The following is a 72089-nucleotide window of genomic DNA, read 5'->3' as shown; positions in this document are numbered from 1 at the left end:
GTTTTAAGTTATTCTAATATTTTTTCACAGGACACTGGGAATTCAACTTTTATATTTGAATATATGCTAAGCTTGTAAATTTTATCTTGGTGTAAACCATGTGATATAGAACAACGATCGATTGATACCATCTGTTTATGAGATAAAAGTATTTTTCTATATAAATTCATATCTTAAGTCGACATTTATTTATAAAAAAAAAATTATACTTCAGTTACTCATTAAGTGAATGTTATGTAACAGTTTTGTTGCTGTTAGTATATTTGTTAGTATAGTATTCCAGAGCAATATGTATGTGATAAAGTTATCTTCATTTATTTTATGTTTTTTATTATCAAGATTCCAAAGCAAACACAGTTCCTAATTGCACATACTAGGCTTGTGACACTCATTAAACACATTTTTGACTGTTATTAGGTTAAAGCGTAATATTCTATAATAGTTTTTTATAAGGTTCGCATTTACTTTTTAATTGAGAATCAATTCACAAAATATATTTATGAAACAAAAACTCATTTGAGATCCTATGTATATGTAAAGATTGTAAACATAAAAGAAATATAGATTTAATGAATAATTTCAACAGTTGTACATTAATTACTAGTGCTATAAAACTTACCTTTTAGGGTTCTTTATTTCTTCTGTAACAGAATTAAGCCCTCCCCTATGAACAGAACATATCCGAATATATTCTCCAAGAAAAAATATATACATCTTACTGATATAAAATTTATGTTTAGATAGATAATGAAGGTAGTAAGTGAGATTTTTACCACGATTTCACATATCTAGTTTGTGTCAGTATAAGTAACGGAGATTGTTGGGTGGTCAGCTAAAATTATCCTTCATTCAAATTTTAATCAATAAGAACTCTGGCTAAAATATACACACATACTTGAATGTTTGAAAAATAAACTATACTCAATGTACCAAATACGTAGTAGTTTACCCCTCATTTTTAGTATGAACATACACATTTAACGTTGTTACTCTAAACTAACGAAAATCATTGAATTACGGTTTAGTATAATTTCCACTTTTAAGAATAGACACATGTACGGAGCGTTCTCAAAATCATTATCCAATGTCTGAAAACTTGGCTGAATTGTGGTTTACTTCACCTACCACTTTTTATTTGCAAATTTAAAAGAAGTTTCGGTAGAGTGTTACTTCAAATTAAAAACTTGTACAAGATATAAATGTGCTGGCCACCCATGTGTTTTCCGTACAGTCCTTTGTTACTAATGCTGTAGCCTGGAGTGGCATAACCTACCTCTGACATTCACCACCTTCAGTAATTAATCCCCTGTGTAAATATATTACTTACCATCCATCATAAGCCCATAGGCCACTATACACAGCCAGTGCAAAGTCCTGAACGTTATTTGTTGTACCGTCAAATCCAGTTACCAGGCTCCCAAATCTTCCTATAATTTATAATAAATGTGAGACATACATGTAGTTTCAAACGATTTTCCTTTCTGTCGCACGACCTTCAGTGATGTAGTCTACAAACATGTACACTTGTTACCAGATTAGAGTATGGTTTATGTTCATGTTTGGAGAAAAGCCAAATGTCATTATTTCTGCATGTGGTAGGTACCACTAGCTTTGGAGAGTAAAATAAATATCATTTACGAAAGCCACGAAATTCCGCTTATTAATATGGAAAACTAACAATTTAAGAAATACATAAATATATTACTCACTTCAAATTACAACATGATGCCCAATGGGCCTGCAGCGCTCACCTGGTATACATCAGTCAAATATCATGCGACTCGACCTTTTAGTTCTTGAGAATTGACCACTGTGACCTCGAACATAGGTCAAGGTAATTTATTTTCGCAAACTTTGTTGGGCTTTATCTTAGGAAGATACCAGCCAAATATCAAAACACTTGGTCTATTCGTTATTAACAAGAAGTTGTTTAAAGGCATAAGCTCACTTGGCCCTTTGGGCCAGGTGATCTGAATAAGAATAAATAGGTTTCCCATCTTCAAAGAAAGATAAAACTCCAAATAAAAATCACATTATTACAAAAACAGTTCATGAACTACCTATTGAGCATTCCAGTTTAAGTAAGTCAATTAAACTATGCTAAAGTATTACACTACATGTGGTTTAAAATGTATGTAACTTTAAACAACAGTTGAAAGAATAAATTGATACCTATGGAGTTGAACAGATCCCATCTATATTGGTAGAAATACATTTTCTTCGTAAATTACATGTAAGGCAGAAGTCAACGAAAACTTAGTCGATAAAACATTGGACAATTGCGTTTTTTGCAGATAATTCTGTGATAAGCATCAGATCGAGGTATGCGTTTCTTGAACCAAGTTGCGTCGGACAGCATGCAATGTGCATCCTGCATAGGGAGTGACCAGCTATTACAATATAACAATCACTGTGGCTATTCATGCCGAGATAAACTCATCCATTGAACACTGACCTGTGGACATCCACCATATTCCTCCAACTATGATAACGACTAATCCCATCAGTTTAACAAACGTAAAGAAAATCTGGACCCGAGCAGTAAGGCGAACGCTGATACAGTTGGTAATTGCTACAGACACTGTTAAAAGCAACGGTAAGTCTTTGATATCTATAAGATGAAATTTCATTCCTTAAATTAGCTTTAAAAATGTACTGCCACAATAATTAAAACCCTGTCCATCTTGTTCTTTTCACATTGTTATTGTAAATTTGAAAGAAAGTCTAACAATAATATTGTCTTTTTATTAATGAAAGGCAATTAAGTTTTTACCCTTCATGTACACTACTTGTTTATCATACATTTAAAATATTTGAAACTGCATCTATCATGAGAACTAAAAAAATTGGAGTACAAATTGTAGACACAGATAATGAATCTAAATTTGCAAATCAAATGTACCTTTACCATAACATAATATATATCTGTACACTTCACTCCTTTATTAGTCACACTTACATATTGCAGTTGTAGCTATGATCTTTTTCATATACATTGATTGTCCACATTCGTCAAAGATAACCTCTGATAGATACTCGGATAGAGTGAGAGCTTTCACGGTCATTGAACCTGGCATAGTGACAAAGGCTTGACACCATACATACAGGAAAGAAACAAATGAACCGTAAGTCTTCAGGAAGTACGCATGCTCGGCACCAGATTTCGGAATCAGAGTCCCTAGCTCTGCATATACCAATGCAGCTGTAGATAAAGAGTGAAAACGTGAGTATTATCTTCATAATTTTACAAAAACATAATCATTCACATATCAGTGAATGGGACGTTGTTTTAGATATGCTAGTTAATTCAGGCGAGGTTGTCAAATCATTATATATATATCCATTTAAGATAAATCATTCTTTGAAAATGAAATCAATAATGTTGTAGATATGACTATTTATGCTACCACAATTAACAGTAATAAGCAAATATATAAAAACTCCATTAAATCTGCGTAAACAAGTGAAATATGATAAAAGAAGATGAAAACAATAATGCTGTAAGTTTAAAAAGTGTAAGGGTTCCTTCTATCATCGGCAATATAGGCTATTGATATATAGGATATTTTAGAAGTGATGGTCCTCAAAGAGTGAACCGGGGCAGTCGAAATAAGATTGTAACCATGTATACATTTAAGTGAAACTACATTGTAATTATGATTTCGTAAGGGGCTGGATAAAAGAGTGGTGGTCTGAATAATTATCAAAGCTTCTCAGAATATTCCTGATATCACGATGTCTCTGACCCGATACCGTGCAAATATCATCACCAGATGAACTAGTTTATTGTCTGATTAAGAGGGTTATATCCATTTTAAGGTAACGGTGGGGATATTAAAGTTGGTAAGTTAGAGGGTCTGTGTTGCGTTTGAAGAGATATCAACCATGACATGTAGTCTAAATTTTAATTTCGAGGATGTTTTTAAGAGATGTCTCATTGTAGTTATATAAGTCAGGTAATAGGTCCGTGCATTGAATTAGAGACGACGCCATTGTAACCATGGTTAAGTAAACATTAAGAACAATTTTAATCTAATTATGAAAGGGAGGATCTGTTCTGGAGACAGTGTGAGAGGAAGGAATACAAAATATACTAAAAATAGTATTGACAGTGCGAAATAACATAACTATAATGTACATAACTTAATAATTGACCTTGTATTGAAAATACATTCATAATTTAACAGTAATAGTCATACTTACCACACATGGAAATGACACCGCACAATGCCCATGTGACCAAACAAAGACCAACAGACCGAGTTTTAGCCAAGACATTCCTTGGTGATATAAAGATCCCCGAACCTATTAAATGTATGAGAAAATTCGTTTTTATCTTGTGAAAATTAAAAAGAGAACGTTGCAATAAAACTGAAGTTTGTTATTGTCATCCTCTTAAAACAGTATTAGACCTCTTAGAAAGAACGTGAATTGTATTGGCGTGGATTGAAAATAACCTTCAAAGAATCTTACAATGCTGTAAATGTCTTGCATCAAAATATTTGTCTTCATTGCATTAATATCTCAGTGGCAAACCGACGTTTTCTTTTCTTTTTGTTAGGAGATGGATTTGCGTATTCATCAAATGGGAACACTCTAACATTCATTTATTGTGATATGGTTTTAAAACACTTTGTGTCAACTAAAGTCAGAGTGAAATGCAAACCGGTATGAGAATAACATCGCGATATTTCAAGTCATGATGGTCCTTCTTGTTGCATTGGTTTCAAAAACGAAATGTATTCAGACTTCCTTGAATACCTTACAAAACTTCATGCTTTTATGTTAGAAAAGAAACACACGTTTATCTTTAAAAGCAAATTTAGGGTTAGCTATAGAACAGTAAAATTATGAATATGACTCCTTTATACAACTGTTTCGTCCTTCTAGGAGTTGTCAGCGATACTTAGAGCGTAAAGTTTGAAACCGAGAAGGCGACTGCGAAAAATCCATAAGAAATGTCAATATCTAGATGTGGAGGTGCACTAAACCTATCATATAATACATTTCAAAATTATCACTTGTATGTATTAAAACGTGGCTTGCAGGTTACAGCAAACCTCGGGGACTCTAGCAGAGTCTAACACCTGCAATCATTTCGAAGATTGTATAATAGACCAATTTAGAATTATATGCAGTAGATATCAATAATGAAGTAAACTGAACACGTAACGTACATAACATCGACGGCGAAATCTAACTCAATTGTACACCGTCCTTATATGTTCATTATAGGTTAATATAGAGATAAGCGACTGATGGAGATGAACCAATATTGCCCTTGGTTGCAAATTTAGCATGACAAACTGTTAGTGTCAAAAACATCGCGTTGTCGCCATATCTAATGGCTAGGATCTATCATTAATAGTGGCACGGTTCAGAATATATTATTGTTTTAGTTTTACTTTTTTCCCAGTTTTATATTATCATATAATCATAGTGATATATCAGTTCAACTAAAGTACTCATTTTCAGATTTGTTTAAATAGTCATATATCTTATTATGAGCTAAATCTGTATTTTCAAATTTGAGTGAATTTTCTTATAATTCTTGTCATATATAAGCTAAACTTGTACCTGTTCAGATTTGTGTAAATTTTGTAATTATTGGCTTAGATTAAGGAACCTTATTTTTCATGTCATGTTATCATATTAATGTACTTTTCGCTGTTCTAAAATTATATGATATATGAGCATTAAGAAATTTATTGAACTATGGTGCTGCTACACCTTCCCATCTAGATTTTGACTTTTCTTTCGATCACTTTCAATTATTTCCGTCAGTCGCCTTCTAGGTTTCAAAATTTAGACTCTCTGCATCGCTGACGATTCCTAGAAGGACGATACAAATGTATGATGCATTTTACTTCATCGTGTGGCTCTACTTATCCAACTCTAGATTATTAGAAGGTGATATTCACTTATGTGACTTTTGTACACTCTTAATCATTAAGTTATTCGACACTATTATTACACTGTTAGTGAATTGTTTAACTTGATTTCCTATATGTATAGACTTATCTACCTGATAAACTATCAGGACTGAACCCCACTTATTAGTATGAAAATGAAGAATAAATACGACACATCTGCGTAAATCACATAACCTATCGATATGTAGACCACCAAATTACGCAGTCAATTAAACATATTGATGATATTGATAATAAAAAAAAACCGTCATTGTGTAAAGATATTTGTTCCACTCACTTGAGATATTCATCTTGACAAATTCCTGCAAAACCATGCGGTAAAGTATACAAATAATGTTTTTCAACATGTGGACTACAACTTTGAAACTCGCTTGAACGCCATGTAAAACGTTACAACTATATATTAATATATTTGTGTTTCATATGCTAATACTACAAGTACGTTTTGAAAATCACCTCCAAATAGTTAAAAAGACACTGCACTTGCATATATTTCCGACTATAAAATTATCAATGAACACTTAAATACTTCTCATATCAGTTTATTTTATTTTAGGGTAAACATTAGTGGTAAATATAACATTATTGTGATATTCGAATTTTGTCTCGTTTAAAGCTTTGTTGAGTGTTTGCATTGGAGGTCAAGCTTGTACTTACCGATAATGTTACCCACGATGAGAGAAACTGAACTTAACAGACCAAGTCGCCTTTTGACCCTGAATTTCTCTGTTGTAACTTTGTCTCTTGTTTCAGACATTGTCTCGTATGTCGTAGGCTTTAAGTGCTTCTGTCGTAGTGAACCTGTTCAAACCAAGGAACATACTTAATGATATTTATAACGTCTGATAAAATTATCACTTTCTATTTGCGAATTATCCACTTCTTAATGGATACAACACCTGACCTTTCTGCCACCCCCTCATGTTTGTTATCCGTAGTGGTGTTGTACGAATATCAATATCGTTGCTATTCTGATACACAATATAAAAATTAACCATAATACTTAAAATCATCACCCTCTTCAGAGTAAATAAAAGAAATATCATTAATTTTTAAGTTATTGTCCTTTCAATGTATATCGCAAAACCATTGTTGAAAATGAAAAGAGAATGCCAAAACGGTTTCCTCACATCTTTACCCTTGGCATACCTAATGTCTTAGGGCAGTGCTGGTGGTAGGTCCAGATACAGAGCTGTTGTTGAATACAGACGTCATTCTTTATTACGTGATCCTCTTTGTCACATTTAATCAATATCATATAATCTAGTTTATAATGCGAGTTCACTGTATTGAAACCGGAGTGGTGAATCACAGAGAAATCAAGAACTATTTCTGGTTGAGAATTCTAGCAGCATATACACACAGTTACTGCGTACTAAGTAACAGCAGAAAGGTTAATCAATGTAAAGTGAATGATGTAATGTTACGTCTTGCCTTTTGACAATATAAGGTTAATTAACTGTCCCCACCAGAAGGACGGAAATTATGGGAAAAGTTTTGTTTTCATAATGAGCACATGAAGGAATATTCTATTTCTTTGTGCTATATGATGTTGGTTTGATGCTCGTTGATTTGCATGTTGCTTCCATTGTTGTATACATTATTGTTCTCAAGATTTACATGGCGGAGACGCTTACCCTTCCTGAAAACTCTCACTTATTCTCAGGAGGTTCAATGTAAATTTTTCCTTTGTTCATGTTTTGCACTAGTTTGATCTTATTTGAGTTTGGATGCTGATTCTGTGAAAATTTGGTATTATCTTGTCGTTTTCACATGCTTAAACAGGCAATGTAAGAAACAAAAAATAACTATTTATACTAGATTGATGGTAAATATTTATTTCGACCAATCACTGACCCCAAAAACTGATGACCCATATACAGAATTCGAAATTCTATCCTAAATACATAATTCCAAGCTCTCTAAAATAAATTCATAATATATATATATATTACCGCACTATCAAATTGTGACAAACATGACATTATTGATATATATATATATATATCTCCCAATTTTCCCCAATATTCCAGGAGGCTGCTTGCCTTATGGAACAAATTTATTGTATGTCTGTTCTTTAAACCGTTTTGTTAACAAATCTTATATTGTTACATTGAGATGGAGGTCACTTGTCAATCGTGTTTTGAGCCAAAGTATACAAAACTGATCACCGCACTATCAAATTGTGACAAACATGACATTATTGGTATCACAAGTGCTCTTTTTGTTCCAATTCCATTCTATGTGCGTATATGTCATAGTTGACTTGCTACACTAATTCATGTGCACTGATTCATTATAAATGTATATAATAAGATGCAATCGTGGAATTCACAAGTGAAATTGACTAACCAGGATATTAATAGATATTAACCCAATGATATTTTTAAATGTTAATAATCCTGACTTGTTTTTTCAAAGATGGAATGATATTAATTATACATTACTATTTCAACAATTTGTCAGGCTATCATCAACATGTGATTCTTTGTTGGATCTAACAGATGATGGGAGATTATTATCATTATGGTTATTTTGAGCAACAAACTCCTGCATGACACAATCTATATGTGACCTGGTATCAAAATAATCTCATTAATATTTCAGAAGGGTGTCAGACCTGAAAAGTGAGAATTACATAAGTGAGCACGTTATTTATTGGAGAGATACCAGTCACCAATGTGATAAGGTTATAAATATTTATGTAAAACGTTGAATGTCCTTTAGGCAAGCAGCACGTCTATGTCATGTTTTCCTTCTTAGTACTCTAAAATATTACGTAATAAATGATTGATAAGCCTTTCACTAGTAAACAGTGTGTGCCCGGACTTCAAATTTCACCATGGGATTAAAATTGCTTCGAATTACCGAATTCGGTAGCAAACTACTCTATGACATTTCAAATAGCTAGGCTAATACATTTTAAATGCTTGTACTAAATGCATATAGAACATCCTCTTTCAATATAAATTTGAAATTTTATTAACAGACTGCAGATACAGCACAGTCAAACCATGAAGAAAACTACATTATACAAATGTATCGTCCTTTTGGGTCTCGTCAGTGATGCTAAGAGTTGACATTAAAAAGCCAAGAAGGAAGATAACTAATTCCATAATTAACACATTTCGCATTTCCAAAATTTGACTATTAAAAGAAGTCTGAGTTAGAAAAAAGTCACAATCAGGACCATCTTTCTTTCGAAAACACTCAATCACACTAGTATTTCAACACAAATTTAAATTCAAAATGTTGTTTTCATTGAAGGAAACATAATTATCATAAGCCAAACCTTATTATTTTCGGTACACATACTCCAAACGAAGTAAAGACACTGGATTCGAGTGGGAATAAAGATAATCTCGTCAAGTGCTCAATACCAAGAAGGGTTGATGACCTATTGTTAAGTGGGTGTTGGGTCAAAATCAAGGTGAAGAGATGGTGAAAAGTTCAACATATTTACAAAAATGTCCGTGTTGATTTTGTAAGGTTGAAGGTATGCATATTTAATGTCGGGCCTGAATTTTAATTATGCTTATTATATGCTTGTTTGCTTGCATAGATTTGAAAAGATGTTCATGAAAAGATTAATTGCTACACTATGAATAAAAACGTGTAATCATCAGGCAATTTTGCGAAAATAAGATATTCCATTTAAAATATTTTTAAATGTGTATTTACTATTGGCTGGAAAGAGAATAAAACGACACCATATAGTCGTTTTCATCTTTCTTTGTGATATTCAGTGGGATAAATACGTATTCCGTAATGTACTTGTACTTTATTCTTCATTTTAGTAGAGAAAAACCAATGTACACGTAATCAGATTGACAAAACACGATATGTTTTCTGTAAAATAGAAATAGTTAAATTCAGATGATTTATGTTTCCAAGATAAGTTTGTTTTGTGTAATCTTTTCTTCAGTATTTTTATCTTTTCATTTTAGCTACAACAGATCATGCCTGAATGTAACTTTTAAACGAGTATCCACCTGGAAAAATGACATGCTTCTCTCTGGAATTGACTAATGCAAAAGTGACTCTATTACCAACACTAGTTTAAGAGAAGGTTACAAATCCATATATCCCAGACTGAGAAGATGGTAACCCATGACATGAAGCTGGACGACGTGTTTGATGCTCGTTAGTTTGCCTGTTGTTGTGTACCTTGTCCTCTTTTGAGAACGTAACATAACTTACATGGATCGACAAAGATTAACATGGCGGATGCCGTCGTGAATTCTCCTGCACACCTGATCTTATTCCCCCTTTCTTTTTTAATGGGTCTCGATGTAAATTTTTCTTTGTTGATATTTTACCATACGTTTATTGGATGTGAATTTGGTAATGCTTTTGTTCATATGTTGATATTGTTTGTTTAAAAGTAAGATATCAACTTATATTATTGTTCGCAAGTCATATGGGTGTAATTACAAAACCTCGAAGATAAAAGTACTGATTTAGATGATGATTTGGTTTATCACTGTATATTGCATAAAGTTGTTCATTGGCGCATACTGCGATACATCGTTCTATCATCTCTCCAATCCTATATACATTAGAATATTTTTGAAGTTGATTATATCCTGTCAAATCTTCAAAAAGGCATAAATTTGAGAACCTTTTTAACTTTACCAGCTTCATTGCTCGATCTTACAAGAGGCCCAAGGGCCTTATCGGTCATCTGAGTAACAATGCTTCTTGCAACATATCATAGAAATGATTTTGTTAAAAAAAGTAATATATCTTTAAATACGTTGTACACATAATGAAAATGTAAATTGTACAGGAATTAACTGTGTTTCATGCTTAGGCTTCTAACTCATTTTGAATTTAAATATATAACACTCAATATTTGAATTGTTCTTCCATCCTGAAACAGTAGAACATCCTTGAAATTTCAGTAAAATTTACCCATTTTTGACCCCGCCCATCAGCACCTGGAGGTCAGTAAATGTCAATATGAGTATCTCATCTGCCATCTTATACTAAAAATATTGAACTTTGAACTATTTCGGAAAGAAGATAAACAAATTATGCTCAAAAATGTGTTTTTTTATATAAAATATATTCAAATATAACATTTTTATAAAGAACCGTAAGAAACTCACATCCAAAATTATAATTTGGTTCTAGATTGTCTAGGTATTGGGAAGATTTGATAAAATTTCAGTCTAATTTGGCTTATTTTGAACACCGCCAATCAGCTCCTGGGGGTCAGTCGAATTAAATATGTTCATCTCATTTAATTCTCATCTTAAACTAACAATTGAAATAGGTTTAAACTATTTCCAATAGGAAGTTAATAAGTAATGTTCAAAAATGTAAATTTCCCATATGAACTAAAGTAAAATGAACCCCTCCCAGGGGGAAATCTGAGGCCCTGGGGTCATAAAATTTACATTTTTGGTAGACCATCTAAAGAACTTTCCATCTATGAAGAGAACTTGATTCTATCATACCTGAGATTTTTAAAAAGATATTTAATTTCAATCTATCATGCCCTTTTTGGCCCCGCTCTGAGTCTTCTGGGGGTTGGGAACGCATAATGTACATTTTTTGTGCGTCTTTAGCCGCAAGAGGTTTTTGGAAATTTCACTGAATCCGGTCGTGAGTTTTTCAGAAGAAGTCGAAAATGTTTACGACGCACGAAGCCGGACAAAAGGGGGTTACAATAGGTCACCCTGAGTCTGGGGTTTTGTTTGTTAGTTTTTTTCTCTGAAAATTAGAATTAGGTAATACTCACTGAAATTACCGATCTGAATTCGCCAAAGCAAAAGATAATTTTTGTATAATTCATTGTTAGTCACATTCACATTTGTTGGTCGAATCAGACTGTTACGTGCCGTACCTCTTTTCACAATCACATTCTCGGGGAAAAATAGTTCAGTTTTAATTTTGAATACAGCGACATCTTTGGAAACTCAAACAGACTTAAAATGACATGAAAATTATGGTCAATGCATATTTGATCAGCAGTAGACGATCATTTACCAGATAATCATAAAAGTAATGAATGAACCACAGATATCGATCAATCATTTACTGGATGGCCTAAACAAAATAAAATTCTAACGTATATGTATCTCGCTCATAGTCACTTTACTATTTTCTTCCGAATGAAACGCAATATCAACATCTTCTCGTACAGAGATGTAATGTATGTTTAATGTGAAAACAAAACTGGGTTCCGGCAAACAAGCAATGCATGATTTCGCATGATTTACACTGACGCGCAAATATTGCTTTACTGCGGAGTGTTCATGTTTGAAGTAATTTTTTTCAATCAGGTCAGCATGAACTCGCAAGTACATTGATCAGCCTTCTGTAAACTTAAAATTATTTTCTCCATGAATAATCAGGTTTGCAAAACTAGGACAGAGTAAAGATGGTGAGTTCAATGTCTTACAACAAAAATAAGTTTTGATCGAAAGCAGGCGTGTTAATTTCAAGTCTAATTTCAAACAAAATATTTTCTTCAGTCGGCTCATATGTTTCATGATTTAAACATTTAGCGTCACTGGTGTGATTTACAAGGACAAAACAGCTATATAATGTCGTATCACTGACGAGTCCTAGAAGGACGAAACAACTGTATGACGTAGCTGCACTGAAGAATCCTAGAAGGCTGGAACAGTTGTATAAATTAGCATCAGTTAGGAATCCTAGAAGGACAAATTAGCAGTAGGATATAGTACCATTAAGGAGTCCTAGAATGTCGAAACAGTGTATAGTTCCATTTGGCTCTTCGTATCTCCTGTATCTAATTCTAAATCTGTATTTAAATGTGTCTTTGCAGAATCTGGCTGGAAAATGTATAAAAACACTCGTTAATTTGACCATTTGTTGATAATTGCTAGAAAAGAGGAAAGAAAAAGAAAGAAAGAAAAAAAGGAAACATGAAAATTTTCAATGCTTGTTATAATTCTAAGGTATGAAATTTTTCCAGTGACTTCATCTATAACGATTTCGTAATCAATAATACTCTTTTATGTCTGCAAGTTATGCTGCGCTTAGTGGAAAAGTCAGGTCTTACTTTATTGATGTTACGTAACAACTGCGTCACTAACGCCCACTGAGCGTAATTCAATGTGGTTAATTTACAAAAAGTCACAGTATGCATATCACATCGGTTACTGTCGTTACGGAGGATGATCATATAAACAAAACAAAACTATATCATCAATCTTACATCCACAGGAAAATCGTGGGGAATTAGTTTACAGAGGCCAATACGTTCAGTTTTCAGCATTTACTCAAACTTCATTATTGATATATGGTGACAATGCTAGGTTGGTCTGTGTAGTGAATAGACAGGTCGTAACAAGAAGTGGCACTGTTTTAATGTCAAACGTAACAGTATGAATATTAAAAGTACGATGTAAAGTAAACAAAGAACGCTAGGTGTACTGAAGAAACAAAAATGAAACATATATGAAAATATAATACCATTAAAAACAAATCACAGCAGCAAAAGTTTTAAAAATGTAAACGAAACATCAGGCGAAACCAATGAAATATCAAGTCATAGGATAATAGAGATGTCAATAAAGTCTACAAATTGTGCTCGTACTCAGGAATACTTGCACAGAATATGAATTTTGCCTGAAGAATACCGCGACGATAAATGGTTATTACATGACAAAGGCTCTGGAAACATGATTGATGATATGAAAGCCAATATTTCGCGGTAGGATTTTTTCTGTATTTAATTTTATTTATACATTTATTTATTTTTTATTTTCATCGTGTTCGAGGATTCCGTTGTTGAATACCTTGTTTTCATTTGGGAACATGACAACACTTTCTCGGATTGGCCAATATTTACCCGGCGGGTGTCGTCGATGAACCACTCTTCTGGAACACCTGGTCTTATTCTCCTTGTAGCCATGTAGATATTTCTTTTGTTCATATTTTGCCCTAGTTTTATGGAATTTGAGCTTGAATTATGATTTCGTTGGTATTTTCTTGATGTTTTTATTGACAATACTTCACAAAGAACATTATTTATATTGTGTCCTAAAGAAAACAAAAAGCACAAATCTTTCCAGACAAACAGGTGTGATGAATCGGTGACCGAGACCAGAAAAAATCAGGAGCAAACACTTGTCCAGTATTCTGTGGTTAACCTCAATCTATAGCATCAACAATTTACTTCATCCATTTTGTTCTACTGTACATTGTTTAGATTAATCAGACGTCATAGATGTTTTTAAAACATTAATAAATCACACTGGACCAACAGTAAGTCACATTCAGCATCCTAGAGTTTCATTCTTAAAATTGTCTTCATAAAGACCTGAGAAATGTTTGCTAGATTAGATATATTCTTCAATCATTTTGATCTGGACAATTATTCTCGATTTCAAAAAAATGGAAATCACAAAGACACCATACAGGTTAAATTTTCTCGATTTAAATTTGATACAGATTTATTTAAAACTTTGAAAGAAACAATGCAGTCTTGTGATCGTGAAATGTACTGTCATTATTCAAATAAAAAAAGTTCATTGACTTTAATTTTCTCCACCCATATTTAAAAAGTGCAGAGAAGAGATTCCTGAGTAAACTCTTAAACTGTGCTTACACTATAATGTCATATAAAAAAATTGTTGAACAATTTATAATGACCAACATTTAATGTTTTAAAAAAGGGTGTCCAATTCGGTTCCTTTATATCTTTTGTTTATGAGATTTTACAGACATAAAATGTATTGTATCAGTTGTTTTAGTAAATCTATACCTTGAATATGAAAAGACGGCAACTAATGACAATAAGTGAAAATCGCAAACGCTAAAAATGAATAAATTGACAAACTTTAAATCATGCATATGATTAATAAACATCACCATAAAGTATTTAGTTGACACTAAAAGCGATAAAAGTTTTTATATTAACATGAAAACATACATAAAAAATTACCTTTGAATAGCGAGTGCTTTACGTTGACGGAACTGTGAGAACAATTTACCTACCAGTAGTGTACGTTGGTTCAGGTCTGTTTAAAATTCTAACGTGTACACACAGATGAGGCGTCAACAACTTTATAGTACGAAACTTTCTGCTTTCACATAAATAAACATGTTAATTTGGTATTGTTGATTTACATTTGATCAGCAGAACACACATTTTTTTTCGAGTATGAAATTTGAAGCGACGGGTTTATGATGACACGGATGTGTGTGTGTGATAATTTTCTTCTTGGCGTTTTGATAGGTGTATGACCGGAGGGTAAACTTATGTAAATACAAGACATTAATTTACTCACGTGTGTGTGTGTGTGTGTGAATTATATTATTTCAATTCTGATTTCGGTATATAAGATTTTTGCCATAGAATAGATACTTGAAAAGAAAGCAAGAAAACATAGAACCATTAGGAAACTTATAAAAATGGTGTACTTTTTCAACATAAATATGACTATAGCTTGAAATGGTGATCAAAACATCGTGTTTATCTGGTATAAAAATATATACTTTAGAATAACCATGACGTTGTGAACATAACTTGCAGTTTTCAACAATATGCATAGTTTGAATCCATGTGTTCGGTTTTTTCTGTCAATATTCAATACATGTCACAGGAATCGTGATGTTCGAGCCATTCTAGCAAATACTGATTTGCAAGTCACACATGTTAATGTCATAGGTTTGAGAAGAAAGGATGATTTGCTCAATCTGCTAAGCAGTTATTCTTGTTAATGGTGTAGTAAATTAAAAATCGAAGTAAGGGTAGAGGTTTTATTGCACTTAATTGTGATACTTGTTTTATATGATATTTACATGTCACATTTGATTTTATATTCAAGGCTTGTTCTTCCCAATATCACGATATTCGTGTAAGCTGCTGTAAACTGACAGATAATAAACACAGATATTCAAGAGATGCAGGTTGATGAAGATTATATTTGAAAGTTTTACTGTCGTCATAATGATCGTATTGTGAAATATTCTGTTTTTCTGTGGCTGTTAAGTCGTTGTTTACCTTCTTCTCATTTGGGAATGTGACATATTATTTACTTTGATTAACATGCTGAATATTTTTGCTGAAGAAAACGATGCTTACCCTTCCGAAACACCTGGACATATTCTCCTTGTACTTATTCAGGAGTCTTCGCACAGCTTCTGGCCTCATATGTCAGTACCTGTGTATTGACGGACGAGGCCAGTACCTATGGCCTACGTTTAGATAGTTCGTTTGTTCATATTTATCCAAATATCATCAAATGAGTTTGAATTTCAGAACTGAGAATTCTGTAGACTTACCACTAATCTTTTTGTGTTTTGTTTGTTTGTTAGTTTCTTTTTTGTTTTTTGTTTTTTTGTTTTGTTTTGTTTTGTTTTGTTTTTTTTTTTGTTTGTTTGTTTTAATCCACATCTAATAATACACTTCACACATGCTACTTTTTACAAATCAAAATCAAAATGAGCAATTAATACCTTATCAGAGGAAATAACTCTAGATTTTTTGTCACTTTTCATATGTAATGGGACAAAATCACTCACGATACTCCAAGTGTTGTGTTCACTGTAGGTCTTTGCTCTTTGCAAAGCTCGTTAGTGATCGTAACCCCTGGAATTTCGAGGCTGGAAAACAAAAGTCATCATCTACGCTTCACGTCTTTACCAGGATAATCTAGGTGGGTTCAATCTCACATTGATTATTAGTATATATACATAGCATATCTCCTCCAACTATAATATATGTAATATATGTTTGGTAGTACTTAACACTGATACATTATCCATAAATGCTATGGGTTTTTTTCTTCGCAACATGATCCTGTCTGATGCTACCATTTGACTTTACAACTCGTTGCTTCCGATAAATAATGTATAGTAGTTGTAGAAAGGATTATGCGTTAATGCTGTGCGGATAATGGCTGTAGTCTCTTGTAGTAATATGGTATCAAATTGACTGACAGAAAGATGTATATACGTTCCATTTTACTTTCAAATATTCAGTAGGTCTACAAATATGTCCCTTATAGTGATTAATAAAAGACAAATACAATAAATAAGCAAAACCGACCTTATGTGTTGACCTGACGAGTCGGATCGCCCGAGTTTGTTGCGTGGAGGGAATTATCACGAGTGTGCGAAGCATTCTAAAATTTCTATTTATTTGAAATAAAATTACAGCTTTAGTAGCCACGGCATAGCTTTGGGTTTTTTTTCAACCAGTTGAGTTCGACGGACAGGATAAAATTCTCCTTACATCCAAATCAATTATTTGATTTTTGACGCATACTGCAACTAAAACTACTGCCGTTTAGCGACAGCAAATGTTCATATAGGCTGTTTCAATATAATTATAGTCAATAAATAAGCAAACACACCATTTAGTAATTAAATTCTATAATATTCTTTTTCCCAAATATACAAATTCTCCACAGATACACTGTAGTGTAGTCGTGACATTGACGTCATGATCATAGCACGTGCAGGTATTCGTCGCGCGCAAGTCTCTGTTCATTCATAAAAAAGAAGTAGTTCCGGCTACTGTAGTGATACAACATCTCGTATCACACATGTGCGATACAAGTCGACAGAAAACATGCACAGAAAATTGTTGTATTAATATAGTAAGACTACACAAGTATGTGATAAACACCTGTATCTGCTTCCTTGAAGTAAAACAGTTTGTTATATCTAAAGATAATCTGAAGAATATATGCTGTTATTGAAAGTTTGTAACAGGAAAACAAATCGCCTTCGCGTTTCACTTGTAGAACAGTTAACCTGCATAAAAAATAATTTAATTATGTATTCAGTGTTTCCTAAGCTACAATACTCTGGCATCAAGAAAAACGTATAATTATCATCTGGGAAAAAACCCCATGAGATCTGAACATTAACAAAGCAATATTGGTTTATTAACAATACTAATATACATGTAATCTAATCAGCATACTCCGAGAGATGAAGAGGTATCTGACTCGCCTCACAAGGCCCATTTAATCATGGTAGTACTGTCATCACTAGTACAGTATATAGGTGACACGTGATGTAAATCAGAAGAATTGTGCAAAAATCCCGTAAATGAATGAATAACACATTCCAGTGAAGATACTCACAATACATGGAATACGGATTCCGCTCTGCAGGTATCAACACATATGGACTCATCACATGATTAACAATCCGTAATGTTTTTGTTTTTACAACAACATTTCTCAACACTTCTCAACGGCCGCTTGACTAGGTATATGTTTGTTCATTGTAGACGCGAATCCATATATTACCTGGATATCATTTAGGATGAGGATAGATGCCCAAAGCAAGCAAAGGTTATATAAACAACAATCACTGATTGATAAATTAAAGAATATACTCCATTTGTTAAACGCTCGTTTTTAAATTTTACTACTTAAAAACAACTTCGCCCTTCTCTAGGTAAGGCAAGCACTCAAAGTGACGATCTAGCCGATAATATTTCTCCTGTGATAAAACAACATTCAAATAACGCGATTTTATCATTATTATTTTTTTTTATTTTTGTAAATAAATTAAATGCACTGAATATACTTCATATCCTCTGCTTGTGTTGTTTAATTTGCAAAGACGATATCTAATTGAAACCGGCTGTCGGCATATTTGTGTCCTTCGCTGACTCGTCAGTGATGCTTAGGGCATTAATTTTGAAATCTAGGAGGCAATTGAGGATAATCCAAAGTGATTAAAAGAAATGCCAAGATCAAAGGGAGAACGGACACTAACCTCATAATTCAATCAATTTCGCGATTTTCTTATATCTGAGCATCTTAAATAATCAGGTTATAGAAAGGATCTGAAATTTGCTTCCGTTTCATATATGTCTATCACTGACAAGTCCTATACAAATGTATACATAATCTATACGCATGACGATCCACAGATTGAGTTCATCTTTACAAAAAGCATATCTAGACAAACTGGTTTAGATCTAATATACAAATCAGATACATGTGTTATTTTACAATCCTTTTACCTAAAACTATTTTATCTGTAAGAAGTACAATGTTAGATTTGCATTTAAGTTGACGAGGAACATGTATTCGACAAACAAATTCCCATATCTAGTCATGAAGTACCAAGGGAATACCAATCCAGAGCATTTCATTAGGTTAATTCTTTGCTTTCTTGTGTAGAAGTTCCTTTTATAGCGGAAGGAAGCAAAGAAAAACATAATTATCTACCCACTGTGAGATTTATATCTTTAACTCCACGTGTGCATCTAATCGTACAATGGATAATGCTTTCTACAACGAACGTTACGTATCTATATTAGGTTTGGATTCAGACTTTACGTCTACAACACGACACTAGAGCAGTACCAGCATTTCTTGACACAGACGTGTCTAAATGATATTTGATGACTCACTGGAAGCCCGTAAAATATCATTAATTGTTTTTGGTTTCTAGTCGGGAAATGTGTGAAAATGCCTTTTTGCATTTGTAATAATCAATGAATTGCCATTTAAAGTATCGTTATATTTTACCATATTTTGCTACAAATCATCCTATCAATTTGTCAGATATCCGGATGTTGTCCAATATCTACATCTTTTATAACATTTAAGTAGATACCTCAAGACCCATTTTTGATTTTAAAATATTTACATTTTTCACTGGGGCATATACCTAGTAATGCATAATATACCGCTTGCTGCAAAGTACATGTTTTACAGGATTATTGTTTTTTAACTTGTTGTGACCGTGAACGTGGATCATATTTGTGAACAATCTGGCAATTTTTACTTGGATTGACCATGATATACATCGCAGGTGTCGTTGATGAAGAAGAAAACGCTTACCATTCTGAATCACCTGGTCGTGTTCAAGATTGTCTTTATTATTATTTTTTTACATTTACGGTCGTTTCATCTTTTGTTAACATATCAGTATTTTATAATTGTTTCTGTTTTTCAATAGCGTTTAACAAAATAATGTCTGGTGTTATTTCTCTTTCATAACACTTGTTATTACTACATTGGGACCCTGAAATTACCAGTAGAAGAATTCACAAAATATTTGCTTATCATTATACGTCAAAAAGTGATTGACGATGATGTTCTTGAAGCTGTATATGGAATTTAGTAAGACAAAGTTTTCATGTAGTAAGACAAATGGCTATAATCCACAGCAGCTGATGGGTTTTAAGGCATGAAAACCTAATACTAATCCAACCGATTACACCAAACTTCAGCGTATGTCGTAGCAGCGACATGCACGTGAAAATTAGAAAAAAACGACATAATCTTAATTCAAACTCAAATTCGATGAAACAAGGACAGAATATGAAAAAGAAATTACTCGGAGACTACTCTAAAAGTGAAAGTGTGCTAAATCAACATAATCCGTCATGTAAATCCAAAATCGTGTCATCCCACAGAAACATGGGTTATGACACGGAGACATATACTGTATATTATAAACTATATTTTCTATAGATGTATGTATATATGAGTAGGTTTATATTGCATTACGCAGCACCATTAATGTTGCTTTTCACTGTTTCGTCTTTACTTCTTACTTCAAAACCTTAATCATCATTCATGGTACATGTCTCATACACACTGATATAATTGATATGTATCGCCTGACAAGGATATGGAGCAACATTAACAATGACATCGATTTTTGCTTAGAGCAACATATCTAAATAGCATAAATATGATACCAAATTTATATTGCTGTAAAGAACATTGTTCATACCATTCAAAAAGCACAGTTCATCTGATTATTTTCCTTGATTCAATTCTAAAAGAACTATTTAACCAAGCGATGAAGTGGGAATTCAGCTTGTTCGATGAATTTTGTGTATTGATAACAATTTTCCCAAATTTCTTTATTGGCTACAAAGTTGCAGTTTTGGAAATAGACATCGATGTTAATGTTGCTCAAAAGGAAAGGAACTTTTTCTGACAACGGTCTAGCAACACATCAGAAAAATTGTTTTCAGATAAAGAAATCTCTCAAAATTCGTCCAAAAAAGTATACAACTTGGGATAAAGATTCATAACATTGCTCTCTGGATACGCACACACTGAACGCAACTGCATTCATAGAGATGAGTCTTAATTACAGTTGTGCTGTTGCTAAAAGTCAAACACACTATATATATTTATGTATCTGTGCGATGGTATCATTTAATTATTCCAAACCATGATGACGAATGGTAAGTTTCAAACACGAAAAGTGCGGCGTCACGTGATCGAATCAGGTATTTGTTACATCGTATACTTTGCATAAATACGTTGTTGAGTGAAGTTTCAGGAAGCAATATTAACATACTTGCGTAATGGCTCTCATTTAAGGAGAGGATTAAGGTTTTCTTTACAGATGCTTCTCTACAGGAATGCATCACTTGTTGCCGGTATGTAAATTGTTATTAATGACAAAAGACATGACGTCTGAATACTTGTGAACTAATAATCACTCCAAATTATATAAAACGTGATATCATCTTAACTCTGACAGTATATCATTAAAACATTGCAAAAATTGATATAGAATTGAAGCATGATGAAAAACTGGGTAAATAAATCGACATGTGAACAGAATCACAATCCACACACATCATGGCTAATTATGAACAATGAGTTCACAATAATTGCATAAAATAACGACAGGTGTTGCCTCAATACAATCCATTTTATTTCCTCATAACATGCGAAAAGGTCATTCATAGAGGCTCCGAGTAGATATATTACTATTTACATACTCTACAGAGAGATTGCCATTAACATGCGAACTTTCCGAACCGAGGTCTCCACACGTTACTTTTTTGTTTTAGTTGTATTAAGCAATACATCCAACGTTCAATATGGCTGAGTTTGCACGTAGGTATGAATGAATTAGTTTTACGAGACAAGTATACAAGGTTAAGATTAGAGAATGTGAAATATTTGGCCTGTCGCATGCATAACGATAAAATGATAAACTTAAATATTGCTTAATGGATTGTATAAAAGACTCAAAAGTGAAAAGCACATTTCAAATAAAAAATTAAGAAATACCAACACAATCATAATTTTAAATCAAATTCAATAAAACAATATGAACAAAAGAAAAGTCTATACGGAGATAAAGTACAAAAAAAGTACAAGGAGAATAAGACTAAGTGTTCTGGGATAGTAAGCGTATTCTGCTTCGTCGACGACACACGATTTTCAAACCTTGGTAAATACAAGTAAGTAATGTCTCGATATCCAATCAGAACAAGGTTTACAACAACGGAGTCAACAGGGATATCTCTCACGAGATCACTATACGACCGTAAAACTTTCCCATAATTTTCACCAACCTGACATCTTGCATGAAAATCGTGATAATGGGAACAGGTCTTTGAATTTCGAATCAACAGCGACATGTTAACATCAAATGTTGGAGATGCAGAAATATTGTTATCTGGAAATGGAAAATTTACAATAGGAAAATTGGAATCACCACGCTTATCAATAAGATTTAGGATATAGCAAAACAATGGATTAAACTAATTCTCAAATAGTGGGATTCTTCGGATTGTCTAAATAAATCACGTTTCAAATATAGCCACATAAAACGGGGATAAAATACAAATACAATGACTTCATAATAACGATTATATACCAAATGTTTGATTACGATTAGTGTTCTCAGAGGTATAATGTACACGTAGTTAAAATCTCATTTATTCATAGTACTCACTATAACGTAAAATGGTGTGCCATTTCTGCGAGATGGCAGTCAATAGATTGAGCTTCATTTTTTTTCTTTTTTAACATATAGTTGGAAGAAATTCTGAGGCTTAATCATATTCCTCGTCACGTCTATCACACCATCCTTTATAACGAGCATGGATCAAACTGTCTACAGCTGCAATGCAAATGCAGAAAATCGACATCGATAAGCCATGTTAATTAGAAATGACTGCAGATGACCAATAATGCCTTATATCTACGGTATCATAAATAAACCACATCATTGATTTTGTGGTGCCGCCTGTGCACAGTGGAAATAGTATTGTTGGGTTGCAGGAAGACTTGACACCAGTCGACTCTCTGTTTTATAGCCTCGAGGTGACATTTGCGCGCCCAATGGTACTATAGGACGAGTCGTGTGGTTAGTCGTGTTTCTCACGACACACAGTTGATTTAAAGCGTTAGAGAAACATTTCGACTATAGTGTGGTGAATTACAAGGACTGACACAGAAGCAAAGTTTATGAAAGTAAACCGACCCGATGCAAGAGATGAGTGACACGATCAAACAGCGTATCAGGATATGACCGTATTGGATTAACCTTTCTTTCGTTAGTTTGGCTCCAGGAAGTGTGGGAACGGCGTTAATAATGATACATGATTACCATGGATCTTAAGACACTTAAGTACAGAGCGACCTACTATTATCTGGTCAGTATTGGAATATGGTGTATTTTCTTACAGCTTGTGCCTTGACCGGACTTTTAAGTAAGATCAGGTTTTAAATATTCAGAAAACCCATTTTAGTCATCATCAGTATCAAAACATCGAAATTCTGATAGCTATGTAAGCGAATTCTTGCAAATCATTGTAAAAATGTTGGAATTATGTCCGCAACATGACTTTCCACATGATTTTCGTTAAAACAATTTCATTATTCGTGTGATGACAAAGTTCCTTTCACATCTGAACACTGTATACATATCTATAGATATCATGCTGCAATACCGTAATGATTCGTCATCTGTGACATTATAAAAGAGAGTGAACCTTAAAACTAGATTGGTGTCCCACTTATCACGCAATTACCTGTTGATGATATGGTTGACCTTTGGCGTGACCTTGGAAGTTAACCTATGACCTTTTGGATATGACTCGGTTTATCGATGTGTTAGATCACTAGGCCATGCATTCCCGACCAAGCGTGACGGTCCTGGGTACTGTGACCTGGGTCCTGATACTGATCCCTCTGTTAAGTCAGGCTGGTAAAGAGAGCATTCCGTTGGCAGGTAGGTCATAATTTATATATATACGTAATACACGTGCTAGATTTTGGTCTTTAAGCCTGTAAATAAATTTACAGAAGACAAATTTGATTTTTACTTATGACTGACAAATGAGATAATATTTAACACTTAAATGTCACGTGAATGAAAGCTACTTGTTTTGTAGCTTCCTTCTCCATACATTTTAAATCTTATTTGTTTTTATTTTGTCGGTATCTTCGAATCATGGGGGAAATGCCAATTGTAATCAGGTGATTGACGTAAACATTCTGAAGCATATATGCATGATATGTGTTAAAGAATGTTTAAATCACTGTTATGTGTTACTACTCATTCTTATTGAAAAGATTTGTGCAACTCGAAAGAAAGATAAACTAGCTTCTTGTGGTTATAGCAAGTTGTTATCTTCAAATTCAGGTTGTAATAAAACATATGTTTATGCCTCCTCTACATGCTCTAGCTAAAACAATAATTTAACCAACAGCAAAATTTGTTTCTCTGCAAATCAGTAAACATATTCATAAGTCTAGTTCCCAACACAATATCAGTGTTTAAGTTGTTCACGGTGTCTTTGATAGAATAGCGAATCTGCATTGCGCTATCATATGATAAGGTTCGTATTGTTGGTCAGTCAGCTATATGTGTTGTGGTGATAGTTAAATTAATTAGATTAGAGTTTACTGGTGTATATGGAATATAAAAAGCTGATAAAAATAATAGTCTGGTAAATATTTGATTTGGCTTGGTATTGTAGTTGGCAAACAATTACTTTACTGTATATTAGTTTGATATGGGAATAAAATTTTTAAAAATGTTCTCGCATTCGGAGGTGCTGTAGAAATGTAGAAATGGTGACCTCGTGTCAATGTATATTAAAGAGAAAGAAAAGACTTTTTATAAAAGATACACATATTTGATGTAGATACTTGAGCCATGAAATAATAATTCTATATATACATGTAGTAACACAGGCGGTATTTTGATCGTAGAAGATCGATTGAAACGCAAACAGAAACGAATGGCGATTTTCGTATTTAAGAGTGTCCTGACAAAAGAAAATGAAGTCTACAGAGCGATGATATCAACGCCAACTCTTACAAACGGTAGGCGGGGGGAGTCAATTTATATACCAGACTAATATCTTTCTTGACAGGAAACAGGTATTTTGTTTTTTGTTTTTGATTTTTTTATCTATTTAAAAAAAATAGACAAAAAAAAGAAAGAAAATTCATCTTTTCATCTATGAGTAAGGCTTACACTGTCGATAGCTAATTAACATCTGAACCCTGCTTTCAAAGACTGGCTAACTTATATCGTAACTAATCACACGGAAACCAAACCTTGGCACTGTAGTAATATCTTTTTCTGTGAAGTCATGTTTTCAAAGCAACTTAACCTATCTATCTCCACAGGAAATCTTTGATTAAAGTGGATATTGAAACGTGAAATGCCCGAGATTTCTATCAGATGTAGACATCCACATATCTCCACCCTGATACGATGTCTAACAACTTCACCTTTGAATTACGAAACAATATCAATGTCAACAGAAGATCACTTTCTTAATTTTAAATTGTAGAAAAGCTTCAGTGATTTTTTTCAAATTTCATATTAATGAATTCTTGCTTGATTTAAACAAAATGTAATCAGTAGGTATTTTCTTTGTAAAACTACTGGATCAATTTATAAAATCTTCTTTCGCTATATTTGCAAGTTTTGTGGGAACACACTGCAAAACGTCAATCAATTTTGTCTGCAATGCATTCGTGAATGTCTCTAATAGTAGTGATAGCAGTGATCCGCGTGCATATCGACACCGAAGAAATCTCTAGAGACCATATGGCTAGTAGTATGTATACCATTACCAGTCTCTCTAACATTACTGCCCGACAGTACTATCCCACAGACATACATTCTCGGCAAACGTTAATCTCAATAAGCAGACAGAGGGTAGCCGGTATAGTGATAACTAACCTAATAAACGTTTTGATATATAAGTCTTATGTTCAAAGTGCTTTTCGAGTTCTGTCATTATTTCTGTTTGAACTTCTGATGTCCTTTTATTTTGTATTGAGTACGAATAGTACTGATAAATGTTTAATTTAAAAGATTTATTTGGAAAATGATAGCAGACGTGCAGATGACCCAGCAGTTTTCTCTCTTTCGGTGCAATTGGTTTTTTTCATACTTCTTTTATATTGAGTGAATGATAACACTCCTGCTGAATTCCTACTTGACACTGATAGGCATTTAAAGTGCTGCCATTTTAGATAATATTTTGAAATTTTATGTCAATTTTAAAATAAAGCATAATGTTCCAGAACATAAAGTTTCTGACGTACATAGATCTTGCAAACCATTAGTTAACACTCTGAACGTGTTATATAAGAACATCAAACACGGCTCTATCTTTTTAATAAATCTTTGAAATAAATCAACGCCCGACAAGTACAATTTCATTTTTTACAAATCCTCGTTCCCTTCTTCCTTAAAAAATTACCCATTAATGGAGCTAAAACTCTTAAACAGATAACATCCTTAATCTTTCGAATTTTTTATCGTCATATAAAGACTCTGTATTCTCTTTGTTAGGCATTAAATCTACTACAAGTATTACAAAATTAGTACACGACACAGAAAATGTATGTGTTATGATGGTATCATAATGTCGTTTGCAGTTTTAACGGTATAGAAATACAATGTAATAAAAACTTCATTTGTGTACGCCTGATAATCTGAAACAGACTATATCACCTACATAAACACAAGCTTAAAATGTAATCGTTGTACTCGACAACATCAAGGAGACCGTTAACAGGGACTTAGTGTATTTATTTGGAAATTGGTAGTTTTATAATTGATTGGATACATATCTGTTCGCCAAATGTTACCAACAATATTACCAGAAGCAATACGATAACCTTGAGTGCAGCATGATGCATAACCATTCCCAGTACCACGGTGGATTTTGTCACACGCTTAATTGTAATTACAGGATTCTGAATATAGATGTCTGCACATGTTACTACTATCTGACAGATTGCAGTGCGGAAAATAGTAATTATCTTTCACGCCCATATACGGTGTACATATGTGGTGAAATTTCACGGGGAAAAAAGTAAATACCAACATGTCAACATGATAATAATCCAAACTCAAAGTCAATGAAACTAGGGCAATACATGAACAAAAGAAAGATTTACATGAAGACTTCTGAAAAAGTACAAGGAATATGTGTTCCGGAATGTAAGCGTATTATGCTTAATAGACGACACTTCCTTTTGTAACAATTTGATAAAGGCTACTTTAAAGGATGTAGGTGAATGTTATCCCTTCGACTGATACATCTATATCTCTAAATCAATATATAACCAGTGAAGTTTGATGTACTGTATTTACTCTTTGAGAAGACCCACGATTACCTGTGGAACGTATGTAAATCCATTAAATTCGAAGTAGTGACAATGATATTAAATTGCGAATACTGCAATCATGGAAAGCATAAGTGGTATAGACTGTAAGTTTGCCTATTTTTGCTTTTAGTTCATTGTCATTCGCATCCTTTCGGAAGGCATTTTAGGAAACTTTTTTCTGAAATAACGTAGTTAATGCTTGAACTATGCCTTTTGCAGACAATCAGTGCAGAGGATGTCCTGATGGCAGTTGCCATGAACTCGACGGCCAGTACTCATGTATCGGCGATTGCAAATCGGGCTTCTTCGGTCGCTCCTGTCAACACCATTGTCCTTTACGCTGCAGAGACGTCAATTGCGATAAAATGCTTGGAGTATGTGACGGATGTTCGTATGGGTTTCATGGATCATACTGCTCTCTTCCTTGTTCGCCTCATTGTAACACACGTGCCCATCAAAAGTGTAATCAAGATACAGGGGAATGCATTGGTGCATGTGAATTAGGGTTTTATGGTCAAAGTTGCGACATGGACTGTCCCGAACATTGCTATCTTAGTTGTAACAGGAATGACGGCTCTTGTTTCGTCTGTGACTCCAGGTACTGGGGCCTGTTTTGTAATAATACCTGTGGTACAAACTGTTTTTTGTCATGTGATCAGATGACCGGAAGGTGTCCTGTCTGCAACTCAGGGTGGCGAGGAGTTACATGTCAGTTACCGTGTACTCTACCAAACTGTCAAAGCTGCACCACTAACGACGAATGTTCTTCCTGTAAAGAAGGATGGTATGGACTGAAATGTGACCAGATATGTTCTCCATATTGTCAAAGCCCAACATGTGATCGACGAACAGGAAATTGTGATTGTCAAAGTGGCTGGTTCGGAGAACAGTGCAATAATCCGTGTATACCCAATTGTTCTTTTTGTAGTAGCAATAAGACGTGTGTGTTGTGTGATGAAGGATTCTATGGATCTCATTGTCAACATAATTGCATAAATGAATGTAAAACATGTCTAAGATCAGGACTTGAATGCATGGAATGCAATGATGAGGATCGATACGGTTCCGCGTGTGAATGTAGCTTTTCAGAATGTACAGAGCGCGAGAAGGGCAAATTTGATTGCATCTTGTGTAGCAAAAATGACTGGTTTCCTTTTGAAAATGGTTGTTGTCCATGTAAAAGTAGCCACTGTTTGGACAGAACTGTATGTAATAGTAACTCTGCAGCTTGTTCATCCGGATGTCAGAGCGGATACTATGGTATAATGTGCAGCAATAAGTGTAGTCCGTTTTGCAGAGGTGGTAACAGAACATGTCACGGAAATTTAGGTCATTGTGCCGACGGATGTAATGATGAATGGTTTGGCAAGAAATGTGACGCATCTTTCTGTAAAGAGTCTTACCCTCACTGTATTCAGTGTGCCTATCGGAAGAAACCGTATTCCGCCATCAGAAACGATCTAGACTGTACCGAATGTGAGCCGGGCTTCTATATCACTAACGGCCATTGTGAAGAATGTCTCCATTGCAAAGACAACAAGTGCCGGAGCCACGACGGGATCTGTCTAGAGGGGTGCGCACGGGGGTGGTATTTGGACTCTGTGCGGGAATACTGCACCAATGAGTGTGGTCGCTGTGTTAATCAGATATGTCATGCTTTTAATGGTACATGTATTAACGGATGTCAACCAGGATATTATGATCATACCTGCACCCTTCACTGTCCCAGGAACTGCAAGTACACTACATGTAATGATTCAGGAATCTGTGCCGAGGGTTGCAGCCCAGGATACTACGGGATCCAATGCTATAAAGAGTGTGAACGATGTTTACAAGACGTATGTGATCGTGAGACAGGCGTCTGTTTAAGTACGTATGTCAGAACAAAAGAATAATCTAGATCACCTATTTTGGTTAAGTATAATGACATTGCGCTGTGTAAAATACGAAAGTAAGCAAAGACTTTATTCCAGTGTAATGTAGAAAACGAAATTAAGCAAAGAACTTTATCTCAGTGTAATGACTTTGCGCTTTGTAGAAAACGAAAGTAAAGTAAGAACTTTATCCCAGTGTCCTGAGATACATAACCCAAGAAACTATCTTCAGGACTTGCAACGGAATACAAGTTTGGTTTTTTCTGTGCCTTACTGCCATATTGATGTTGACTGTTCATTCAATTTCCCTCTCTTTTGAAATGGTATTAAATATATCAATATAGAAATGAAACTGTCTGTGTCAAGTACCATTAGCACTGCAAGATTTTTTTGCTTTGTTCCAGAGTGTAAGCCGCAGTGGCATGGACCTGACTGTAGTCAGAGTTGTGATGGATGTGTGGAGGGTATATGTACGGACGGACAGGGTTGCGCAGATGGCTGCTGGCCAGGACTATACGGCATATCCTGTAATATTACATGTCCGGACAAGTCCTCCTGTTACGCATGTGACCAATTGTCTGGTCAGTGTATCGTATGTAAAGACACACTCGGCTCCCCGGCACCGCCGTCCTGCAAAGTCGTCATGGATGACGTCACGTGGACGGAAGCATACAGAGAGACATCTTGTGAAACCGGATATTATGGAGAGTTTTGTAGAATTCAGTGTCCAGAAAACTGTCTAGTGGATTCTGAAAAGCGGCATCGTTGTGACAGATTTACAGGCACTTGTTTGCCTACACCTGGATGTTACCCTGGTAATTACGGGCTCTACTGTGATCGGATATGCCTTAATTGTTTGTATGGTGCATGTTCACGGGACGATGGGCTGTGTGTGTATGGATGTGCTACAGGTTGGACAGGTCCAGAGTGCCTAGGTTAGTATGTATTGGGTTTGTGTCACATGCTTGCTCTACTATGTCTCCGTCGGGTGGTTTCAATGAAGACATTGTCATGACTCGTATACGAATTGTCGCACATTGTCGTCATGGCTGGACGACAACATGACAAATGTACCCGGGAACACCACAGAAAGATCATGTCGTGTTGTCATTGAACATTTCACTTTTTAAGTACATGTATAACATGGCGTTTAATAAGACACCTAACATAAGCTAAATGTCTAATTTGCATGTAAAACGCGTGTTGGAGTCATTTGGGAAATAGGAAAATACCGAGAAAAAAGCAATTTCATTATTGACTATTGTGGCATTGTCTCAAATAATATCTGAATGTGCTGTTCATGCTTTAGCGACAGGTCTGTAGGATTACATTCAGTAAGTAGCCAAATGCACATGCGACACCAGAGGGAATATGTAGGTCTACCACAGACAAGATAATCAAATAACGCCAAAACCGATCCCGGCTTCACCACAACATGCCCACTAACCTAACGAGTCTAAAGCGAACCCCATCTCCGTCGAATGCCCCCATTCATACGATGATCTCCAGGTAATTAAAGAGGCGAAAATAAACCATGAACGTGGCTATGGCGTCCTGCTTTAATGTGACTGCAAACAATGTCTGGGTCTCTTTGATCTTTGGTTTTGTAACCACACAGCTGAAATCTATTGTTTTCCTGACATTTGCAAAATATTGATGTGTCTTTACTGTAAATCACATATCTTTCGGTTGAGATTTTTTTCGCGTCGATCGCGAATTGAAATCCCTCGCGATAATTTGTACGAGAATAGCGCTGGGTGATATTCATGTTGAATTTAATTACCGATATCAGAGCCTTGAAGTGTACAGGTTTCTAATAGGTCATCATTTGTAAATTCAAAGTCAATGCTTGTTCTGCTTTCGCGAAGTCATGTATTCGCGAATATATCTGAAGCGTTAAGTTCGCGAAATAAAATATTTACGAAATCGAAGTGATTTAAAGTATTTCAATCTTGAGCCAATAACACTGCATATCGTTTAAGTAAATAAGAGGTCAATCTAACTTATATATATGTATCATTTAATATTTTTACTGCTTTTTTATGTAAATCTTTCCGAAGAGGGATAGTGTTATAAATCGAAAATATGTCTCTCATCTGGATTTAGTGTTGATGTCGTGTTTCTTTCAATGATTACTTTTCATATTAACCTTAATGAAACTCGTCAACAAGATGTATCGTAAACAGATGATATATTCTTTCCTGGAGGGCAAAGCTGCTCATCTACCACTTTTTCAAATGCTGATCTGAAGGTAGATGCTCCAAATCTACACAGTGTCCATGGTTCTGGACAGTGTTTAGCAAGATAATACTCCATTTCCCATCTTCTTTTGATAGAATATGTTTGGCAATCAGAAGTAGTATCTATATCATAGTTCGGTTTTTGTATGAATGTTCAATTAATTTTTTGTTTGATTATACACGTCCTACTAACAGTGCCTATGATATACATTTTATATCTGGTACTATTTAGAATTTACTTCATGAATGTCAGCTACTCTTACTGGTCATGTAAATGATTATTTAGTTTATTCGTTAAAGTATAAAAAGAACTGGATGATTTATTACCTTCCAGCTGTGATCTGTTTACCCCAGAAAGTCCCCATCCATGTCTTATCGTTAATGGTAGTTTTGTGATATATTATCTAGTTTTAGATACGGTGTCTGAACACATGAGATATCATATTGCAGATACGATGTATAAGGTCGGCTTAGTATACAAAAAATCAACCAATATGTGGGTGATTATAGTAAAAAGCGACATTAATAAAATGAGATAAAGAAAGTAACGAAGGATGCTGCACTAATAGTATCGTTCCTGATGTAGTATATATTTAACCACAATATACAAAATATAAAAAAAAAGAAAAAACATTATTCATCATATAAAATCATAGTAGTTTCTGCTGTTTCCATCGCAGTGATCTGTCCATTTCTCTTTGGTTAACACCCAAACTACCCCTTCCCTTCTAATTCGAATAGAATTATCTGGGTTATGCTAATCACTCTTGACTCTTGTTGGCCCAGTTGAAAAAAAAGCGCAAAGGGTTTTCTTTGGGAGGATGTCGAATTACACGGGGAAACCCTATGTGGTGAGGCAGATGACCCCACACCTTATAACGTCAACTCGGGGAATTGAAACGCGGACGTCTAGTGAAAGCGAGTATATCACCACTCTTTGTAAATATCTTGAAAGTAGGTAAAGGAAAATAACTTCTGCAACATTTCATATAAATAATCTCTAGTAAGAAAACCACTAAGAATATATAAATACTACAAACACACATTGGTGGATGTTTATTTATTCACAATTGCGATACAGGTTACATGGCGTCTCTATACTTGTGATATAATTTTCGTAATCTTGTGTCAGTTATAAGCGTATATAAGAAACCGTATATATATTTTCCAGTAACGTATAAGTCTCGTCTTAGGTGCTATCGATCAAAAAACATAGATATTTTCCTCTTGGTGTGTTATTTTTGTGTTTATTATTATTTATTTTATCTTTTCTATATATTTTATTTTCGTTTTCTCTGAAATAGCTGTCTCTAAAACTGTTTTTATATATCAGTAATGCGTAGAGACCACCGCAAACTGCATCACTGCTTTCAAAATGATTTAGCATTCTGACTTTTCTTTCTGAAATTCATTGCGATGCTTCGGCTGTAAAAACTGCTCCTCCTCTTTGATTTCCTGTCATCTATTTCAGAGAAGATGTACAGTTTGACGATCGCAGCTGTCGGGTTGTTTGTTGTCGAGAAATTATCTTTGACCTTTACTGCCATCTCCATTAATGGAATGCCACTATCGTACAATTGCAACATTTTTTCTCATCTTCATTCCTCCCGCTAGGTGATTAGTGGTTTTTTTAACGATTGACTACCGCATTGTGATAGATAGGTTGACTGATTTGGTTAAAGACGTGTTCCTCTGACCTTCGTATTGTCGTTGGTGAGGCCTGCCTTTGCTCTTTCCGCAGCGCTGTACGTTTTACCGTATATTCAGTGTCCCTCTTTCTCAAAACATCATCAGCAAGGAAGGTTTCCAATTTAACGTTGTTCTACACATTACAATTTTATTTTTGAATCGGCTGATCAAAACGCCAACAGAACTTATGAATATTTTACACACGACAATGAGTAAACACCGAGTAAACAGAAAAAATGAATCAACTAAGAAGTCGGAAAAGAAAATGATATTTGCAAGCATATAATCCAACATTTCTTTTGCAGCGAAGTTGGAGACGGTTGAAACTGTGGATATTTCCCTATTGTTTACGACTGTGGCCGTGCTCGGGGCAGCAGGGGTCGGACTGCTGATAGTTCTTTTGTGTTATGTATGCTGGACAACAAGGTCAGTGCCCACTTGTTGGTCTATCAAACCTAACAGCGTTAATAATTTGATGAGGCTTAGATAGGTGTGTAGTTACTCTCACTGACCATTAATTCATTGTTTGTCTCTACTCAATCTTACCTAGATATGTATCAAACGGTCCAATTAATTTGTGTCTTTTGTACGATCTTAAATATCCCGCATGGCACGGCATCTGTAATACCGCTTTCATGTATATTTGTATTTAGGTCAGTAATTTTTATCTTACGTATTGCTTGATGTGTGTAAAGATCAGAAGATGGATTCTTGGTGGGGTAACTAGGTCATAAGTGCTACTTGTTCAATATATCGAGTAATATTTACATATAGGTTAGGGATAGCCCGTTATTACAATAGATGTTTTTTCTATGTATACTGCAGATAATAATCTTGGTTGGCTATTTTGAATACTTCGTCTGAACCATTCGCATATGTTCAATTTTGCAAAAATTCATATGAAGATCATTTCGGGAAAATCCAGATCATCTAACGCCAGATTATTCATGCGTCTTAAATTGTCAATAAGAATCCATGTTAATTACCAATAAGTCGTATGGCAGTTTTCTTGATTTTAGAAATACATCTTGGCATGTACAAGACAACTGGTAAAAGCAAGTATAACCAATTACGGGCTGTCCCACGTAATAATGTGAACAAATTGATATCAAAGGTTGATACTGCAGTAAATAAGTTTTAATCGCTGGAAACTTAGAACTACAAAAGACAATGAATCATTTCATTATGGTTCGTTGAAATTTCAGAGACATCTTGCATTTTGAATGAGTAACCTGATCATTTCTTTCTTAAAAAAATATTGAAAGCGTTCTTATCTTGACTCATACCTTTATTATCTTATCTTCTTTTCAGGAAAAATTCGAAAGCTGAAGTTTACATCCCAACAGATCCACCGGGCCAGACAACTCTATAGCACATTCCTATAGTTAATCGTCCATGCACAATAGATTTTTGGAGTATATCACAGCCGATAGTGCTTTTTCTGAATTTCTATTGGAAATTCGCTTGAAAAGGACCTTCGAATATCAAAAGAATGACATTTTTCTAGTTCTTGAGAAGGCCTCGAGAGACAGTGACAACATATTAATGACGCTCTAAAAATAAAAGTGTGTTTAATTACAAACGGAATTAGGTTACAGCTGCATAAATCAGAACTAGTACTGCTAAACGAATAGACAGAATCAGTTGAACCAGATACAGATATGAGATAAACTTGCTTTTTCAAGACCCACTGGATGACAGAACTAGTTTCTTACTCAGCGAAAAAGAAACTATTTGAAGGAAGTGTTCTAAATCTATTGTGGATATATACGACAAATAGTTCGGAGAGAACATCAGCACCATCGATCGCTCAAAGCACTATCTGTTGCCGGTGGTATTATTGTGTTAACAGAATGTACTGCATGGATCGTGAAACGGTCTCCGCGAGGCCTTTACAGGCGTTTGTTATCTTTCAAAACCATTTCGTTTCTAGTTACGTACGTAGCTCTTACAACGTGATGTTATCAACGTCCTGTGTCCTTTTACGTTTCAGTTATATCAATGTTGTACCAAAGTTACAGATAACAAATTATTCATGAGTACACAGCGAGATTATGTGATAAAGGGCAAAGTTGCAGTAAGTTAATTATTCTTCGTGTGATCTGAAGTGATTTATTTCGTAATGTTTCTAGAGATCGAACAGTGCTACATCATTTCCCGCCTCCATCTAAAGATAGTGAACGCTTGATAGCTGTTGAACGGTTTATCTTTATTAAATCGGTGTTTAATTGACTCTTGATACATCGATGTTAAATCGACGCTTCTTTCACCAAAGTGAAACTCACTAGAGACAAATGAGTGCGTGAATGTAACCAGAAAACTTTGTTTGAAGAAAATCAGATTATTTCTTATGTGAAACATTTCAATGAATCGTGTCTTGTCAAATATGTGAGAAAATTTCAAATTACATTTGACGGAGACTTATATCTGTGTATAACACAATGTTTTTTCCAACAGGAAATGCTTTGCCAGTTCGTCAATTGTCTATATATCGTCCTCCTTGGGAACGACACTATAAAAATCTTTCAAATCCACGTCTTAATGTAACATCAATGGAATACACACTGGTTATATGAATAACTGAACCATAATGATTGCTAAAATAAATGACAAGATTGATTCCATCTATTTCAGTATTTTATAAGTAATATACAATGGGATCGCATCATTGAAAATGAATTTCCAGACATGTTATGGGTAATTGCACTTTTTTTTAACCTTTAAAAATCTAACCTTGGCGAGCTGTGCACTAATAAGTAACACATCAATTCTTTGTGTCATATACGACGGGTACATATTCAAAGTTTTCAGTTTTATTGTGAACATATTTATTCACCCAAAGTCATATGTTTTACGTTACTGAAGTGATAAGTATAGTTTCATTAAATATATACATAAAAAGATATCATTACAATCCTTGTCCATAGATTTTTAAAAACCGTTGTTTGGGAATTTTTTATAGAAACCTGCGGGAATCTATTTTCGACGTATCAAAATTAAGTGATTTGTTAAAAAAAAGAAAGAAAAGAAATACCCCCGCTGTTTTGATAGAAGTGACGTGGAAATCATGATTTTTGAAAAACTTTCTGGTTTTGTTATCTTTATCTTTATCAGATCAAACGTGTTTGAATAAAGCTTTGTAACAATGTTTTATTTGTCATGTTTAATGCGTTCTACAAAACACTCATTACCATTAGTTCTGAACGTTAATGTCGACGGAATTACGGACATGAATTATTGATATTTCATGAGAGGGCAAAAAAACTGTATTGCGACACTTGTGATTTATCGAGAATTGTCAGAGTTTTAAATCATTTAACACATTCATTTTTAATTTTATATATAGAATAAAAAAACTATGAATACTGTAGAATTTTGTACATTGAATTATGTAAGGCAGAGTTATGTTTGAATTCAGCACAAATCGGTAACGATTGTTCTGCTTTCTACATGAAATTAATCATGAAATCAATTCATAATTATGTATTTTGTAGAATGTATATGCAGATATGAATATAAACTGGATTAGTTAAATATGTTTCGGCCTAAAGTTAAGAACCACCACTCCCCCAGCAATGTGTATCTAATACAATATTTTTTTTAAATATCTGTAACCAATTATACTCAGTAAATAAGACATACATTTGTGATAAGTAATATAAAAGCTTTATTGAACTATAAAGATACCAGCATTTGACTATATAGATACCAGCAGTATAGACCTGTAAGCACCGTTGTCATACACAAGCATTATAATACTAATACAGCACAGAAAGCTATCCCGACATGTTGACTCCGGTCAGCATTAGAAATATTCTTCATTTCCATCGGAGGTCAATTTCGGCGTTACGGAAACACATTCAAACCTATCGCTAGAGAATTACGAGTTGTACTCGCCAATATCACAATGTTGTATTTGTCACCTGACATTCTTTAAAACCATTTTAAAGATAATGACAATATTGCTTCAAACTGGAAACAACAAAGTTCTTGGTAATTTTTCGCTTTGAACAGATAATAGCTAATCTGCTTCGAATCCAAGTCAATAAAGCTCTTGAAATAATTGTAATTGTTTCCCTGTGGAATGGTAATTGTTGAAGTGCTGGCGAACGTGTAATACTGTTTAGTGAATACTAATGGGTATATACTGTAAGAGAAATGCTGATAGTAAATGTGAACCGAGATCATGAATTGGAATATAGAATCACCATTTTCATAAAATGATGAAAACAGGTTAAATATTTCCATAGAAAAAAAAATTGAGATTCGTAGACCATTCTTTAATCCACATTGAAAAAGCATGACCAAAACCGGCGATAAATGTCAGTCTAAATACAGTGCTACATTTGTTAAAATAAGTGACAAAACGAAAACCCTTTTGCGTGAAGTGCTAAAAATCTTAAATTCAATTATGATATACAGTACTGCTCGCTAATAACACGTGAAAGTATGCATTATCATCTATAACACTTTCTGCCTCCAGGCAAAGTGTTGTATGGCTACACAGCCAGGTGATGGTGAGTAGGTCTATTGACCATTTCACCAAGAAAAGATAAATCGATGGGCCAAAACAAGGGAAAACTGGAAAACAAATCGACCGAAATGGGAGGCAAGTTAGTTGTTATACCTGTGTCAGAAAGTACCTATTTCCCCCTTAGGGATCCTTCCATAGATTCCCATATGAAATTCACCCGACCGCTTAGTTTTGATGAGGTCATGAAGTCCTCACATTCTAGTCCCTCGAGTGCCTTCCGCCATTACACAAAAGCGTAATTTGCTGTTTTGATATGGTGCCAGCGTATGCATTACTCTACTGTTTTGACAACACCACAAACATTCGTCTTTACATTCTAAGTAGAACACCAACCGAGAGACTTAATCAGCATCATGCATGTTCAAAACATTAGCCAAGGCACTATCATATATCAAAGACCATTTTTAATGAAAGGTAATTGTGAACCTCGATCTACTCCGTTGCTTCTGCCTCCCTACCTGTCTGGTTCAAAGATATACACGATCAAACGTGCTTACCTTCAACTGCATACTGTGAAAACTAAATAATCATATAATCGAGACCTCTCCGAAATTAATGTCATATTCCTCTCCTTTAATGTTCGGATAATGTTTCGGTTCGTTCATATTCAAGAAAGCATTTACAACTCTCTCCCGAGGAACTTTGGCGCTCGACCAATTTCGGCCTCCAGACACGGGAGTGATGGTCTTTGATGACGATGAACTAGAATCACAATGAAACGAATTAGCTCTTTGGAGGCTTCCTTTAAATAACAAAGACTTAAAATCGTCACATATATGCAAACTGACTTCACTCCGTCCTTTCTCCTCGATTTCGTACTTTTTCTTCTTAGTCACGTCATTCATGTGGATCGGTTTAAACAGGACAGGTCGTTCTACCAGACTGGGATCGTCCATTAAAACTTTGTCGACTACATCATCGGGAAGGTCTATGTCGCGCACTTTTAATTTTAACTTCCGGATTTTTGTGTTTTCATCTGTGACGTATATACTTGGCGCGTGCTTTCCCGTGTAAAACATTGGAGCCGACTTCATTTTTGGCATTCGCGTAAACTGGTCACGTGGGAAATCGTCCTTTAAGTTAGGGATATATTCTTTCTTTGGAACTTTCAGTGGTATTTTCCATTTTTCCGGATTTATGTACGGTGGTGTTCGCAACCTCGCTTGGATTTGTTTTGCCGACTCCGCATTTTCCTTTCGTTCGTGTACATTAAAGTCGTCATCATAATGTGAAAAGGTGGTCGCTCGGCGTTCTACGGGACTTGGAGTTCTTTGAGTTCGGAAGGCCACGTGCACGTTAGTAGTCGTGGATGACCCCTGACCTTTGAGAGATGATTTAGCAGATTTACCCGATGAAGCATTTTCTGGTCTTTTCACCTTGCTGTTTGCCTTGTAGAGAGACTCGCCAGCTGGCTTTGTCGGTTTTTCGGTCCTATCCCGACCTCTGGGACCCGTATTCTGTTGAGGAAGTTTTTGTTTGTGTAGCCAGTCCTGGTACGCCTTCTCTCCATAGAACTCCTGGGCTGCACGTTTCTCTTCCTCATCTTCCATCTCCTTCATAACTTGTTGCATCTTCAATTTTTTTAGGTAATCCATCTCCTTTGCTACATGGTCTTTCCCTTGATGCCAACTCTCAGCGGCCAATATTCTGATAATAAAATAATAATTGGTTAATTCATGGCTAATCTAATTGTAACTTCAACCATTTCTCTTTGAGTATGTATGTGTATCTTAAAATCAACGACATAGCACAGCTTATACAGTTTTCTTATCCAAATAGTTCTGAAAATCGTATTCTGTGAAATCATTCTACTTCATGGTCGGTACATATTATTAAGTGGCCTGAGTATACAACATTTTTAATTACTAGTTATGAAAAACAAGCAATGAGGAACTAAAATTTGAATCTTTTCTTGAAAGTGATGGTCTAGTGTTTCGTTCAAATTACATAGTAAACTAGGTCTTCCAATAGACATTTGTTGGAAAAAATATCAACCGAATCTGAGTGAAATCAATTAGAAAAAAGGTACGATTTTCAATACATACGACGAGCTCTATTAAGTCTACAAAATAACTCAAATAAAATGCAATGTTACCAACCTAGCACATTTCTTATGTCCCCAAAGTTTAGCCAGGTCGAGTGGTGTGTGGCCTCTACAGTCTTTCCCCGTTATGGCGGCCCCTATGTCAATCAGTTCCTTAAGGCATTGCACGTGACCTTCAGACGCCGCCTGGTGAACAGGTGTAATCCCATCATTGTTGGCCCTTTATGGTGAAAATTAAAAGCATGGCATATTTTAGTGTCTTATTGTGATCTTTACTTATTAGGGGATTTCTGTTGAGAAAGACTGGAAAACGATGTTAGTCCTATCTTCTTTTACTGACATTTCTACAACACAACTGTTACAGTGTATAGTTAGATGTTGTCTAGGACTTTAATTAGTCATCTCTTGTTTTCAAGTTTTATTGTTTTTTTATGCAGGCATCTATAATACCACAACTATCCCACTGCCAGAGAAGTTGACGGTTTCGGCCAAAATTAAACCAATTTGTCTGTGGAAGAGCTAGGGAGGCTTCATTAGAGGTACATATCTGTATTCTGTTGAGGAAGCCGGGAGACTTGCATAAACATATGTACATTGTATGTAGTATATCTTATGTTGGGGGAGATATGAAAACCTAAGTAGCCTACAAGGATCTGTAAAATTTGAGAAGAAATACATGAAGGATATTTGGAAGTAACTTGAGAATCTTTTTTGTGGGTAATAGTCTTTTTATGAATTAGGGAGGTTTGTGAATGAAATAGAGGTACACGTATTGTAAAGAAGTGCACTTATAGGAAGTATGGAGACCTTCCTGGATGGTTAGATTTGTCTTTATTTGGTATATCGATATACTAATATAGAGACATCTTTAAATATAAGGATGTTGGTTAGTACTATAAAGAGATGTCTTCGGATGACTGGGTCACTTAACTCCGCTTTATAGTGTCAACACACTGACATGGCCATAGTAACATGGACTATTCCCTGGTCACGCTAAATGATTACGGACATACAAGATTTTGACAAAAACACATTGATATCTAAACGTCAAGCAGACAATAATCAAGTACCAATTTGACAGACATAGGTTTGACATGGCCTGGAGATAGAACCCACAATATTCCGAGCTAGTGATAGGGAGATAAGAGATGCCCATGAATGGAGAAACAAACGTAACTGCATTTTCGAAGATGGTTTTCTTTTTCTTGTTGAGGCGCGGACACTTAATAAGCAGGTCTCATATGATGAGATTATTAACACAATCGAGGATCATCTAAAGAAAGATCGGAAAGACTTACACGGAAGGATCCGCTTTTTTACTGAGGAGGTATGAAAGGCACTGCAGTGCCCTCTTTCCTGTTTGGTTGCTGATACACAGGTGAGCAGCCCTCCAACCGGTGGTACTGGGCATATTGATGTCAAAATTGTACTTCTCTATCAGTAGTCGCAGACATTCTAGTCGACCATGAATTGCTGCAAGATGCAATGACGTCAGACCCTGAAATGGATATTGAACAAAATCTAAGTATTCCGGAATACATGTACATTCAAGTATGAACGTGTAATTTATGTCAATCTTAATCCTTGCTATATTAGCACTATTTTGTGTAATTGGCCTTGATTTAAAGCTGATTCTAATCTCAATAATGCTTATTTATATTAACAACTATTCTGCTTTGTTCTAATCTGATTTTATGTTATTTCCATGTTTTATATCTTTCGAAGATAATAGCTCGCACGAGTTAATGTTCTCCGTGAATAAGTATGCAACGTTATTTGAATAAAAAGAATAGTTCCATCATACAATAATGCATCTCTGTTCCCTTTGTTATATGTTCATAGATGTTATGACGAAATGAATGACTCTGGAGTTATCTTCATGAAAGGAAAAAATCATCAAAGTTATAATTACCATGGAAAGTAAACAACGTTCACGAAAATAAACAACAGTTTCGAAAGAATAAAGATAAAAGATCCACATGTGTAATGTAGAAATTCCACCGAAATCATATTTTTGTAACCGTATAGTTTATTTAATATCCACTGTTTATAGATCTGTCCATCGGATACACAAGTTTAATGTAAAATTAAACTGAAATAACGTTTTTGTAACCATACATTTTATTTCGTATACACTGTTTGTAGATATGACCATCAGAATTACCCAACTATAGGTAGCGTGTACACATTTATCAGTATGGACATAATTATGTGTCTTCAAATTATTCACTATTCAAATTATCCGAACTTTAAATACCAATGATTTCGTGTATATAAAATATATATACATATATATTCGCCTTCAATAGTGTAAGTATTGGGGCATGCACCCGAAGAGTTAACACTAGACACCGTGTAACATAAAGTTGATTTAGAAACGTTAATTTGGGCGATAAAAGTTATGGCTCAATTAGTTTCGGCATGATCACGCCATGCTGAAATATAATTCGTTAGATTTTTTTTTCTGATTTGTGGGAACACATGTAGCAACATCGGCGTTACATCGTTACGTACGTCAGAACTACCAGTAATGAATCTACTGAATACATCTTTATGGTTTCGATGTTTCTAACATTCTAATTATTCATGAGGTATAAAAAACAAATCCGATTAGATATATACGGTGCACATTTTTGTGAATTGACTGAACAAATATTGATGAATATGTTGTTTTTTTTTTTTTTTTTTTTGGTATATGGAGTTGGGCAACATTTGTTATAAAAAATATGTACGTACAATATTTGTGTGCTCGCATGTTAATAAATAAGTATCTACCTTCTATTTCGATCCATTTTGCGTTCAATGGATTAAAAGTAAATTTAAGACTGATAATTAAAGGGGGAAAAAATCTTACAAATCGCGGAATGAAACTAGTTCGTCTCAAATCTTAAATACATATACATGTGTGTATCAATGCAAGCTGATAACTAGACACAAGTATTCCAATATAGAATATGTAGATCGACGTTAAAAAACAAGCCTCTCGTATGTCAGACAACGGACTGTTTAGCAAAGCTAAACACCTATCCGATTACCGTTTTAATAATGTTAGTCCAAACTAACTCTGCCAGACGTGGTTTTGAATTTCTTTATTGTGAATATAGCAAATTGTAATTAAAATGATTTGAACAGAGCTAGGATGATATGTCACTGGGTATCTGATTTGCAAATTCTAAATCAGAAATACGTACATACAGTACATAACTTGTGTTATGTCTGTCCGAAAATATATTTGAACAGGTCAGTGAAAATATTAATAAACTCAAGAAAGCTGTCATATCATTGACTGTATATATTTTATACGATAAATAAATTAAAAATAAATAAAGAAATAAAAACACAAAAATAAACAAATAAATAAGATAAGGGTATGTCTAAGTATAACTGACAGCAATAAATACTTCAAATGATGTCTTGTCTATCAATTTCCAAGTAACAAATTTGAAATACAAATCGATGTTTCAACCTTTAAAGTTTTAATTTTCAGTTTGATTGTTAGGGCGATAAAATCAAACACACTTTAGACAGATATAAAATAGAATATTATAACATAAAAAGTCTCTATAACGAGTGGATTGTATGAAATGCAATGTGTATTCAGTTACAGTTAACAAAAGCAATTTCCCACTTTAAAATAGGCATACTTTTACTGTCATATTTACGAAGGTACATGTGCATACGACTAGCCGTCATCGAAATTGACAAATAATTAAATGCAATCCTAATGAAGTATTGGTATGTAGTGGTATTTGTCTGGTATTACGCATACACTCGTGTGTAGTTAATATTCCGCTCGATCATTATCTAGCCACTTGAAAGTATTTCCGGTTGAACGACTCTTTCTTTCTCATGATAATCTCATAGCAACGCATGTAAACAAACGCATTCTATTAGGAAATTGAAATGAAATCATAAAAGATAGTATACAAATATATTCGCTCTTACTAAAATAAAATAAACTTACATTTTTGTCAAAGTTAATTTGTCCCCGAGCGTCCCGTAGACTCTGCTTCAGCCATTCTACATCTCCTATCGCAGCCGCCATAAACTCGTCGTCGGCGATTTTCTTGTCATTGCCACCGGCTCTTGGGCGGCGTTTTCGTTGGTATCGGTCCGTTTCTGTCCCCGGACTCGCCATAGAAGACTTACCGACGTCCGGCATCCTTGTAGAGGACTGTGATTTAACTGGCAGGTCACATCAGCCTTAATTATCTCCCTAGCTACCATGTAATGAGCACCTGTTTGAGGTATACGCCATATTGTTGACATAGGCTAATTTATTTTACGGATTTCTCCCGTGGGATTTAAACGAAACGACACATGCGCACAAAATTACCCTGCTTGGCATGTAATCGTGTCGCTTTGAGTGTCCGTGAAGTGGTATCGAGTAGCCTTATATTACCGGACAACTCAGTTTAAAGGGTCATATACGGTTAAATTAAATAGAAAAGGGTCATTTTGTCAACTCATAAAAGCTATAAAAAAAGTTAGTTTTGCTGGCGATCGTAATTTAATCGGACTTGTATAGCAAAGGATTCAAAACATATTTTTTTTTTACATCGGGGCGTATATAAATGTATACTGTATCTTACATATACCTAGAGTATTTCATACTTCACATGGTCTTTTGAAAATCGAGTACACATTTAACATCGTTTGTCTTTACATGGTTTGTTTCCAAATATATTATATTTCATTTTTCATGCTTCGATAAACGTACCTGTCTGTCTACAGTAAACTACATAGCAGATCAGGCTACATGAATAGGTCTTAATAGACATTTAAAAACAAATGCTGTGTAACTAAATAATCTGTTACAGATAAGATCCCTCAGTTGTGAAAAAATGGTTCGGGGATTTAAGCGGCATTTAAATGCAAATAAAGGTTTCTTAGGCGGAAAAGGAGCATTTAATTATATATACACAATGTATGTACTAAACATAGATGTTAAGTATACACGTTTCTTGGATATGACATCGATTATGATAAATAAATAAATAGTTCAGTATTGCTTAAAAACAAATCAATTTAACAATTGAAACGAAGTCTCGAAGTATAGCAGCTGAACATGCAATATAGAAGACTGAACATCCAGTATAGATACAGCTGAACATGCAGTAGACAATACTGAACATCCAATATAGATACAGCTTAACATGCAGTAGACAATACTGAACATCCAATATAGATACAGCTGAACATGCAGTAGACAATACTGAACATCCAATATAGATACAGCTGAACATGCAGTAGACAATACTGAACATCCAATATAGATACAGCTGAACATGCAGTAGACAATACTGAACATCCAATATAGATACAGCTGAACATGCAGTAGACAATACTGAACATCCAATATAGATACAGCTGAACATGCAGTAGACAATACTGAACATCCAATATAGATACAGCTGAACATGCAGTAGACAATACTGAACATCCAATATAGATACAGCTGAACATGCAGTAGACAATACTGAACATCCAATATAGATACAGCTGAACATGCAGTAGACAATACTGAACATCCAATATAGATACAGCTGAACATGCAGTAGACAATACTGAACATCCAATATAGATACAGCTGAACATGCAGTAGACAATACTGAACATCCAATATAGATACAGCTGAACATGCAGTAGACAATACTGAACATCCAATATAGATACAGCTGAACATGCAGTAGACAATACTGAACATCCAATATAGATACAGCTGAACATGCAGTAGACAATACTGAACATCCAATATAGATACAGCTGAACATGCAGTAGACAATACTGAACATCCAATATAGATACAGCTGAACATGCAGTAGACAATACTGAACATCCAATATAGATACAGCTGAACATGCAGTAGACAATACTGAACATCCAATATAGATACAGCTGAACATGCAGTAGACAATACTGAACATCCAATATAGATACAGCTGAACATGCAGTAGACAATACTGAACATCCAGTATAGATACAGCTGAACATGCAGTAGACAATACTGAACATCCAATATAGATACAGCTGAACATGCAGTAGACAATACTGAACATCCAATATAGATACAGCTGAACATGCAGTAGACAATACTGAACATCCAATATAGATACAGCTGAACATGCAGTAGACAATACTGAACATCCAATATAGATACAGCTGAACATGCAGTAGACAATACTGAACATCCAATATAGATACAGCTGAACATGCAGTAGACAATACTGAACATCCAATATAGATACAGCTGAACATGCAGTAGACAATACTGAACATCCAGTATAGATACAGCTGAACATGCAGTAGACAATACTGAACGTCCAGTATAGATAAAGCTAAACATACAATACACAAAACTCAGCTGATCACGAGTTTCAGATGAGTGTTCTCCGTTGAGCATATGATGAACTGGTGTGAGCTTTTAAAGCAAGAAGTGTGTAAAGTTGGTCGTCGAGTGCAGTACCAAAGTTTGAGCGAAAATTCCGCTCACCTCAAGGTTCCCAGGTATGTGAGTGTAAAATGGTATATATTCGGTTTCATTCCACATCAACATACTTGCGCATTTCCAAGAAAAACGATATATATGAGTTCCTTAATTATTCATTTTTCCCCCTTCTAAATCTTATTGACGCCGTTAGTTATAAAAATATTAAGCCCTTCACTTCAATTAAATACCTCTACTTACCACAGTGTATGTGATGCAGTGCAGGAAGGAAGCACGTGTTTCAATCTCTTGAACGTGTCACAGCGCGTTTAATTTGTGTGATGGCAACCTCTACATCAGCTGCATTTCATGGAACACAGAGTCAATTACACTAAATTACGCTGAAAGGTGGATGGTAATATATTCTAACCAGCGACCCAAAGCAGGCGGGACTGTTATACAGCACATTAATATCTGGTCGAATGTAAGTCAAAGTAGAATTGAATGACGTATGTCTTATAACGAACCAAGTCTATCTTTCGTGATATAATGAATGCCTGTTATAAATGTACATCTGATGTAGTGAATTTTCGGCAACTGGTAAATTATCAATATAACGTTACAAAGTATGGGATGTACAGGGACTTGGCATGGATTCTCAACCATTTTTCACATATATCTATTATAGTGACACTATAATACAAATATATGGACCGTGGGTTGGGAAATCGTGTAGAAACCCTGTGGTTGAATATATATATACATATATATCACCATCATTACCCAAAACATCTCAATCAAGGTTATTGAGTTCATATAACATCTCTTGGTGAAATGGTACAATAATAATAAAAAATCTATGTTTCTGATGTCTTGTTGATCCCTGACGTCTTGTTGATCCCTGTAGTGAATGTTGTGTTTAAGTAATCATGTCAGAGAAAATTATTTCTAATGAGTTAGTGATTAAAACATAATACTATTAATTACACATACTTCTCTGAGCATTTGACTTTCTTTTATCTTATCTAGATAAACACTTGTAGCACACAACTTTCCTTCTCCATTCATTTAGGTATTACTTACTGAAAACACTAGCATGTTCTGCTGAATAATGTGTGAAACTATGGGTGTTGACAGTCATCCGAGTTCCAGGAGCAAAGCGTTCAAATTCCGACGTCTACATGGAGCCAAAAAGACTATAGCACATTGTTAGTATGTTTTTCTGTCTATTGTGAACTCTAACTTTGCCCATAACTATAGCATCGTAAGAGGTAGGATTATGTGTGTTCTCAGTGGTAAAACCTTTTCGGTAGTACCGAAAATTTTGACCATGTGACCTTGACCGTAACCTTTAACCTACATTAAAAGAATGTTTACATTTGAATCAAAACTGCGAATCATTACCAAAATGAAAACTTAAGTCTTTTACAAAGTGTGCATGTAGTAGCACATGCCTTACACAGTACATTTTTAATGTCCCACTTCAGAATTTTGTTGCAAGGGAGGGGGCATTTTTTTCCCCTATTACTATTTACCATCTAGTGACACTATTTTCAATCTTCATGTGCAAAGAATTAAAGTACAGCTGAAAATATTGGTAGATTCCTTACTATCTTGTACACTAGGTAAGTCAGTGTTAGAATTGTTAACATTGGTCACTTGTCTGATGAACATGACTGTGTATTCATCACAACGTCACACTCAAATCTTCTACAGGCCTGTGTTATAAGAACTTCTATTCTATTGACATTACCAACTTGAAGAAAATGCTTTGGAAAATATTGAAATTTATTTATTAAGCAGTTAAAATATTGCAGCAAATACGTACATCAACATATCACAAGACAAAGATAAATCATTATTATAATGTACGGCAAGCAAATAACAATAAAGACACAAATTATGTGTTGTACCCCAACTTGTATAAACAGTAAAAACATGCACCAGTTACCTAATATTAGATATAAATGTGGTGTGGTGTAGGGAAGGCGCAGCCAAGAGTGTTCTCAAGTTTGGATCCAAAACATTAAACAAAATCTTCATGTTTTAACATGGATAAATCCAAATTTTTAACTGATCAGTTCCTGGTTTTCTTTCTGGTGACTCTTCCTATTAAGCAATATCTCACCAACAAATGTCAGGGTTCACACAAAAAAAAAGGGATCGACTAGTGTCCCTCTCATGGGGTGGATATCAAACATTTTTAGAAGATGTTCCTCGTCCCAGTGTTGCCTTACCATATAGCCCCTGGTTGTTTATAACTTGATTAGAGAAAACAAGTGGTTAGTGAAAACTTTCAAAAGTGAAAAAAAAAAACCGAATAGGGAATACTCTTAATGATTTCACAGTTATAGAATTGTTGAGATAGGTCAGATTGATATTTCTTACTGACAGTGTTGTTTTTCAAGTCCATACTTTTACAGTGTAGCAACAATTTGAATTTCCACTGATCACTGGTTAACTGTAACTAACCTTTGAGCAACTTGAACCAGGCATGCTAGTCTGTTTACTCAGTATATATACAGGTGCTTGTCTGACTCTTGGGGGAGACAGATTTCCTTCTACTGAACTATGGCACATACATCTTACTCCATGTGTAGTATATACACTGCATCCATATCACATTCTCTGGTTAGATGAGCAAATCAACCCCACCCCCTTGAAGCTTGTTTTGAAAATTTTTAAATTCATCTTATATAAATGTTATATTTTTGCTTAAAGCATAAAAATGATTAAAGACACTGATTAATAAGAATAATTTGTGGTACTCCTAATTTTATACAAAATTAATGTTATCTTATTTCATTTTTCTTATTTGCTTAATTCGTAAAATCAAGTAAAGTCACTAATTAATGAAAATCATTTGTAGTACTACCTATATCTAAATGTCATTATCAGCAAGATTTAAAAGCTGCTTTTATATTTCATATTGGTTTACTGGAAATGTCTATACTTCCACATCTGCTTAAATAAAAAATCTTAATTAAGTCTAAAATTTGGTAACTTCTACGTCACAGTTTGACTTGCATCCTCACAAAATGTCTCACTAGACTGCACTTCATCTTTTGATTTTTCATTACTGGAAGACTGTTGTGACAATATATCTTTTGTTTCATGTACAACTGTTCTGTGGTCTGAGTTGTATGGCAACATTTTACACTTGGATAACACTTTGTCCAGTCTGGATATAAAAGTATCAACATCTTCTTTTGTCATCCCAATGCCAGCTGCAGCTGTAAGGTAGGAGCAGGGATACACATCACAGTGGGCACCAAAATTACAGAACTTCTGTCCATTTATATCACTGATCTTTCCTGTCTGAGTCACAACCCTGTAGAAAGGAAGAGTGTAATCCTAAGACATGGGTAGATAGAAGAAGCCATGGTATTATCAAGATTGACAAATATCAATTTGTTTTATCAGTGAAATTGTGAAAGAATAAGATGTAATATGAATGAACTGCAATGATATAGTGGAAATATTGTGACCTATTTACTAGTGATCTTGCAAAGGTATAAGCTTTCATTATGATAAGAAAAAGACAAACATTATGCATGCATATCATGGGTCAAACTAGTGTCAGAAATGGGCAGTTTTGCAATTAACTTACATTTATAGCCCACATTTTAAATATTTTTACCTTGTTCCAGAGACACAACGGGTAAACAGCTTGGAGCCTATATCGGTAGCACTGAACCCATCAACTGCCAGAGTCATGGCTATAATTTAATACATAATGTAAAACCACACAGATTCTGTATGTTCGCATTGTGACAACGATAGAAATATTTGTATATAATGTGAAAAATAAAGTCTTCACTAAGACAGTAAATATCTTTAAGTTGGAACATGCTTTACGATTGATCTATGTATATATGTAATACACAAAAACAATTCCTATATATATCCTAGAAAACAAAACATGTATAACAGTACTAAATATCCTTCCTTAATTATAAAACTAATTTTCTAGCCATATTAAAGCAATATCTACAGGTATACAGTGGAGTTGTAAGTGTTACCTAACACCTGGTATATTTATAGGGCTTCCAGCCTGTCACAAATTGTCTTTAAATATATGAAGCTTTACTAAAGGTATAATTATGGACATCACTTATCCGTAACAGAGGTTGTGGTCAATGAACAAGCAAACTCTACAAGCTTTGTTGTAATGTATGACTAAGTATAGGTATATGATAAAGTTTATGTAAGATATATGAAAAGTATAACTTTCCCATGAATGTGTATTGCTTTACTGAGCAACTTACTTGCCACATAATCAAATGTAGATATTAGCTAATTAGATTATAGTTAAGAGGTCATGTGACCAACCAAGAGATCATCGTAATGGGATGTGACATACCAAGAGTTTATATTGGAGAGGTGTGAGCTGATTGATGGGTGTTGTGATCAACCCAGATACCCAGTGACCTTTCCAGTTTATTGTTAGAAGGTGTGACCTACCAAGTGATTATGGTTATGAGGTGTGACCTACTAGATATGATGTTTTAGAAGTGTGACTTATCGAGAGTTTATGGGTAAGAGGTGTGACTTACCAACAGATTATGGTTATGAGGTGTGACCTACAAACAGAGTATGGGTAAGAGGTGTGACTTACCGACAGATTATGGGTAAGAGGTGTGACCTACCAAGAGATTATGGGTAAGAGGTGTGACTTACCAACAGATTATGGTTATGAGGTGTGACCTACAAACAGAGTATGGGTAAGTGGTGTGACTTACCGACAGATTATGGGTAAGAGGTGTGACCTACCAAGAGATTATGAGTAAGAGGTGTGACCTTCCAAGAGATTATGGGTAAGAGGTGTGACCTACCAAGAGATTATGGGTAAGAGGTGTGACCTTCCAAGAGATTATGGGTAAGAGGTGTGACCTACCCACAGATTATGGGTAAGAGGTGTGACCTACCAAGAGATTATGGAAAAGAGGTGTGACCTACCAAGAGATTATGGGTAAGAGGTGTGACCTACCAAGAGATTATGGAAAAGAGGTGTGACCTACCAAGAGATTATGGGTAAGAGGTGTGACCTACCAAGAGGTGTGACCTACACACAGATTATGGGTAAGAGGTGTGACCTACCAAGAGATTATGGGTAAGAGGTAAGACCTGCCCACAGATTATGGAAAAGAGGTGTGACCTACCAAGAGATTATGGGTAAGAGGTGTGACTTACCAACATATTATGGTTATGAGGTGTGACCTACAAACAGAGTATGGGTAAGAGGTGTGACTTACCCACAGATTATGGGTAAGAGGTGTGACCTACCAAGAGATTATGAGTAAGAGGTGTGACCTTCCAAGAGATTATGGGTAAGAGGTGTGACCTTCCAAGAGATTATGGGTAAGAGGTGTGACCTACCCACAGATTATGGGTAAGAGGTGTGACCTACCAAGAGATTATGGAAAAGAGGTGTGACCTACCAAGAGATTATGGGTTGTAAGAGGTGTGACCTACCAAGAGGTGTGACCTACACACAGATTATGGGTAAGAGGTGTGACCTACCAAGAGATTATGGGTAAGAGGTAAGACCTGCCCACAGATTATGGAAAAGAGGTGTGACCTACCAAGAGATTATGGGTAAGAGGTGTGACCTACCAAGAGGTGTGACCTACACACAGATTATGGGTAAGAGGTGTGACTTACCAAGAGATTATGGGTAAGAGGTAAGACCTGCCTACAGATTATGGAAAAGAGGTGTGACCTACCAAAAGATTATGGAAAAGAGGTGTGACCTACCAAAAGATTATGGAAAAGCGGTGTGACCTACCAGAGATCATGAGTATGAGGTGTGATATATCCAGAGATTATAGTTCAGAGGCATGACCTTCACATTGACTTTGTTTGTAGGATGAGATTGACTTAGCTGTAAGACTTTGGGGAGAGACCAGTCTGGTGATATATGGTTGTAGAGTGTGATCTACCCTTAGATATACAACTGAATGATGTAACCAACCTATTATCAGCTGTAAAATATCCATAGTTATATAGCTTTAGGAAATATGTAGGTGTAGGTCGTGCCTAGCGATAGATACACAGTTGTAATGTGTGACCTACCCATAGATATACAGCTGTAAGGTGTGACCTACCCATAGATATACAGTTGTAAGGTGTAGACTTACCCATAGATATACAGTTGTAAGGTGTGACCTACTTATAGATATACAGTTGTAAGGTGTGACCTACCCATAGATATACAGTTGTAAGGTGTAGACCTACCCTTAGATATACAGTTGTAAGGTGTGACCTACCCATAGATATACAGTTGTAAGGTGTGACCTACCCATAGATATACAGTTGTAAGATTTGACCTACCCATATATATACAGTTGTAAGGTGTGACCTACCCATAGATATACAGCTGTATGGTGCGACCTACCCATAGATATACAATTGTGAAGTGTGACCTACCCATAGATATACAGTTGTAAGGTGTGACCTACCCATAGATATACAGCTGTATGGTGCGACCTACCCATAGATATACAGCTGTATGGTGGACCTACCCATAGATATACAGCTGTATGGTGCGACCTACCCATAGATATACAATTGTAAAGTGTAGACCTACCCATAGATATATGGTTGTGGGTTATTTTGAGGAGTCGTTGCCCATGTTTAGTGGCACACTGTAACAAGGATGTTTGTAGATAGGTGTACAGCTCTTTCCTCTGCTTGACTAGAGCTTGGTAACCCTTGGATCCCATACTGAGCAAAGTAATAAACAGGTCCATGGTTGGAGACATTGATGCCCGCCCTGTCAAGGTCGTTGATTAATCATTTAAAAAGCAGAATTGACAAAATAACTGACATCAATAAGAAAGTTTCACAAAGTAAATTTTCTCTATATTTATCAATAAGACAATAAATTATTTGGACACTTGCGATAAAAGAAGTCTTCAAAAGAATTTGTGTTACAGGCATTTTCTGTCAATTGATAACCATACAAATGCACTACATGTATATAATCTCTTACAACATGGAGTGCTGTTGCTGTTTAACATGCTTTTAATTTACTTTTTCCATCAATGACATCAAATTGTTTGTCTATTGTATGTTCTTCCTTCAGTTAAATCACTGTTTTTACAACAGGAAAGACAACAGACGCCATTGCAAAGACAGAAGTGTGCTTTCACTAGGAATCCAACATGACAACCCAAGTTTCCCAGTCCAAAACTCCACCAGTTGATCTAGATATTAAAGGATCATGATTCCCCAATGTGTACTGCTACATGTAAAATCTAGCAAACATGATGCTTGAAGCATCATCCACACTATACCGCCAAGCAAGAGTCTAACTCTATGTGAGGTTCACATACTGTAAATCACTTATATTTGCATTAATACACGAGGAGAGTCAATGGTGAATTAAAATCCCTCACGATTATTTGAAACAATTCTTGATTATATCCATGCTGATTGGTTTACCATTATCAGAGTCCATATATCTAATAGCCCATCATACACAAATTCAAAGTCATTTCTAGATCACTGTTTGCGAAATCATGTATTAGTGAATATGTCTGAAAGATAAGTTAGCAAAATAGAGTATTCATGAAATGTAAGTTATTTACAGTATACAGTTTGGCAGGGCCTTATTGAGCATACAGTGCAGAACTCCCAGCATCTAAGCCCCCTGCTCTACAAACTGGTGATAAAGGTCTCTTTTATACAACTCAGGAGCAACCATGATCTTTAATTACAATAAAAACCTGTTAGCAAACATCTCACATAGCAGAAAAAGGAATGTATAGGTTGAATAACATTATGTACCAGGGTATGTTTTACTAATTTTTTCCAGTAGTTTGTTATCAAAACCAGCAATGATGGATCCTCCAACAGGCACCATGAAGTTTTTGTCTGTACTTTGTACAAACACGTCCACCCTTCCTGTCCTTGCTGCCTGCAAAACAGAATGAAAAAAGGTATCAGTAAGACTGATTAATGCTCCCTTTATTGGACACAAAATTTTAACAAAGAGCAATAATTCCGTAATTAAAAGGTTTTAGGCAATGAACTTGTTATACTGTACATCCTCTTAGTTTGACCAATGTATATACAGAATTTCATTATCCTAGTTTATCTGAAAGCAAAGTTATATTATGGATATAGAATTTTAACAAAGGGCATTAACTCTGTAATCAAGAGGTAGACGACCCTGAATTTGATACACTGTACATTGCCTTAGTATTACAAATGTATACACCAAGTTCCATTATCTAAGTTTTTGAATGTTATGGCCTGTGTAAAATTTTAACAAAGGTCAATTACTCTGTACTTTGATGCTGGGAGTTCTGTACTGTATGTTCAATAAGGCCCTGCCAAACTGTATGCTGTAAATAACTTACATTTCATGAATACTCTATTTTGCTAACTTATTTTTTCAGACATATTCACAAATATGTGATTTTGCAAACAGTGATCTAGAAATGACTTTAAATTTGTGTATGATGGGCTATTAGGGTTGCACATTAATTTTGTATGACCAATGTATACATCACATTTCAGTTACTTATCTTAAATGTGGGACAAGTTATGCTTCAGACACAAATTTTAACAAAGGGAAATAACTCTGTAATTAAAGGGTTGTGGGCCTAACTATTGCTTTCATATGATCAATGTATACACTATATTTAATTTCCCAAGTTTTAATGCAAGCAAAGTTATGCTCCAGACATGAAATTTTAACAAAGGGCAATAATTCTGTTATTGAGGGGTTGTGGGCCCTGAATTTGGTAAACTGCTCATTGCCTAAGTATGAACAATGTATACATCACATCTCATGATCCTAGTTTAAATGCAGGCTAAGTTATTTTCCAGATACTCTTATAATCAAACAAAATTCCTCGGATACCAGGTATGTTTTTATTTAACTTACTTCATTCAATAACAAGACAAATTTAACTTCTCATACACACTACCATTTCATTTACTAGTTAGCAAGTTGTTACTGATGCTGAATAAAAAACTGTTAGAGTGATTTCCCCTATACTTACCTGCTGTAAGAGGTGTGTGCACTTGGTACATTGTAGACCATAAGCATTGTTGACAAGATGTGGAATGTCACTGACTTTACAAATCTCTCCTATTTCCTCAAGCCTACAACAAAGAAAAAAATGTCTTGTCATTATCTAAAAACCAATGTATGTAAATGTATGAGTCTTTCATGATAACTGAATTAAAATTTTTAGCTCCTAAAGGATGACTTATATCGCCAAACTGATCAGTCCTAAGTGTTTTCTTCCCTATGTCAGACATGACTGGTCAATTAGGTAATTATGTGATTAAATGTGTACCTGTCTGGGGCTCTTGGTGCAAAACAACTGGTTGTAGTAAAGATACAAAGGATATTGGTTGCTCCCAGCTCTGCTACCTTGTCTCTGACTGCTTGTACATCTGTCCTCAACTCATCCCCCTCCAGTTTGTTCTCCACCACCACAGGAGTGAGACCTGTGGCAATGCCATATGCGTAATGGTGTTCATTATCTCAGAAATTTATTACTTTTAATAATTGGCAACTAGTGTCAGTTTACATTAATTATGTGTAATTTATTGATGTATAATATTGTATTTTACATTTATGTAGCACATTAACTTTTATTCTCTCATTTCTACCTGTGTAATACTGAACTGTATACAGCAATTCATCCAGGTTTGCTATTCTTGTAAAACATACCCCCATGAAATACAGGTATGCACACCTAGAAATGTGACATGTTCCTTACCAATTAATGTCATCACCTAATACTAAGTATACACACATGTACACAGAACGTTATTTGCAGTGACTGCTTATATTTTGTTTTAATTTTCCAAGGCAAACTTTGCTTCTAAAAAATCTAGGTATGAATAATTAATTTTCTATATCAACTTTTTGATTAATTGCAAAATGAAAATACCTGGTATATGATTATTTCGTACTATGGCATCCTTGGAAGTACATTGTCAATGTCTTAAACTTATTTTTTTCAATATTTTGGAATAAGAAATGAGAGAAAAAATACTCTTTCACATGTTAGGGTGAAGGATGGGAAATTTTACCCTCGCTGTCACAATATGTTAAAACCCTCGGTAAAGCCTCAGGTTTTATGACATTTTGTGACCATTCAAGTGGAACATCTCTATCCCACATTCTCACTTATTGAACTATTAAAATTAATATGTGAGTTATATAAATTATTCAAAATTGTGTTTAGTTATACAAATGTCAGATTTTTAATCATAATTAAAATGCAAGAGTGAGACCTGCAAAATGTATTACTGACACCTGTAGACCAGTGGGCAAGTATGTTTGACCAGTAGCCAGAGGCATACTTTTGTTACTCAATCTATAACAAATGTCCATGTATTAATTCATTCCCTGATTATATAAGTAATTACCCCAGCCCTATCTAGACAGTTCACATGAAGGTTAGTGTATACTTTTCTTGTGGAAAACAATCTCATCTACAATCATTCCCATGTATAAGTCTATGTCAACTTCTCATGTATTACTCAATATTTGTTAGCCTATCATCTAATGTGTAATATTACTTTACCAACATTTTCATGATATTTTAGTATAGATAGACCTCTCTTGGTCTGGGAAAAGAACAAGAACAACATCTACATCAAAACATTACAGCAAGTTTTCATCATATTATGAAAGATTTTTAGTTATTAGGTTATATGCTGCCTTAAGTTAACATAATCCCTGTGATTACTGTTAAGAGTTAAGGCTATATGCTACCTTATACATCTACATATTTATCTCTCTTGTTAAGAGTTACAGTACTCTCTTTAAATAAGTTAATTACATATGTATTTCTTGTAATAATCATAATTCAACAATTACAAAAAACAATAAATGTATCAAGTAATATTCCTACCATTGATTAAGTAATTGATTAACTAAACAAGTCAAATTACTGTTTTTAAAAGATGTGTTAAACGATTCTTTAGAGCAATCTCAGAAAAAGAAATGCATGTATCCATACGAGAATGTGACCAACAAACAACAGGATGTCGTATTTGTTTTACTTTTGACTGAAATATTCTTATTTTTAAGTTAAATGATCAAATATTTTAATCAATAAAATATCAAATGAAATCTTAAGAGGTCATGCAGAGTTAGGACTGTACAGATACATTGCACAATCACTACAATATATAGGGGTGACATATACCTGCGGTAATGATGGATTTTATACAAGATTTCTGGTCAATACGTGGCCATATAACAAATTTGGCGTCAGGTCGACTTTGTTTAAAGGTCAACATTGAAAGGACCATACTCATTCCTGTTGCCATGGGGACCACAAAACAGCTCTTTACAGAAGGAATACCTGTAATTACCAAAACACAAACAAAATAATTAAAGCTGTTTCTTTGTTTTCTCTGAAGCAGTAACTTAATAAACGTGAGAACTTACAAATATCTAGTTTCAAAATTGAAGTCTGTCAAACGAACATATAATGAAAACTGGGGCTTGGCTTCAAACACTGATAAGTGGAAAGATTATTCAAAATCTTCTATCTGAGCAATTTTGGTTTATCCCAGTTGAGATTTCTGTGACAAAATCCAAACCTTGTCTTCTAAATTGACTGGAACAGTATAAAAATATAGCCAGATGATGCAAGGTGATTGTTTTTAATTCAGTTACACTTGTTATCAATATTGCAAAGTTTACAATAATTCTGCTTTAGAAATAAGGACCTCATTAACTTAAACTTTACATGACTACACAGGTGTTTGAATAGCTAAACAATAAAATACATCCATGCTTTATGTATTATAAGAGAGTGGATGACGTGTATTGAATAAGATAAATAGAAAACAACAAAAAACATTTTTAAATTAGGGGTGAAATCAAATCTTGAGGCGCAAAATTGTACTTGAGTGCATATGAAAGTTGTAAAAGTTGTCTTGATGATGGCCACATAGCAGTGTCAACATGTCAATGACATCTTAATCACAATATAGAAGATAATTGTTCTAGGATGTTGAGAAGCATTTATTTCTACATTTTAGATTCACCACATAGGAATGACCAGATCTATTGCATACCCTAAGATATCAATACCAGAAGATAGCATGATTTGAAATGATTGGAGTGGTTTTTTTTCCATTTTCTTAAGTTTTTCAAAAGTAGGGGTTGAATCAGGGGACCAAGAAAATAGAATGATAACATCATAAGTTGAAATTTCATACCAAATGTCACTATCCTATACAGATCACAAGTAAATCTTTCATGGGGTAGCCTATAGGATATTGTATACTCGCTATCAAGGATGGGAGGAAACCAATATGTTATATTTTCACGTATTGTAATACAAAAAAAAAAAAAAGGCCAGATACATGTGTTTTTAAATGTTAGAACAGACTCTGACTTTTTATGTACTTGTTTTGGATTTAATTTACTATTTTAGTTCATGTTCATACAATATTTACACCACAGAGTTTAATGAGGCAAGAGCCAGAGAATTTGTTAATTTACTTTTTCAGTTAATATTCATAAATTATTTATACCACAGAGTTTGATGAGGTCAAGAGCCAGAGAATTTGTTAATTTCATCATTAAACTAGACCCTGCAGCTTTTGGTTGTATGGCAGTTATTTCTCCAGAACGACCTATTCCATGTCCAAAACTGAAAGGAAAACAACACAAATTTTTGAAAAACGTAATTATACAGAACCACTCATGTCAAAATAAATCCAACATTTCTTAACAATACTAACAAGTAGACATTACAATAAGTTATGATAATAGTCTACAAAGAAATCATTTTGATATGCAGTTCTAACATCTTACTTGTAATGTCGCTTTAGTACTAAAGGAGAAAAAACTCTGGCTTCTCTTTCTCCCACACCACAATTTCCAGGAAAATTATTGCTGTCCATAACAGAGAATTCCTGAAGTAGGATTTCAATGGTAAGGTCACTCCAGCCCTCCTCAGGCAGCTTCTTCTGTTGCCGCAAATTGAATTAAAAAAGTATGAAGTCAAACAGAAGATCTTGATAAAATATTGTAAATATTTTGATACATTTAAAAGAACAATCAGGGATAACTTAAGAAATTATATCATAACTGTCAATATCTTCCCAGATGAAATGAATGAGAATTATTTAAATGTATGGTGAAAACTATATGTAATGTCAAACTATGTAATGTCATATAAGACAAAATCATGTTTTCCAAAATAAACGAAATAGATTAAAGAATAAATTGTATCTTCTCGAAGAACGGGGAGGTAATAGATGTTTACTGGTTGACAGGTTTTCCGTCTCCTCGACTCTTTTTGTTGCCAGGCATTGTCTCAAAGACAAACGTTGTTATTCTGGCGACGCACAGGTAATCAGTAAATGGTACATATCTTTGTATTGTTACTTTGGTTACAAAAAGAGTTAACAAAATTACATTTGCAAGTATTTCATTTTCAGAATTAGGTATTAGATTATAACATAACAGCATTAGTATTGTCATAGGGTCTTTTTTCAATGTAAATAATCAGGACATAGTGTCTGTAGCTTTATAGTGTAATTCACCATAAACATCAAGAAAACAGTTACCTGCTCCAGGAGATGTCTGATCTTGTTCTGGTGGACCTGTCTGGCTTGTTGTCCTTGTTGTACATATGTGTCAGGTATCAACTTTTCACAGAGTTTATAGCAGTCACTGTCCATTCTACAAAATTAATGTTGACACATTATGTCAAAGTTTCATCAAGTTTTTTTATAGTACATGTACTTGTAACACTCTGAACTTCTTACTAAAACAGTGTGTTTAAATGTGATGATCCAGAGCTTAATATCCATCTCCCTTCCTTCAACTACTGATATTTTTCTTATAAGACTCTTTCATATGTCTAGGCGTGCAATAGTAACAATTTATACAGATATTCCATCAGAGAGGTCACAAAATGTTGTAAAACCCAATGCTTTGCCGTGTGTTTTAATACCTTTGGTGACGCCTTGAAAAACCTCTAACATTGTCGGAGTACAATCAGCTGCTTGCTGTATACCATCTTCTCCCCCCGGCCCTATATGTTACATATCATCATCGATCGTATACTTGCGAATAAAGTCCATCTAAATCAAATTATGACATACAGAAGATAAACTTTACTAGATATATTTCGTTGTGCATTATGACAATCAATATATTATGCAGATACCTTCTGTTTTCACTTACTCGAATGTTCAGGTTGTTGGAGCGGAAGAATAATAATGAAAATAAAAGGAGAACCGAAAATAATATTTCCGGAAAAAAAGTAAAAATAAGTAATAAAGTTAAAAGTAATAAATAAAAAGCAATAAAAGTAATATATATTGAGCGCCAGAGGTCGCTACTACAGGATGGGGCAGAAAAAAGCATACTAAGCAAGCAATAGAATGTCGGAAAACTATCTTTACCTGTAATTAGATCAAATTTCAAATAATGAAAGCATGTATTCGTTTTTAAATCACGGAAGATAGTGACATAACTCATATAATTACGCAAAGAACTTAAACCTTCAACTTAATACTCAAATGAATGCTGAGATCTCATTGACAAATGATTCTAAAAACTTAAATATTTTAACAAATGCCTTGGTTTAATATGGACTTTTGGTCTGTTAAGCATTAAATTATCTTATCATGCATTGAATTATTGGTGACAAAAACATTTTATCTCCAGGTTACACATACTTCACTGGCAATGTTATCAAAAAGTAAAATAGATATTAAATATAACTTTTTTATATCACAAGAAAACAAAATAAGGAAGAAGAAATGAAGAAATATCATATAAGGAATTTTGAAAATCAGGATCATGGCTCACATTTAGCGATACCATGTTTTATTTTCAAACTCCGGCAGGATCACGCCCCGCACTGATCACCCAAATTCAAAATTCTGTTTGTTATATAACATAAACAGATTGATCATTTATTTGTAGCCCGGCTGTGTCATTGGTATAATGGCAGACTCGCCGATACTCTCGCGATCGCTATACATGTAGGTGTAAACTTTTACATTGAATTGAACGGGGTGTACCCAGTTTGCCAACACCAATTATCTGGTATGTTATTTTAAGGGATTAAAGTCAGGTAACTACGGGTTACCTGTTAAATGTCTGTTTACCTGTGGGAGATACTAAGTGGGCAAACATTTTGACTATGGACTTATACAGTGGTTATTGTAGGCTAATATAGTTGGTTAATTTTAGAAATTGTACATTTACATTAATTCTATTTAGTATTTTATAAAAATGATATATTTATTTATTGTATATACTACATTCTTGTTTATTTACAATAATTGTATTTAGTATTTCATATGATAGATATAGATAGGGTTTTGTATTGAACAAATGTGTTATTATATCATTATTACCATCTACTGTGACGGAACATTCTACACCTGCCCAAAACTCTTCTATCAGATTTACTCAATACACGCACAGATAGACGGACACATGTGTCCTTTGGTCTATGCTCTACTACCAGGAAAGACACAGGAGATCTACACCACATTTTTCACTTTCTTGAAAACGACCATGGCCAACGTTAACCTCCCACTAAACCCGACGACTGCATTCCTGGACTTCGAGATAGCTGCCCACAACGCCCTTCGACGAGTCTTCCCTGCAGTCAACATCCGCGGATGTTTTTTCCACTACACACCCAGTGTATTCGGAAGAACGCCCAGACCAACGGCCTAAAGATATCCTACCAAGAAAACGACTACATCAACCGTCTTGTGAGATTAGCAGCAGTACAACCCCTTGTACCACTGGACCGCGTTGAGGATGTTTGGTTCAACGCCCTGGAGGAACTGGAGGATGCTGTCACTGATTACGTCGTCACTCATTGGATGGAAGGAAACAAACGCATGTGGAACCATCACGACACAGAAGGACCCAGAACCACCAACCACCTGGAAGCCTGGCACGGGAAGCTGAAGAAGAACCAACACTCCCTCCCGAACATCTACACACTGATCCGGATATTTCAGGAGATACAGGCAGTCAACGAGATTACCAGGTATAGCGCAGCACAGGAGGATCTTACAGACCATGGGCCAAGAAATACCGGACCACTGAACACAGACTCGCACAGCTGAAGGAATGTCTTCACAACAACGGCTCGAACCACAACAACACAATGGACCTGATATCTAGGCGACGAATAAGTGTTATCAAGTGAATCTGTGTACTAAAAGTGTGATACTTCAAAGTATGATAATTTAATAACTTTGAATGCTATTTTGTGTTACATGTTTATTATACAATTACATTAATGATATTAGTGCTATTTGTATTCATCATTCGCAATATTAGTATTTTTTTTATTAATTAATATTGGTAGTGCTACTTAATTCACTTGTATATATGTTTATTTAAAATGTAAGTATATATTATGAATGTATAATATTTTGATGAAATCAAAAATACTTTTTTAAACTATATTAATTTCTTTTATTTTTATTTTAAGAAACTAAAGTTCTATTTACATATGTATATCATCTTTTTACTTCATAGTAATTTGAAAATATAGATATGTTATATACAGGTATATTTATCAGTACAGGTAAATTTTTACAGGCAACAGGTGGCACTTTTATAGAGCAGACTATAATTGTTTTTCCTTTGTTCTCCATTTTCTTTCATCTAACTGGTGTTGGCAAACTGGCATACAACCTAATTGAACATATGTGTTAGAACTCCTGTAGACAAAAGACCACCCATTACAGTCGCCTGAGGCCAGAGTGTCACTTCACCTATATTACTGTGTTTTAGATGTCTTCCAGCACTTAATCAGTCTCTTACATTCATTAAAGGATTATTGATCAATCTCCCATGAAAATAATATTGTTTCACTGATTAATGTCTGTTCTACAGAGTGTATTTTAGATACATAGGTTTGATTCTGGCTTTCGTCATTGTATCATTTAAATCTATTGAGTTGAATCTTTCTTTGTGACCGAAAAAGACGATAACTGATTTTACCTGTAGCAGACCACCGACTTATAAAATGTATAGTGGCTGTAACATTTTTTATAGAAATCATATTCCCAATTTATTGAAATAAAGCACTTCTATCTAAATGATCAAACTTGGGTATTATAATCAAGCAGTATTTTTTTCTTAATGTTCACCATAACACAATAATATACTTCTAGAAGTTTTCAATCATTTATATTTTAAATCAAATCATTTAAATATATAAACACTTTCTTGTATCTATTAAATATTTATTTTTAATTACACGTTTGACAATTACTAGTAGATAATGCTTTCAGTTAATTAATTTCCTAAAAATGTAAACTCTATACATTATATAATCTCTCCTCTAAATATGATGGTTTTCATTCATCAGATCTTTTTATTCAACTATTAATTATCATTGAAAGTTTGTAGCAATCCAATTTATTTTTATTTTTGAAATGCATAAGAATTTACATTAGAATAGTAATAATACCATTTACACAACTGTTGGGAACGATATTGGTAAAGAAAACTGCAACAAACTTCGGACTTATAGAACTTTCAAAATGGATCTGAAAACTGAAAATTATGTTACACGTATTATGCATAGAGGCCACCGTAGCGTTCTGGCTAAGCAGCGCTGTGGCAGTTTGCCTTTGAATATAGAGACTGGACGTTATAATAAGCCGCCTACGCCTCTATATGAGAGAACTTGTCCTTTTTAATGCTATTGAGTCAGAAATTCATTTTATTTGCAACTGTAAAGCGTATTGTGATTTAAGGGAAAATTTAATTTTCGGTAGGGCTAATGTTTTATGTGATAATTTTAAAGCCATGAGTGCAGAAAATCAATTTATCTTTTCAATGAATTGTGATGTTTTACAAATCAATCTTGGAAAATATGTATTCTTAGCGATGAGGAGAAGGCGGTCACTTTTAAATATTGGATAACCATTTTAAGTATAACTGTATATTTTATGTATATAATCGTGTCTCATAAGCAAATTAATGGCTGGGCATTTTTACTATGAGGGAATATATTTTAAAGAAATTGTATATATTGTGTAAAAATGTGTGACACGGAAATAAAATAGATAAATTATTATTATAATTAAAATTAATTAATTACTGTTGGATGTTATACAGGTTAAGTCAAACAGCAGGCAACGTCCATTATATATTGGGGGAGATAGCTCCAGCACCTGTACCAGGGCGAGTGCACAAATCGTTTACCTGTTGTCTAAATCTCGTCTAAACTTAGTCCTTATCTTGTGCACTACAAGTTCACTAGGTATAAAGATCAGTCAACACTCAACTGTATCTGATTGATAATAATAAAAAAAATAAAAATAAAAACCTAGAAGGATTACACACATTTGGTCTTTTGAATTAAAGGAATGCAAACTGACTACATGAAAATGAAAATTGCAGTCTAAGCAGAGTGCACATCCATGTAAGATATGAAATTCGAAGCACGTCTTTGGATCATGATTTTAATTTGCAGTTCCTGATGTTTTGCGGATTTTAACACGTCATCTATGCGAATGATGACGTCATAAAGAGGGCGTGGCATAATCGCGGAGATTTCTATAGTCACAAGCGATGGATATTGATTGTACAAGCGAAAGTGATATCGACGTAGGCCTGTATGAAAGACATCATAAAACTATTGATCACTGAATATCTCGACGCTTCCCTGTACCATTTTTAGGCTAAGCATTTGTATGATCTTAAAGACATCATACTGAATATCTCGTACGCATAGCCTATTGCTACGGCCTTTCAGACAAAATTTACCAATCCTGGCCTTCTCATTGGCTGAAATATCGAAAAGAGTTAGAGCCCTCTAGCGGCAATATTCTGCGTAAATAATGCCGCGATCTTTCAAATCGCTATTTTAAAAGCATCCAAAATTAGTTTATTTTTTTAATAACAATACGATTACTATATATTTCAAAACAGAAGCACAGTGTGGTTGAACTATTGATAAATTTTGAGCAATATATTTCACGGAATTCTCGACATGACGTAAGCGTACAGAACACTGTACGTGCGAGTTGTTAAGAAGCTAGTCTGGGGGCTTGGTTTGAATTATCAAGTAACAGCACTTATAAACAAACAAAACTTACAAACAGAACATCAGTTTTGTTTTAATCCTTGTCGTTGTGGCAAGATCGTCTTAATATATAACATCACTTTACCTCAGTAGACGTCACCGAATTGGACTGTTCGTTCCACGCGCACACCTGCCGATATGACACTTTTTTCAGGTCTTTCACACCCACCGCCATGACACTTTTTCAAGTTTTTGAAGATAGAAAGTTTGCGCTACGTAGGCAAGGTATATTTGGTGCTCATGATTTATGAATAATATGTTTTTGATACTGTACTGATCATGATGTTGACTCTGTCATAACTTATATTTTTTGTCTTTTAGTTTTATTTGATGAAGGTTGATTGTGCTGATTTCTCAAGGTTTGTTAATGTGTATCAAAGTTCCTTGAATTGAAAATATTTCTTCAAACAAAGCGCGTATAAAAAAACCCCAAAATATTCATGTTTATAATTATCAATTAACTAGAACGAAATATTTCCATAACATATTTATTCATTTAGCGTGTCATGGTGACATTATCTAATGCATTGGAGATCAGAAATAGTAGTAGATATAGTGAAAATATTGTAAATTTTGTATATATATGGAAGTCTGGTTTAATCTCAAAGAACTATGTCTTTATAGACATAATTACTGCAAGAAAAGTCTAACCATGATACTTCTAGGAAGATAGGCATGTAAATACATTTAATGTAATTACTCACACTTTAATCTATCTGAAATGCTGTGTACAGATTATCTACTTTCCTCAACTACAAATATAATTACAATAAGTAAGGACTATTACTTTGCAATACATTCAAAATAAAGAAGTAGGTATAAAGTCCTTTCGATTTGTCTAAATCCTCATATTGATAGGATAGTAATTGCAACATCTTGGGTATTTCAAAGGTTTTATTTAGTCAACTTCATCATAGAGCTATTAATCATTTGGCTTGTTGGCGATAAATATATGGTTGTGTGTATTTTGTTATTTTTTTTACCTATTTTGATTTGTTCACATTATTGTCGTCAAATTTGAAATAAGAATTAAAGAAGATATAAAATCGCTTAAAATTAAGAAAAATAGCCTCTGGTTCTCTTATTTTAGTAATTTTTGCGTTCCAAAGTGTAGGAGTATGGGGAAAGTAATATAGCTTTGCGGTTATTTGTGAACATTTTTCAATAAGTTTAGCCTTTCAGTGCTTTGATTATATACAGTAAAACTTCGATGAGTCGAACTTCGATGAGTCGAATTTCTCGATGTGTCGAACTTTTTGCCAAGTCCCGATTTTTTCCCCTATATAATACTACTAATTTCACATTTATGACTCGAACTTTTATGAATCGAAGTTCTCGCTAATTCGAACTTTTTTCCCGGTCCCATGGTTAAGAAACCATAAGAAATCACAACACATGAATCGAAGTCAAAAATTTTACCTGTACGAGTGTCCCATGGCAGTTTTCACACCTCGGCGGAAGCGTGAACAATGGACAGGCAAGGGCTAGACACAAAGTGACAATAATCACTGACCATGTCTGATTGTCTACACAAGCTGTATTCTCAAGTCATTAACCGTGCCAGTGCGAAAGTCAGTGACATTAGTGTTTTGTTCTATAGACATTATCTCCGTGGATTAGACATGAAACAAATGACAATGGAGGATTTTTTCGCGTTGGAGCAACATGACTGATTCCTGTATTAGTGATTTTTTTTTCAGGACATCGTTTCATTTCACTAGCGGACATTATTAGTGCTTAAGATATAATTTGTTGTTCATTCTTTGTTTAATTTGGATTTAAAGAAAATATTGCATTGCGATGTAGTGCTAAGATATGTAATGTATATTGTGCTTGCATTCTTACATGTGTGTTACGTATGTATGTTGTTCCGTCCTTTTCGAAATCAGTAAGATACACATACCGGAAGTGAACCGAACTCTCATCTCCGATACAACCATGCTGCACTGTGTATGAATGATTCTAAGAAAGTGGTATGTTGCATTGTTATTCGTTGTTATTTGATGTCTTTTTTCTTTATAATAAACATGTTGAGATTCATATGAATTCTTTTCCTTTCTCCGATGTTTGATAGATTATGCGAGCGATCAACACGAGATATTGATTGATAAGGGACTCTGCATATAAGACAAACGGACACAATACACATCAGGTGTATTTTTTGTGGTTGGACGGTCACCATTCATGAGTCGAAGTCCCGATGTGTCGAAGTTTTCTCGACGGTCCCTTGAACTTCGACACATCGAAGTTTTACTGTATTGGAATATATATATATATAGCCATGCATGTCGATGTCGCATTGCGACCTGACAGGGCAGTAAATTCACCAACATTTTTAAACACAATTGTATGTACTATTCTTATCCATGTATGTATTTACATTGCGATCCAGGTGTTCTTATCTCGTAATTAGACATTTTTCAACTACGAAAAAAATTCCAGCTGTCTATCAGTACAACTTCCAAACATCCTTTTTTGGGGATGTCGAGGTCATGTAATCGGTAGGTAGTCTGGAATTTCCTAGGCTAGCAGATTTGGTTCCGTGGATCGTGAGTTCGAGGCCTGGACAGGACACGAGCCGAAAGTTGTCTTCCTTCGTTAATTGTTTTATATATAAATATATATAATGAAAGAAGAAAAAAGAGCGCCTAACCTCACCGGGCAAAGGGATAGGTTTTCTATGTTTCTATAGTTCAAACAAAAATCTTTGGAATGAGAGCAAAATATGAACAAAGGAAATATTTATATGGAGGTCACCGAAAATATACAAAGATAATAAGATAAGGTGTTCTGGAAGGATAAGCGCCTTTTGTTTCATATACGTCACTCACTTACTTCGAAAAGGCTATATTTTCTTAAAAAGTTCCATTTTAAGCGATTTTCGAATATTGAATAGCACCGCATAAAGAGATGCCAAGAACTTAATTTTTTATAGATCTTTAATCCACTTCAAGATACCTCAAGCATTATGAAAAAACCTGCCAAAATTAGAGACGCGGACAAATAATAATTAAATATTTACTTAGCAAATAAAATATGTAGAAAGTCGGCACTAGAGTTTATGTGGGATGTCTAGACACAAAGCGATGATATAATTTGTTACATTCTAATAAATTCTTTTAGCTATACATGTTTCTTTTCTAATTTCGGTACCTCTTGTATTAGTACAACACAACACAGCCATTGTTTACCTCGGTACCACGATTTCTATGGAAACAAATAACCTTTTATTGCCAAATTCGTTATAGAACGGTACATGCATGTGGTCAGGTTGCGCAGTGGTAACACTCACTTTTCCTAGTCGTCCGAGGTTCGATTCCCGGAACGGACGTGACAAAGTAAGGGTTCACCTTCCCGACCACGTGGGTTTTCCCAGGGTATGCCGGTTTCTCCGTCAGTAACACCCATTGCACACTTATCTGGACCAACAATAGTGATTAATATGAGCTTAAAGCTTGTTTCCCAATTGTTGTAAAATGAAAAGTTTATATTTACATTACCTAGTATTTTGTGTCTTTTTTTCTCACAGGGAGAGCACATTGATACAACAAAAATACATAAGCAGCTATATTACACATACATTAATGTACAAGATGTACTACGTTTTCGCTCTTTATACGAAGGCTGATTGATAAGTTGTGAGCCTTGCTTTGCAGAACTTAAGCAGGGATATTTTCTTCCAGACATTCTTTTCCCTGACTATTTAAGGCTGTGGACCCGAAGACCGATGTCATTTTGTCAGTTTATGTCGAAGAGGTAGCACTCTAAAAGTAAACAAGGCAAATGACTTTAGCAAAATAGACAACATTGCTAAAAGAGCAGTGATTCAAAATCTGAATAGGAAAGGTCTAGCACCTAAGGATATCCATACTGATATGGTAGCAACACTGAAGAATGATTCCCTTTCATATACTACAGTTTTAAAATGGGTGGCGGAATTTAAGCATGGCAGACAGAGTCTTGGAGATGACGCCTGTCCTGGAAGGCCTGTCACTGTTGCAACGCCAGAAATGGTCAATAAAGTCCATGATAATGATATTGCTGACAGGTGAGTTACAGAGAGATATACAGCCAGTACGGTTTGAATTTTACAGGAAAGAGTACATTCCATTCTTACAGAACATGTTGCACTGGGAAAACTCTCAGCTCGTTGGGTACCAAGACTTCCGACAGTTGATCAGAAGCACACCAAGTGGATTTGTCACGTGCTAATCTGAACCTTTTTAGAGGCAGGTCCTGCTAACTTTCTGGCGAGGTTTGTGACTATGAATGAAACGTGGGTCCATCATTTCATTCCAAAGGCCAAACAACAGTCTAAACAATGGTAAATCACTGGTTCATCCCCGCCGAAGAAGGCAAGCACTATTCCATCAGTTGGAAAGGTTATGGCCTCCATTTTCTGGGATGCTGATTGTATTCTGATTATTGATTGAGCATCCGCATTATTCGCATGATCTCGTTCCATCAGACATAAATTTATTTCCAAAATTCCACAAAGGCCATTTCCGATGTCCGCTTTCGGTCAGATGATGACGTCATACATATACCTGCAGTGGAGGTCTTTCTTTTTTAAAAGTCGCATTGAGTCCCTTAAAAATCGCTGGCAAAAGTGCACTGAAGAGGATTATGTTGAAAAAAAAAACCCGCAATATGTCCGCCAAAAGTCAAACACATAAATAAGAGGTTCATAACTTATCAAGCAGCCCTCGTAGATATGTCAAATGAACAGTTGATTGTGAGCGATGACCTTTAAATGCAAAAAGGAGGCCACATCTATTTCCCTGAATATGATTAATTTCTCATAACTTAATATCATTCAAAAACGATTTTTTTTCTCATTTGTCCTGTAGATGGCGCCTCAGTTAATGGCATATCCCAAATGTCAGAGTGACACATACATATCAGCAGATATCTTGTATACATTGAGGAAGAAGGATGGTAATTATATTGATTTTACCGATCAACTAAAGAAAATGTACCAACAAGATAAAAAATGTATTTATTTCTTTTATAAGAACAAATAGAAAGAAAGCTACATTAAGTTTACAAACAAAATATTGAAATATCGCAGAGCTAACCCCAAGACCAGCGAGTCATTACCCCACAGCCCGAAAGGGTGTGGGGTATTGCGATCACGCACGGCGTCCGTCCGTCAGTCCCTCCGTCCGTCAGTCTCGCCGTCCGTCCACAATTGCATACCGCTTATTATCTCAAAAACTACATCACCGGTCATCACCATTTTCACTGGGGACGTTGGGCCTATGGACCTACACAACCCATCCTTGAGATAACTTTCCACTCACCCCAACCACACATTTCCAACTTTATAATAAGGCTGTGGGGTATTGCCCGCGTTGGCGGAGCTATTTTTTTCAATGCAAAGTTTCATTAACATCCTACCCCCTTTACCCCTCTATTTTGCGAATACCACAGGCAATGTGCTAAAAATACTGAAATTGTATGCGCGATTTGTGTCACTCTAATGTTAATAATATGAAAAGTCATGTGATTTTTTTGTTTTTGTTTTTGTTTTGACCCGATTATTGAATATTTCACCAAATAACCAGAACAAAAAGAAGTTATGAGAATAAATATGTATAGGTATTATGCCTGTATAAGTTATATAACACTAAGAGCTGATATACTACATAAACGCTCTTGTTCCAGAAGGCGTTATGGTTCGGTAAGTTAAATATTCATCTGTTTTCTCATTCTAAGGAAAAAGGGAAATAAAAAGAAGAAAAAAACTCGCACTGGTCAGTGTCTGATTTATTCATACTTTTATATTTTGTCACCATAGTATAAAAAATGTTAAAACACATTAAAAACATGCATTGGGAGTTTAACGTACAATTTATAGATACTCTCTGAATGAGTAGCGTCATAGCGCGTGACAGGTAAATGTTTACAGGAAGTGTAATAACACCACTCACATTTGAGTATTATGTCAATTTTTCAATAAATTCACAAGCACATTGTTGCAAACACGATAAATTTTAATTCAAAGTCACATTCAACGGAATTGCCCTCGCCGTTGAAATCACAACTTACGTTCAGTTATGATCGCGAATGTCTGTCACTGTATGTTTGATTTTGATGGATTGTACCGTATACACCATTATATCTCTGTCGTTCCTTAGTAGTCGTAATACATCTCTGTTAACCGGCTCACGGACCAACATAAGTTGACCTCGCGGCCAAGGTCAAAGTTTGACGTCGGGCAAAACGATAGTGGCATCCCTGACAACATCGTTTTGTATGCCATCGATCAGAGTTAAAAACAACATTTGGCCATTTTGGAGGTTATGTGCCAATGGTGTATCATCAGTTATCACTGATATCACAGTATATCAACATGTATCTCAAAAAATATGTCGGTAGATGAAAAGTGAAAGTACAAAATGTAAACACGACGATTGGTGCTTGTTTACTCAAATTTCATCTTCCGCCATATATTCCATGGCGTTTATATAAACTAATGTAGTCGTTTTCCAGATGAACAAACATCTATTGTCGAAATAATAATACAGAAAAAACTGAAGAGGTGTTATTGGATATAGCAATGCACTCTGGTAGATATTACGTTATTCAACGATGTCTTCCTGAATGACATTGTCAATCCATGCTAAACACTTCAGTATTTCATTGTTTTATGTTATAAGTCTTAATTGGCCTGCCTATTCAAATTAACCCCTAATTAGTGCACTGCTTGATCCCAGTATGTTAATTAGTATGTTAATCAGCTTATACCTTTTACATTTAACTGGAAATACTTATTTTCTTTTATTTCACATTGAAAGGAAAACACAAACAGGTAGAATAAAAAGTGTTAAAAATTAAATTCAGGAAATTCTAGCGCGAGTCTACGTCAGATATTTGACGTCACCCTTGACAACAAGACGAC

General features: G+C 34.7%; 4 protein-coding genes across 4 annotated transcripts in view; 1 reads left to right on the top strand and 3 right to left on the bottom strand.

The window, feature by feature from the left end:
* Positions 1-10915, bottom strand: part of LOC132561039 (b(0,+)-type amino acid transporter 1-like) — a 20294-nt gene extending 9379 nt beyond the window's left edge. The window contains exons 1-8 of the mRNA XM_060225756.1: positions 10848-10915; positions 10569-10633; positions 6591-6734; positions 4204-4305; positions 2960-3202; positions 2452-2611; positions 1328-1423; positions 620-664 (exon numbers count right to left, since the gene is read on the bottom strand). Of these exons, the coding sequence (XP_060081739.1) occupies positions 620-664; positions 1328-1423; positions 2452-2611; positions 2960-3202; positions 4204-4305; positions 6591-6734; positions 10569-10633; positions 10848-10915 (923 nt within the window). The remainder of the gene's footprint in view (positions 1-619; positions 665-1327; positions 1424-2451; positions 2612-2959; positions 3203-4203; positions 4306-6590; positions 6735-10568; positions 10634-10847) is intronic.
* Positions 10916-26547: 15632 nt separating this feature from the next.
* Positions 26548-34470, top strand: LOC132561038 (multiple epidermal growth factor-like domains protein 10). The gene is made up of 6 exons (XM_060225755.1): positions 26548-26568; positions 27515-27757; positions 27955-29164; positions 29574-30104; positions 33404-33524; positions 34410-34470. The coding sequence occupies exons 1-6, from the start codon at positions 26548-26550 to the stop codon at positions 34468-34470; spliced, it is 2187 nt and encodes a 728-aa protein (XP_060081738.1).
* A 3689-nt stretch (positions 34471-38159) lies between these two features.
* Positions 38160-43838, bottom strand: LOC132561049 (ankyrin repeat domain-containing protein 53-like). Its single transcript, XM_060225765.1, has 4 exons — positions 43641-43838; positions 40975-41174; positions 39732-39896; positions 38160-39279 (listed from the first exon to the last, which is right to left on the bottom strand). Exons 1-4 carry the CDS (start codon positions 43836-43838, stop codon positions 38160-38162), a joined length of 1683 nt encoding a protein of 560 aa, XP_060081748.1.
* Positions 43839-47873: 4035 nt separating this feature from the next.
* Positions 47874-60308, bottom strand: LOC132561043 (O-phosphoseryl-tRNA(Sec) selenium transferase-like). Its single transcript, XM_060225759.1, has 11 exons — positions 60292-60308; positions 59670-59784; positions 58912-59066; positions 58629-58747; positions 57287-57445; positions 55418-55571; positions 55118-55220; positions 53895-54024; positions 52693-52878; positions 49744-49822; positions 47874-49434 (listed from the first exon to the last, which is right to left on the bottom strand). Exons 2-11 carry the CDS (start codon positions 59781-59783, stop codon positions 49110-49112), a joined length of 1524 nt encoding a protein of 507 aa, XP_060081742.1. The 5' UTR covers position 59784; positions 60292-60308; the 3' UTR covers positions 47874-49109.
* Positions 60309-72089: the final 11781 nt, after the last annotated feature.

This window comes from Ylistrum balloti, unplaced genomic scaffold (genome assembly GCF_031769215.1).
Source record: "Ylistrum balloti isolate Yb309-2 unplaced genomic scaffold, AGI_CSIRO_Ybal_v1 Utg371142, whole genome shotgun sequence".
Lineage (NCBI taxonomy): Eukaryota > Metazoa > Mollusca > Bivalvia > Pectinida > Pectinidae > Ylistrum > Ylistrum balloti.
The sequence above is the reverse complement of the archived record's forward strand: the minus strand, read 5'-3'. Positions and strand labels throughout refer to the sequence as shown.

Bases quoted from the DNA above. Each gene is read 5' to 3' on its own strand.
- LOC132561038 (XM_060225755.1), top strand. From the start codon at position 26,548: ATGTCGTTTGCAGTTTTAACG. The intron at 27,758-27,954 runs GTAATCAAGATA...TCATGTGATCAG, and splicing joins CACACGTGCCCATCAAAAGT to ATGACCGGAAGGTGTCCTGT. The intron at 33,525-34,409 runs GTCAGTGCCCAC...TCTTCTTTTCAG, and splicing joins TATGTATGCTGGACAACAAG to GAAAAATTCGAAAGCTGAAG.
- LOC132561049 (XM_060225765.1), bottom strand. From the start codon at position 43,838: ATGCCGGACGTCGGTAAGTCTTCTATGGCGAGTCCGGGGACAGAAACG. The intron at 39,897-40,974 runs GTAAGTCTTTCC...TTCACCATAAAG, and splicing joins AAAAAAGCGGATCCTTCCGT to GGCCAACAATGATGGGATTA. The intron at 39,280-39,731 runs GTTGGTAACATT...TTTTATTATCAG, and splicing joins GGACATAAGAAATGTGCTAG to AATATTGGCCGCTGAGAGTT.
- LOC132561043 (XM_060225759.1), bottom strand. From the start codon at position 59,783: ATGGACAGTGACTGCTATAAACTCTGTGAAAAGTTGATACCTGACACA. The intron at 55,572-57,286 runs GTATATGTCACC...GCATTGCCACAG, and splicing joins AAAATCCATCATTACCGCAG to GTCTCACTCCTGTGGTGGTG. The intron at 49,435-49,743 runs GTAAAAATATTT...TCCTTTCTACAG, and splicing joins CGTTGTGTCTCTGGAACAAG to GGTTGTGACTCAGACAGGAA.